Source organism: Salvelinus alpinus, chromosome 37 (assembly GCF_045679555.1).
Source record: "Salvelinus alpinus chromosome 37, SLU_Salpinus.1, whole genome shotgun sequence".
NCBI lineage: Eukaryota > Metazoa > Chordata > Actinopteri > Salmoniformes > Salmonidae > Salvelinus > Salvelinus alpinus.
Genome location: NC_092122.1, coordinates 12,434,544 through 12,491,425, shown reverse-complemented (window position 1 = coordinate 12,491,425; position 56,882 = coordinate 12,434,544). Strand labels below are relative to the sequence as shown.

General features: G+C 41.9%; 3 protein-coding genes across 5 annotated transcripts; 2 read left to right on the top strand and 1 right to left on the bottom strand.

Moving 5' to 3' along the window:
- Positions 1-4,813: 4,813 nt before the first annotated feature.
- LOC139565850 (pendrin-like) lies at positions 4,814-20,563 on the top strand. 2 transcript variants are annotated; one of them, XM_071386473.1, is made up of 21 exons: positions 4,814-5,224; positions 8,009-8,161; positions 8,310-8,449; positions 8,766-8,876; positions 9,076-9,272; positions 9,477-9,641; positions 9,929-10,081; positions 10,450-10,532; positions 10,907-11,054; positions 11,573-11,686; positions 11,828-11,905; positions 13,953-14,048; positions 14,299-14,405; positions 14,952-15,021; positions 15,112-15,204; positions 15,309-15,404; positions 15,627-15,878; positions 19,186-19,240; positions 19,796-19,941; positions 20,046-20,129; positions 20,239-20,563. In XM_071386473.1, exons 2-21 carry the CDS (start codon positions 8,022-8,024, stop codon positions 20,260-20,262), a joined length of 2,352 nt encoding a protein of 783 aa, XP_071242574.1. In that variant the 5' UTR covers positions 4,814-5,224; positions 8,009-8,021; the 3' UTR covers positions 20,263-20,563. The 2 variants fall into 2 exon arrangements, with proteins under 2 accessions (XP_071242574.1, XP_071242573.1); XM_071386472.1 differs by lacking the exon at positions 4,814-5,224 and adding an exon at positions 6,134-6,285.
- Positions 20,564-27,339: 6,776 nt separating this feature from the next.
- On the top strand, positions 27,340-37,293 carry LOC139565851 (chloride anion exchanger-like). The gene is made up of 20 exons (XM_071386474.1): positions 27,340-27,621; positions 28,476-28,615; positions 29,089-29,199; positions 29,382-29,542; positions 29,698-29,862; positions 30,222-30,374; positions 31,375-31,457; positions 31,552-31,699; positions 31,876-31,989; positions 32,402-32,479; positions 32,757-32,852; positions 33,003-33,109; positions 33,917-33,986; positions 34,105-34,197; positions 34,668-34,763; positions 35,162-35,389; positions 35,497-35,551; positions 35,688-35,833; positions 35,982-36,059; positions 36,280-37,293. Exons 1-20 carry the CDS (start codon positions 27,506-27,508, stop codon positions 36,304-36,306), a joined length of 2,265 nt encoding a protein of 754 aa, XP_071242575.1. The 5' UTR covers positions 27,340-27,505; the 3' UTR covers positions 36,307-37,293.
- A 13,624-nt stretch (positions 37,294-50,917) lies between these two features.
- On the bottom strand, positions 50,918-54,541 carry LOC139565816 (E3 ubiquitin-protein ligase Hakai-like). Of its 2 annotated transcripts, none has more exons than XM_071386415.1 (6): positions 54,449-54,541; positions 53,652-53,819; positions 53,406-53,512; positions 53,225-53,308; positions 53,035-53,108; positions 50,918-52,241 (listed from the first exon to the last, which is right to left on the bottom strand). In XM_071386415.1, exons 1-6 carry the CDS (start codon positions 54,459-54,461, stop codon positions 51,224-51,226), a joined length of 1,464 nt encoding a protein of 487 aa, XP_071242516.1. In that variant the 5' UTR covers positions 54,462-54,541; the 3' UTR covers positions 50,918-51,223. The 2 variants fall into 2 exon arrangements, with proteins under 2 accessions (XP_071242516.1, XP_071242517.1); XM_071386416.1 differs by lacking the exon at positions 54,449-54,541 and adding an exon at positions 54,428-54,446.
- Positions 54,542-56,882: the final 2,341 nt, after the last annotated feature.

The window sequence follows — 56,882 nt, the reverse complement described above, 5'->3', positions numbered from 1 at the left end:
CTGCTGTTTTTTTTTTTTTTTTTTAATTTTTATCCCCTTTTCTCCCCAATTTTTCGTGGTATCCAATCGCTAGTAATTACTATCTTGTCTCATCGCTACAACTCCCGTACGGGCTCGGGAGAGACGAAGGTCGAAAGTCATGCGTCCTCCGAAGCACAACCCAACCAAGCCGCACTGCTTCTTAACACAGCGCGCCTCCAACCCGGAAGCCAGCCGCACCAATGTGTCGGAGGAAACACCGTGCACCCGCCCCCCTCAGTTAGCGCGCACTGCGCCCGGCCCGCCACAGGAGTCGCTGGAGCGCGATGAGACAAGGATATCCCTACCGGCCAAACCCTCCCTAACCCGGACGACGCTAAGCCAATTGTGCGTCGCCCCACGGACCTCCCGGTCGCGGCCGGCTGCGACAGAGCCTGGGCGCGAACCCAGACTCTGGTGGCGCAGCATAGCACTGCGATGCAGTGCTCTAGACCACTGCGCCACCCGGGAGGCATACTGCTGTGTTTCTGATATGCTTTGGAATGCTGTGTATTCCTCTTGGGTGAGGATGCTCGCTAAGTCATCTCCATTGGCTCGGCAAGCCGCCTGTGCCCCCTCCCATGTCAAAGAACCTTGATCCATGCAATATTTAAGCTCTGAGGAATTGTTTGATTGTGTGCCTAAGGACAGAAGATAAACAATTGTCCTAAAAATGTCCTTAAAGACATGGACATTGATGTTAAATAATGTACCTAGACGGTTGTCAAAGGATACTGTACCTCATAAAGGTGACATGATCTGAAATGTACTATGTACTGTACCAAGGTGTTAAGAATGACTAACCCCCTTCAAGTAACGTTTTTACATTACTTTAGAGTAGTAGTTTAAAAAATTGTTTGATTGTGTGTTTAAGGACAGAAAATACAAAATGTGCTAAAAATGTCCTGAAAGACAGACATTGTTAAATAAATGTTTCTAAAAGGTTGTCAAAGAATACTGTAACTCATAAAGGTGACATGATTTGAAATGTACTATGTACATTTATTTAAAATAATGCTTTTTGACACCAAAATATTGGTCATGAAGTACACAATTTGTTATAAAGTAAGAAAGTACTTGTAGTATCCCATTAGTAAAAGTACAATTTAACTTCTGGTTGGCATTATCAAATTACAAGTCGATATTCTTCGGTTGGCATATGACCAAGACCAGAGTCAACATCACCATGTTGAGTAGCACAACCGGATATGTGCTAGTCCTCATTTGATTATTAAATCAAGGCTTTGCGCTCAGGGAAATGATGGGTAAATCTCAGTTGACACTCTCCGGAACTTTGCCGACTAGTAAGTATGTTTTAAACCTCTCGCTTTGGGCTGGATGTGTCAATGTGTAGTTCTACGAGCAGAACTACTGTCTTAACTCAATTATCCACAAAATCCCTAGCTTGAAATTGACTTTTTGTTGGAAGCTGTGCAGCGCAACTTCCCCTACATTACCCCCACGCGGGTCAGCCCCTAGCAACTCGAGTTCCAGCCAATGAGCTTTTGCCCCTTGCCATTTGAGCGACAGCTAGCAAGATGTACATACAGTAGAGCGAGAGAGAGCAATAACGCACATTCAGTGCCTTCGGAAAATAATCAGACACCTTGACTTTTTCCCGAAAGAAATGTACGTTACAGCCTTATTCTTAAATGTATTAATTTAATAACAATCCTCAGCAATCTACACACAATACCCCATAATGACAAAGTGAAAACCGGTTTTTAGACATTTTACCACATTTATTAAAACCAAAATACAGAAATACCTTATTTACATAAATATTGAGACCCTTTGCTATGATACTCAACATGGAGCTCAGGTGCATCCTGTTTCCATTGATAAAGAACCTGATGGTCTAAAAGGAAGGACTAAAAACAAACAAAATATAACTATTGTAAAATAGATTGTGTCTGTAAAGTGTGTTTAATATGTATAAACTGAAGGTAGAAGCCTAAGTGTTATTGTTTATTAGTTTACTCCAATTGGGGGAGGGGTGGTAGGGTTTGCGGGGAATAATAAAGGTATATTCTAAAAAGTATGTTACGTGTATGTAAATGGGTATGTGTATGTATGATATATATATTTACCCCCAAAAATATATGAGGGATTGGAAATGAGGCAGACAATTACATTGATGGAAGCAACAATCTATCCGCAATATTAAAGCTGATGCACCCCCTAAAAAGATAAATAAACAAATAAAAATAAAAAAGAACCTGATGGTCACTCTGACAGAGCTCTAGGGTACCTCTGTGCAAATGGGAGAACCTTCCAGGACAAGCATTCCACCAATTAGGCCTTCATGGTAGAGTATTCAGACGGAAGCCACTCCTCAGTAAAAGGCACATGAGAGCCTGCTTGGAGTTTGCCAAAAGGCACCTAAAGACTCTCAGACCATGAGAAAAAAGATTATCTGGTCTGATGAAACTAAGATTGAACTCTTTGGCCCAAATGCCAAGTGTCACATCTGGAGTAAACCTGGCACCATCTCTACGGTGAAGCATGGTAGTGGCAGCATCATGCTGTGGGGATGTTTTTCAGTGGCAGGGACTGGGAGACTAGTCAGGATCGAGGAAAAGATGAATGGAGCAAAGTACAGAGAGATCCTCGATGAAAACCTGCTCCAGAGCGCTCAGGACCTCAGACTGGGGTGAAGGTTCACCTTCCAACAGGACAACGACCCTAAGCACACAGCCAAGACAACACAGGAGTGGCTTCGGGATAAGTCTCTGAATGTCCTTGAGTGGCCCAGCCAGAGCCCGGACTTGAACCTGATCAAACATCACTGAAGAGACCTGAAAATAGATGTGCAGCAACGCTCCCCATCCAATCCGACAGAGCTTGAGAGGATCTGCAGAGAAGAATGGGAGAAACTCGAGGCTGTAATCGCTACCAAAAGTGCATCAACAAAGTACTGAGTACAGGGTCTGAATTCTAATGTAAATGTGATATTTCTGTTTTTTTGCTTTGTCATTATTGGGTATTGTGTGTAGATTGATTTAATACATTTTAGAATAAGGCTGTAACCTAACAAAATGTGGAAAATGTCAAGGGGTTTGAATACATTCCGAAGGCACTGTACATGCATATATTTGATGTAGTATGCAATTTTCGAGGACCACTTTAGTCTCGTGAGCACTAGTTTCAGAACTACTGTGTACAAAGTATACAAAAGCATACTTAACCCTAAACCTGTCTTTCTGGGAAAGGTCTACTATTTATGGGCCCTCTTTGGTGACTGTTGAATAACTTAACAAGCATGCATAACCATTCTCATTTGCCTCCTAAGGCCATGGACGCACATACTGAACAATATGATAACCACATATTACATTACAATCATAACTCACGTGTTCTGATTCATGTGTTTAGAGCATCCGGGTGAGGTGAAGCATGGCGGCCCCAGCCAGACTAATCATGGCTGCAGGTAGCCTAGTGGTTGGAGCGTTGGCAAGGTAAAAATCTGTTGGTCTACCCATGAACAAGGCAGTTAACCCACTGTTCCTAGGCTATCATTGTAAATAAGAAATTGTTCTTCACTGACTTGCCTAGTTAAATAAAGGTTAAATAATTATTATTTTCAGTCTGAACATTTTTTACCAGTATTTTGAATATCCACTAGAGGGAGTTCAAGATCAGAGGTCAGTTGATCAAGACTGACAAATTTGACAGCAGTAGTATCTGTACATGCTACAAAAGAGCATACTGCATAGCACACTGCAGTATAATTACAACTAACCCCTGTGTATGCCGTTTGGCTAGAAACATGCTGTTTGAATATATGAGTATCATAGACCTTCCAGTGCTTGGGGGCCTGCAAGGAGGAGTTATACCCAGATCAGAGACCTAAATGCTGGGTGGGTTGGGAATGATTTAGCGAGTCTCTCACACAACAGCTCCCTTGTAGAGAATGAAGAGTGATAAGCTGCTGTTAATGAAAAAGACCTGGGCTTTCCTGACCGCTACACCTCTCTGTCATAACGTTATGATGTTCAATATTGAATCCTCTTAACCTGCCTGGTAAACCCAAACAGCCAAATATAATCAAATTCATCTTTAAACCTCCCCTCTACACACAGGCACACGGACACACGAGCACACACACACACACACACACACACACACACACACACACACACACACACACACACACACACACACACACACACACACACACACACACACACACACACACACACACACACACACACACACACACACACACACACACACACACACACACACACACACACACACACACACACACACATTGTCAGGTCTCAGATGTATAGCTAGCTGACTGTAGTAACATGGCAGGGCTTGGCACAAAACAAAACCATTTGATCTTATCAAATCATAGCGTTTGGCATAGCACAGAATGTTCAGCAAGGTCCGTCACAACTACAATACTGGAAAAGGAATGACATTGTTTTCATGATAGGCCTTGAGCCAGTAAAGAAGCACTGTTCAGTCTGTCCAAGGACAGGGTCAGTAACGCTCAGTGTATTCAGTCCCACTTTCAGTAATCAGTCACACCTCCACTGGTCAACAGGAAGTATAGACGCACACACACACACACACACACACACACACACACACACACACACACACACACACACACACACACACACACACACACACACACACACACACACACACACACACACACACACACACACACACACACACACACACACACACACACACACACACAGGGATGAGGCTCTAATGGTGGTTTTTCCATCTAGACTTACCCCCACAGCAGGGTACCACCAGTGTTTCCATCAGGAGTTTGACACTAGAGACTTGTGGCGAGCAGAATCAACAACATACGTATCATTCAAGACTGTTGCTTTGTGAGAAGGTGTTCAAGTTCAGTTAGCCATTGTTATGTAAATGACAGCTGAAAAGTACCCAGGGCATTGCTTTGGCTCCAAGTCAGAGCAGGTCCACCGAAGCCATGGCCCAGTGAGACATGGGTGCCAGCCCGCATAGAGGGAAACAGAAAAGTCTGAGCCATTTGGGTAAAACATTGGAGTAAATCCTCAGTGGAAATGTGCCATGAGAGAGAGAGAGAGATTGAATAATTGGTCCTAGACTATTTGTGAGAGGATATTTCATTTGCAGTGTTTGTGGTCAAACCTATTCACTTCTGAAAAGGAGCAACATTCTGGAATATAGAACAACTACCCAAGGAGATCAGGTAAGTGATTATGACACAATACTTTTGTAGAAGTAGAATGATTTTTTAAATGTTTTCATTTGTGACATGTCGATTTGTAAAAAAAAAAAATGCAACTGTGTGGTCATCCAACAGCAAAACTAAATGGAAAAACATCATGGTCAAATTGTGCACAAAGTTCTTCAGACATAATCAGAAAATAACACACACACACTTACACACACACAGCAGGGCTTGGCACAAAACAAACCCATTTGATCTTATCAAAACATAGCGTTTGGCAAGTAACTTCTATGACAGACTGAAAAGTGCTTCTTTACTGGCTCAAGGCTTATCATGAAAACAATCAAGACAAGAGCATCAAGTTCACTGTGATGATACTTGTATGTGTAACATAGTCTACACACTGTTTCATGTTCTAGTGTGGTAGTGGTGAGGGACCTTACTGAACACTCTGTGCTAAGGACAGGGTCAAATAACGTTCAGTGCATTCAGTCCCACTTTCAGTAATCAGTTACACCTCCACAGGTCAACATGAACTATAGATGCACACCCACCCACACACCCACACACACCCCCACACACACACACCCACACCCCCACACACACACACACACACACACACACACACACACACACACACACACACACACACACACACACACACACACACACACACACACACACACACACACACACACACACACACACACACACACACACACACACACACACACACAGCCACCCTTGGCAGAATTTTCGGTTGGGCTCTGTAGATTCTATAGCTCCCTTGTGCTTCCTCCACCGGCAACACTCAGACACACATACCCCTTACCCCTCTGCTCCCCAACTCCCCCCGGCCCCCACCCTCATGTAAGCCTTAAACACAAACACACACAGGGATGGGGCTCTAAGAAAGAGAGAGAGAGAGAGAAGGAGAGTATGACATTGAAGAATTAGTCCTAGACCGTTTGTAAGAGGATGTGTAATGTTTGTGGTCAATTCGTGGGATGTACTTTTGCTATTCACTTCTGAAAAGGAGCAACATTCTGGAATATAGAACAACTACCCAAGGAGATCCAGTAAGTGATTATGACACAATACTTTTGTAGAAGTATAATTTCTTTTTTTTATGTTGTAATTTGTGACTCATGGATTTGTAAATATTTATGCAACTGTGTGGTCATCCAACAGCAAAACAAAATGGACAAACATCATGGTCAAATTGTGAACACAGTTCTTCAGACATAATCAGAAAATAATGAAAGTAATATCCTAAAATAGAACACTGAATTAAAATGATTAGAGGTTATCAAAGAAGGATATCTAAGTTGGTCTGTAGTGCACCTTTTGAAAGCCCTGTGGTGGTGGCCTTTATATAACAATTACAATAATATATGCCATTTAGCTGATCCTTTTATTCAAAGTGATTACAATGGTTTTGATTGGGTGACAAGCCCCCAACTCTGGCTCTGATCCACTGACTTGTAAATATACAGTTAATGAAAGAGAGAGTTTGTTCTGTGTTGAACACAAACTCATCTTTCACTCAAGCCTCTGGTGTCATATTAGGTGTAGAATATCAGACCCACCGCCACCCGGCCATCCAGTGTTTTCCTGTGTCATAAAAGTGTATCTTATTCACTCGCAGACTAACATGTGCTTTAAAAAATACATTTCCTAACTGTGGTTAGCTTTCCCCAGATTTGACCCTAGTTAGGCTAGGCTAGGCTAGGCTAGGCTGTGTTTTGGATGTATTCTTAGCCTGGCACCGCTATGTCGTTGGTAACCCTGTTCCTTAGTGACAGCTTTGGGGTGAGATCAAGCTAAGGATGCTCTTGGCTATGGTGCGATGCTGAAACCCAACAAGCAGTACTATCAATCAATCAATCAATTTTATTTTATATAGCCCTTCGTACATCAGCTAATATCTCGAAATGCTGTACAGACACCCAGCCTAAAACCCCAAACAGCTAGTAATGCAGGTGTAGAAGCACTGGGTCAAAGACACAGAGAGAGATCTTATGACCCAAACATTGCCCAACTGTCCCATTGTAACACTCTGGAGCAATCAATGACACCATGTATGAGGGAGTATTCCTCTCAAAGAACCTGAATAACATCACAAGGTGTGAATTATTTTTTATTTTTTTAAATCTACTATAGAAATCATGGATACTATAGCCTAACATGACTGTGCCTAAATTATAGTCTGTTTGTGTTTTTGACCTTTGACCTTAGAGTGATAAGGTGATAAGCTCAGACATCATGTAATGAATTATATTCTATTGACTGTTTTGGAAAGATACAAATCAAATTGCCTCTTAGATAAAAACATGGAGGAAGCTCCCCAGCTAAATCTGACACCTGTTTTTTCTGCAGTCACTATATTGGGTCCCTACTTTTTTTTAATTGTCACAAAATCATTGTGTCATTATAATTCACACTTGATAAGATAAAGCAAAGGTTTCACTGGCTGGCTATGTGTGCCATTCCCCAAAAGATATGGTGACAAGCAGAGAGAAATAAAAGTGAGAACAGCATATACATTCAAACAGGCTTTCTCAATACCCTGGAAGTGCCAGGTTTGATTGAATAGGACTCTAAGATCACTCACATAACAGAGGACAAAAATCGGATAAAACTGCAGTTCCTCACAATAAAATGACAGCTCTTAATAAAGATATCCCATTGTATATCTCTCTGTCACGCAAATCTCCAGAGACTCTTTCTAACTCAAGATGTTTACACTTCATAAGGGAAGGCACTGGTGCTCACTGGTCGCCATCATGTCTGTCTCCTCAGCAGTCGGAGCGGTATGGATGCCCTCCCTCCAGAGAACCTGTACCCATACACCGTGTCCAGACCCATCTACTCCAACCCCACGTTTGAGGAGGACAACAAGAGGCAGGCCCGGGAGGAGAGGACCCTGAGGGACAGACTCAGCCGCACCTGTGGGTCAGTTTGGACAAGGTTTTAATAGTCTTACTGAAAGGAAAACAGGCAACATTTTGTATGTTTGGTCTGTGAGAAGTGAATATGTCTGTCTGTATCTATGCTGACTGTAATAATGTTTGACATTAAATATGTGTTTTTTCCAATGCAGCTGCTCAGGTAGACAGGCCCTGAAGGTTGTGAAAGGAGTCTTTCCTGTCATTGACTGGCTCTCCAGATACCCAATAAGAGAGTGGCTTCCCAGTGATGTCATCTCTGGTGTTAGCACTGGTCTGGTGTGCAGCTTACAAGGTGTGCGTCCCAGTTTTCTCTAAACCAACTGTAGTCGATGTGTAGATTCCACAAAAAGCTACTTTTTGATTATCCAGTGTGACCAAATGGCGTTCTTTCCTCACTATTGTAATCACCCATGGCAAGCTGCTTTGAACCATTTCATGCTTAGACAGTTTTGTTTAGCGCTCTTTGAAATAACAGGTTGTTGAAACTGAAAGTCATCAATCTTGACAGAGTGAACATGTCAGGCTGCAGTTGCCCCTCGTCAATTCTCATACAGACGTGAGAAGACAAACACTGCTCATTTTCTGTGGTTTATTTCCTTGTGTCTCAGGCTTGGCCTATGCCCTGCTTGTGTCCGTGGCTCCAGTCTATGGACTCTACTCTGCCTTCTTCCCCATCCTCACCTACTTCCTGCTGGGCACCTCCAGACACATCTCTGTAGGTAGGGCCCACCCCTCCACCTGACTGACACCTGGACTGACCATTGACCAATGACTAATGAACTCATCCATCTCCTGTGATTGGACGTTTAATGAATGAGGCAGAGACGTAGTCAAATATGTAACAATGCATTTACAAAGTTGGCATCAATTGCGCATGCACTTATCAGGTGTCTCCCTTGCCTGTTCTCCACCCCTCAGGTCCGTTCCCTGTCACCTGTCTAATGGTAGGCTCTGTCGTGTTGACCCTCGCCCCCGATGACCACTTCCTGCTTCCTGGGAATGGCACCGGTATGAATGGAACCGAGGCTGATGGGATTGTGGTGGACGTGGAGGCTATGGAGGCCCAGAGGATCATGGTGGCGTCCTCCATGACTGTGCTGGTCGGGCTGTTCCAGGTAATTATTGAGTTAAAGATTCAGTGCAAAGAGGAAGACATTGATATCCCACAATGATCTGACATCATCTTGTTCATATTAATATAAGGTCTTGATGAACAACTCTGAGCCCTGATAGCCTTTAACTTGGATCCAGAGTTTTTGCTGGTCAAGTCATATGGTCTACTGTATCTCCATGGTGACCAGGTGTTCCTCCCCATACAGGTGGTAATGGGGCTGCTCCAGGTGGGCTTCCTGGTCCGTTACCTGTCAGACCCCCTGGTGGGCGGCTTCACCACAGCTGCTGCCTTCCACGTCCTCATCTCCCAGCTGAAGATAGTCCTCTCCGTCCCCACTAACAACCACAGCGGCTGCTTCTCCATCCTCTACGTGAGGGTCTGATACTCTAATACACACTGTAGAAGGACATCTGTCTAGATTCCTTTTGATTGGCTGTTAGTGTCGGAGAATGAATTAAGAAAAAAACAGCCTAGAATTTTCTTTACATCAAATAACACATGGTTATTGACAAAATTACAAAGAAAGAGCTTTCGATTTAGTGGTCATTCTATCCAACTAGGTTCATTTGAAGGCCTACTTTGCATTAAACAAAATGCATATCTCAGGGATAGTGTCAGACATAAAGATCACCAAATATGACCAATTGTTCTGTTTAGACGCTCATCGACGTGTTTACCAACATCAGACAGACCAACAGAGCTGACCTGGTGGCCGGGCTGCTCACCATTGTCATCGTCATGGCTGTAAAAGAGGTCAACTCCAAATTCCGGCACAAGATTCCCGTCCCCATCCCCATCGAAGTGATTGTGGTAGGAAGTGGAATGGCTCACAGTCAATATTTTACTGTTGTGAAATGATAACGATCAGTGTTTGAGATTCTATAAAATGCAGAATATCCAAACATGTAATAGGGTCTACGGAAAATTCTGAGGACATTATGGACTACTATCTATTAATGAGGTGTTTTTAGAACTTCACCACAAAGTTACACCATTTGTTGTGATAAAATAACTATAACCTAAAGATGAAATTACTGTGTATGTACGTATCTACTGTGTCCCATATGTGTGTGTTACATGTGTGATACATGTTTAAGTGTACAGTAAACCATCATGTCTCACCTCTCCTGTGTCCAACTGTCTCTATCTCCACCCCAATCCACCCCCCTCTCTCCCAGACCGTGGTTGCCGCTGGGATCTCCTACGCCATCGAGCTGGAGTCTCGCTACGGTGCCAGCATTGTGCACAGCATCCCCAGGGGGTGAGAGCCCTTCCTGTGGCACTTCCTGTTTCCTGTCCCCAAAGCAGAGGATGTTCTGGAGTTTTTTATTGACAGACTTAGAATCTTATGGTCATCCTCGTTAAGTCATTCAGCAGGCGCTATCCAAACCAGACCAACTTGGCTTGTATTGTTACCGTCAGAGTATTAACAAATGGTTCCAACAATAACATTAACAAATGGCATGGAGAAACATTCCCAACAATACCAAACATAACTGAAAGACTATTTAAACAACAATATGAGTTAAATTCAGTTAAAATTGGCTACTGTACACTTCCTAAATCAAACACAATATCAAAACTGTAAAATATATTATGTTTTCCAATATAACTTGTTAGGTGTTTGTCCCACAGGTTTGCTCCAGCTCAGCCTCCCAACACAGAGCTGCTGTGGAACATTCTGGGCTCCAGTTTCTCTACAGCGGTAGTGGGCTATGCAGTAGCTGTCTCTGTGGCCAAGGTCTACGCTGCAAAACACGACTACACCATCGATGGCAATCAGGTGTGTATGCTTGTGTGTGTGTGGTACATTCCAAACTTCCTGCCAATCAAGTTCTTTCCCCAAGCAGAATTTCTCTCACACTGCAAGAGTCGACCTGGGATGTAAGAGTGTCTATAACCAAGAGTTTAATATGACCTTCCTAATGTCTCTCTGAAGCAATGTGAGCATTGTGTCCAATATCAATTTTTTGGAGTCACTCCACACAAACACACACATAGTCGGACACCACTAAAACACTGTGTTGGTTTTTATAGTTAACTATCACTTAAATGCTTCGTTCAATGGGTTTACAGTAACTCAACACTCCCTACCAAAACCGGATTTGTATGTTGCAAATTAGCACCAATGCAAATGTTTTCTAAATCAGGCCCTAGTCTCTAAGATGTCACTGCAGCACCGGTACAGTATGTTCAAGAACAACATTTGTAGATTGACACTGGTTTCTCAGCTGTAACGTGTGCGATGCTCCATGTATCATTTGCAGTAGATTGACCAGGCTCTCTCCCTGTGTGTCCTAGGAGCTGATAGCGTTCGGGTTCAGTAATGTGTTCTGTGGCTGCTTCTCCGGCTTTGTGGCAAGCACTGCACTGTCCCGCACTGCTGTACAGGAGAGCACCGGCGGCAAGAGTCAGGTACACTATACAGTACTTATAGGCAAGAAACACACACACACACACACACACACACACACACACACACACACACACACACACACACACACACACACACACAATAACAGGGTGCCGTTACAAACGTGTGTACTATTCTTACAGGTGGCTGGTATAATCTCAGCTGTGATGGTAATGATTGTGATCCTGGCTCTCGGGAACCTCTTGGAACCCCTGCAGAAGGTGAGGAAGAGATCCAAGCTGTATAATGGGTCAACTCATCAACCACATCCAATGATAATGCAGAGTGTGAAATGGGATTGCTCTAGACCAGTGGTTCCCAAACTGTTTTAAAGTCCCGTACCCCTTCAAACATTCAACCTCCAGCTGCGTACCTTCTCTAGCACCAGGGTCAGCGCACTCTCAAATGTTGTTTTTTTGCCATCATTGTAAGCCTGCCACGCACACACTATACGATACATTTATTAAACATAAGAATGAGTATGAGTTTTTGTCACAACCCGGCTCGTGGAAAGTGACAAAGAGCTCTTATAGGAGCAGGGCACAAATAATAATATAATAATAATCAATACTTTTGCTCTTTATTTAACCATCTTTCATATAAAACCTTATTAATTCATCAAAAATGTTGAATAACTCACCACAGATTCATAAGAAGGGTGTGCTTGAAAGGATGCACATAACACTGCAATGTTGGGTTGTATTGGAGAGTCTCAGTCTTAAATCATTTTCCACACACAGTCTGTGCCTGTATTTAGTTGTCATGCTAGTGAGGGCCGAGAATCCACTCTCACATAGGTACATGGTTGCAAGGGGCATCAGTGTCTTAACAGCGCGATTTGCCAAGGCAAGAAACTCTGAGCGCAGCCCTATCCAGAAATCTGGCAGTGGCGTCTGATTAAATTCATTTTTCACAGAACCGCTTGTTGCATTTTCGATGAGGCACTCTTGTTCAGATATCGGTAAGCGGACTGGAGGCAGGGCATGAAAGCGATAACGAATCCAGTTGTTTGTGTCGTCCGTTTAGGGAAAGTGCCTGTGTAATTGCACAACCAGCTCACTCAGGTGCTTAACTATATCACATTTGACATTGTCCGTAAGCTTGAGTTCATTTGCACACAAAAGAAATGATGGAAAGATCTGTTTGTTGTCCTTGTTAATGCAGACAGAAAAGAACTACAACTTCTTAATCATAGCCTCAATTTTGTCCCGGACACATTGAACATAGTTGCGGAGAGTCCCTGTAGTCCTAGATTCAGATCATTCAGGCGAGAAAAAACATCACCCAGATAGGACAGTCGTGTGAGAAACTCGTCATTAAGCGGTCAGCAAGCAAGCGGTCAGACAAGTGAAAATTAGGGTCAGAAAATAAAACTTTAAGCTCGTCTAGACTCATCCAGATATAACGCATATAATTCACTGGCGTGTATGCAAAGCAGGAATTGTTTCAAAACATCTCCTGCCGTGTCACTGATGTGTTGTGAAACAGTGTTGTTTGATGAAGGCATTGTCTGTATCGTTTTTTGGGCCTTTTCCCCCAGCATTGTCCCAGGCATATCCGCGGCAGCAGGAAGAATTAAGTCCTCCACAATAGTATGGGGCTTGCCAGTCCTAGCCACTCGGTAGCTCACCATATAAGACACTTCTAGACCCTTCTTATTAATGGTATCTGTTGCTTTTATACATGTCTTAATACTCAAAAGTCGTCTTTATTCTCGCTCCAAAAACTTCCGTGGCTTATTTTTCAAATTGTCATGTTTCGTTTCTAAATGTCTGCACAACAGTGAAGGTTTCCCGCGACAGAGTAACGGTTTATTATTATTATTATTATTTATTTTTTAAAACCGTTATTTAACTAGGCAAATTAGTTAAGAACAAATTCTTATTTACACTTGACGGCCTAGGAACAGTGGGTTAACTGCCTTGTTCGGGGGCAGAACAACAGATTTTTACCTTGTCTGCTCGGGGATTCGATCTAGCAACCTTTTGGTTAATGTAATTGGATGTTAATTATTTGACTAGGCTACCTGTATTTGACGTTGTGTTGTTATTTCGCTGAACACTAAATGGTTTAATTTTATTTTTGGCAGTGAAACGAGGCTACTCAGACGAGAAAAAAAACTCACCCAAATGTATAGCCCTGTTGGAAAATATAAATGTACTGTTTGAAAAAGGTTATTTGACGTAACCCCGACGGCATTGCGCATACCAGTTTGGGAATACCTACTGTAGACTAACACACTGATCCAACTCTGTATTGGTCCCACAGTCAGTGCTGGCAGCCATCGTCATCGCCAACCTGAAAGGAATGTTCATGCAGGTGACAGAGGTGCCCACACTGTGGAGACAGAACAGAGCAGACTGTGTGAGTAACACTGACACTCAGCAACAGTGTAGAGCACCATCCACTTTCAATCCCCTGAAGTAGATGACATGAAAGCATGATCAACTTGGTATACATGGAATAACTATACATGTAATCACTGGCAGTAAAGATGCCGTAGTGTGTTGATGTCACCCAATCCACTGTATTTCACTTCAACGTAACAATTGTACTAGGACTTTCTCTGCTGGATCTCATCGTAAGTTAAAACTGAAACTTGTTATTTTCCAAGTTCATCTGGCTGGCGACCTGCCTGGCTTCTGTGGTGTTGGGACTAGACGTGGGACTGCTGGCTGGCCTGGTGTTTGAGATGGGAACTGTGGTGGTCCGGACACAGTTGTGAGTGACACATAACACCTACACATAACACACTGCAATGGAACCAATCACATACATTACTAGATGCATTCTGTGAAGGCCTAGATTAGATGTCATATTTTGATGTAGATATTGTTGTGTACACTACAGTATTTACCCTGTATTATAAAACCATTAACCCTAAATCAGAAAATCAAAAGATTTTCCTGGCTCGCGTGTTTGACCACGTGCTCTTCACCGCTGTGTAGATAAGAGTCTATAAACATCAGTCGGCGAGACTATGAGTAACACTGAGCAGGCCTCTTCTGTAATCAAAGGCTATTGGGATGGCTTTGAAGTCTTCTGCTCGTGTCATTAGAAATATCACCTTTCCCAAACCCACTGATGTATAACATAAAACAAATAAGCATTACAAATAACTGATAAGAGATTCTAGGATATGCTTGATATGTCCTAGTTTAAACTGTCATTATTTATATTTTCTGTCTACAAAATAGAAATTATTAGGATGGCACTAAGAAAAATATATTTTATTTATAAAACATATTTGTTCCTCCTCATCCATAGTCCTGCATGCTCTACACTTGGAAACATACCCGGCACAAACATATACAGGAACATGAAAGACTACAAGAATGTAAGACATCTGATATGTTTGAACTCTAATTAATATATACCATAAATGGATGCCAGAAATAAATGCAATAATGAGGCCTTCCTCTGTCAGATTGCAGAAGTTCCCGGAATTAAGATTTTTAAGTGCAATGCTCCCATCTACTTTGCCAACATTGACTACTTCAAAGAGCGATTGAGAGCCACGGTGAGTGAGCTCATTATATTTCCCCTTGACATTGTATAGATTGTGGATAGGCAGGCAAGCAGGCAAGATTAAAGTTTGTTGTGCATTTGACCTTTGACATGCAGGTGGGGTTTGACTCTGTCAGAGTGTTCAAGAAGAGGAATAAGGCCCTCAAGAAGATTCACAAACTCATAAAGAAAGGGAAACTGAGGGCGACAGAGGTACGATACAATCTGATTATTGATAACATTCGTCTGTTCAGCTCAGAATCTTTTGAAACAGGGAAATTCCATCTTTCAGTCTCCTTTCAATCCTTTGCACTCATTTAGTTTTGCTCTGTAAAGTGAGCACAGTACCTGGTAACCAGTTAGGATTTTAAGATAGGTTGTGGAAATACATTTGACTTATTGATTGATTGATTGGTTGAACCTCTGTTCACCCAGACCGGGGAGGTGGTATCCGAGGTCTCCCTGGGTGTCGACAACAAGGGCTTCGAGAGCGAGCAGGACAGTGGGCGGGAGTCCGGGCAGCTGGAGGACGGGGATTGGCCTGTGCCAGAGGTGGAGGTCCGTGTGGATTGGGCCTTGGACCTGCCAGTCAGGGTGTCGGTACCTAAGGTCCAGATCCACAGCCTGGTACTGGACTTCTCAGCCGTGTCCTTCCTAGACGTGGTGGCCGTCAAGTCCCTCAGACTGGTAGGTCGGATTCTACTACTAGTACCATCCATATGATATTCTACAGAATAGATTTTACAGACCACAGTTCATTCAAAGACAAAAGATCCCTTACTACAGTGTTATAGTGAGTCATCTTTCTGACATAATTTGAGTTAGTGATCTACTGTATGACGAGGCATCATGTCACAGCTTATACACAGTGCCCCAGCTCATGACAATGCACAAATGACACAACTAAAGGAATAATACCCTCTGTATGGTTCAGTGGCGGTCAGTGACGTTTAAGATGAGGGAGGACAAAATGTTTTTTAGGAGCATGGCCATATTACTATTACAGCATACTGGATGATTGCCATTCATATTCCATTCACCCAGCTCAATGTAATATCGATAAGTTTAGGCTACATGATACTAACATTTCCCCTACCCCCATCATAAGGTTGCTACAACCTAGCCTACGAATGACAGTTTACAATGCAGGTGCACTGGTCGAGAGAGAAATGAGAGTAATCAAGGTGACAGACAATGACACATTCAATACTGCATCGCACACTCTTGCATGCATCTCGCTGATTTAGAGTGTATTCATTAGTCCAATAGTTGCTAATTAGTTCCTTTTGGACCAATTCAGGTATGTTTATCCCTGTTTTGTTATATTTGCTTCCGTTTAAGAAATGTTTTTCAACAGAATCTTTGGAATGAATAGTAGTCGAATAAAAATGCATGACAATTTTGCCCATTGTATAATTATTTTTCGCATCTATGCGCTCTCCTCCTCTCACCTTTTCCCATCACTTGTGAACTTCAGTGCACAACACATCAGCTATCTGTGACCAGGCAAAAAAAACTTTCCAAGCCAAACCTTCATATCATAACCGCTAACAGTTACACACAGTCTACATCATTGTCACCATATTAGCTAACGTCATAGTCAACATAGCTACTAGAACTAAAGTGTAAGTAAACCCGCTACAATCATGAAGTACAGTGTACAGTCAGCAAGCAGTTTAGCAGTTACACCGGTGGGCCCCGGTGGCAATACATTTATAAAACCAAAAGCTTACCTTGACTTGGAGAGTTCCAGTGTTTGATAGATATAGCCAGCTAGCTAACATAGCATCCCTCTCTGTTTGAGCTAAGTGTTTGAGTAGGCTAAACTAGCTAGCTGCATTAACTACCTTAGTGAAAGTGAAAAGAAATACAATAGAATATTGCTATCACTTTCTCTCTTGCTTCTCCTGAATTTTTAAACAAATGAATTTGTTCAAAACTGTTCAACTATTGTCTTTCTCTCTCTTTGAGTCAACTACTCTTTGAATCAACCACATTTTATGCACTGCAGTGCTAGCTAGCTGTAGCTTATGCTTTCAGTACTAGATTCACTCTCTGATCCTTTGATTTCATGCTGCAAGAGCTCTGATAGGTTGGAGGACGTCCTCCAGAAGTTGTCATAATCATAGCCGTGGGAAGTAGTTTGGAGGTGGGGGTGCTGGACATTTTTATTTATATATATTTTTTAATTCCGATTTTTCAGGGGGTGCTGCAGCACCCTCAGCACCCCTACTTCCTGTGGCTATGGTCATAATTACTGTGAGCCTTCAATGTTTTGTATTGAAGTCCAGCTGTCTTCTGGCTGTTGATGCTACTGTACAGTCGTGACCAAAAGTTTTGAGAATGACACAAATATTAATTTTCACAAAGTCTGCTGCCTCAGTTTGTATGATGGCAATTTGCATATACTCCAGAATGTTATGAAGAGCGATCAGATGAATTGCAATTAATTGCAAAGTCCCTCTTTGCCATACAAATGAACTGAATCCCCCAAAAACATTTCCACTGCATTTCAGCCCTGCCACAAAAGGACCAGCTGACATCATGTCAGTGATTCTCTCGTTAACACAGGTGTGAGTGTTGACGAGGACAAGGCTGGAGATCACTCTGTCATGCTGATTGAGTTCGAATAACAGACTGGAAGCTTCAAAAAGAGGGTGGTGCTTGGAATCCTTGTTCTTCCTCTGTCAACCATGGTTACCTGCAAGGAAACACGTGCCGTCATCATTGCTTTGCACATAAAGGGCTTCACAGGCAAGGATATTGCTGCCAGTAAGATTGCACCTAAATCAACCATTTATCAGATTGTCAAGAACTTCAAGGAGAGCGGTTGAATTATTGTGAAGAAGGCTTCAAGGCACCCAAGAAAGTCCAGCAAGCGCCAGGACCGTCTCCTAAAGTTGATTCAGCTGCGGGATCAGGGCACCACCAGTACAGAGCTTGCTCAGGAATGGCAGCAGATAGATGTGAGTGCATCTGCACGTACAGTGAGGCGAAGACTTTTGGACGATGGCCTGGTGTCAAGAAGGGCAGAAAAGAAGCCACTTCTCTCCAGGAAAAACATCAGGGACAGACTGATATTCTGCAAAAGGTACAGGGATTGGACTGCTGAGGACTGGGGTAAAGTCATTTTCTCTGATGAATCCCCTATCCGATTGTTTGCGGCATCCGGAAAAAAGCTTGTCCGGAGAAGACAAGGTGAGCGCTAGCATCAGTCTTGTGTCATGCCAACAGTAAAGCATCCTGAGACCATTCATGTGTGGGGTTGCTTCTCGGCCAAGGGAGTGGGCTCACTCACAATTTTGCCTAACAACACAGCCATGAATAAAGAATGGTACCAACACATCCTCCGAGAGCAACTTCTCCCAACTATCCAGGAACAGTTTGGTGACGAACAATGCCTTTTCCAGCATGATGGAGCACCTTGCCATAAGTCAAAAGTGATAACTAAGTGGCTCGGGGAACAAAACATCAATATTTTGGGTCCATGGCCAGGAAACTCCCCAGACCTTAATCCCATTGAGAACTTCTGGTCAATCCTCAAGAGGCGGGTGGACAAACAAAAACCTACAAATTCTGACAAACTCCAAGCATTGATTATGCAAGAATGGGCTGCCAACAGTCAGGATGTGGCCCAGAAGTTAATTGACAGCATGCCAGGGAGGATGCAAGGGTCAACACTGCAAATATTGACTCTTTGCATCAACTTCATGTAATTGTCAATAAAAGCCTTAGACACTTATGAAATGCTTGTAATTATACTTCAGTATTCCATAGTAACATCTGACAAAAATATCTAAAGACACTGAAGCAGCAAACTTTGTGAAAATTAATATTTGTGTCGTTCTCAAAACTTTTAGTATAGTTTTATGTAAAAAGGAGAACTTTTTTTAATGTTTCTCTATTTTTATTCTTTTGAAATTCACTGAGGAGGGTGGTTCTCCCCGGTTCAACAACCTCAGAATACTACTTAAAATATCTCTGTCCTCTACAGGTCATTAAAGAGTTCCTACGCATCGGAGTCAATGTCTACATCGCAGGCTGTGACGGTACGGTTTGGGATAAAAAAATACAGTATATGTCACTATTTAAAGTCTTGAGCATAGTAAACAGTGTTATTGGGACAGTGCTATCACTTTCTTACAAAGAATTCTGCTGTGAAATGTTTGTTCAATGCTGCCAAGCGGATTAGAATGAACTAAAAGCAGATTGTACTATCAAAATGTCCATGTCATATTTTACCTTTATTTAACTAGGCAAGTCAGTTGAGAACAAATTCTTATTTACAATGACAGCCTACTGGGGAACAGTGGGTTAACTGCCTTGTTCAGGGGCAGAATGGCAGATTTTTACCTTGTCAGCTCGGGGTTTCGATCCTGCAACCTTTTGGTTACTGGCCCAATGCTCTAACCACTAGGCTACCTGCCGCCCTAAAATAATAATAATAACCATAATAATGGTTGTGTTTGGTTGGCCTTGGAGGTTCACATTCTGATAACTGGTGGTGTCTGTGCCAGTCTGTTTCAGCACTGGACAGCTCTGCCTTCTGCATTGGGTTCTTTGCTGTTGTTATTGGTCTCTCTAACTGGCATCTAACACTCCAGATGAAATTGTACGGAAAATGGAAGCCTTGGCCTTCTTCGATGAGGAGGTGACACGAGATCTCCTCTTTCTCTCTGTCCACGACGCCATCCTCTTCATCAAACTGGAGACAGCCAATGGGAGCATGCAGGATGCCATGGTTGAGGGGGTGAGGGACCCGGAAATCAGTGGTTTATTCTCTGATTTGAATTGATGCTCAAACAACTGACTAAAGACTATTAACCTAGCCATCTTGTCTTTGTCTGTGCCCAGCTTTCTCTAATGCAGGATTGCAAGGAGCCACCGCCTTTCACTGAGGAAGAGGACCTGATTGAGACCTATGACAACCAGCATAGAGTGAGAACTATTTTCATCACTCCATTCTCTTTTATTGTCAATCACATCAGAATGTTTGACAGCCATAATGTTGTCCATTATTCATCCGAGACTCTCTGCTCATCCATAGGCAATCCATGGACTCTCCAACTAACACAGATACGCAGAAGAGCTGACCCTGTATCTGTGTTCTCTGTGAACGGAGGATCAACCAGTATAAATTACTTTCCATAAGGGACCACGGTCAAATCAGGGGACACTGACAATGGATTTTCCCCAGACTACGGCTCAAACTCAGGGGAAGCTGCTCTTAGCCAACTGAGTGTAACTTTGGACTTTGGAGTGGACTAAGAGGGTGATTTGAGGCAGCCGATCATTGATATCTCTCTTTAACAACCGTAAAGTGTCTTAATTATATCAATGAATAATAAACTGATTTGTATTATTGTAAACTCTCTGCTATGTCAAGGCCCTTCTCCTTTACAAGTGTAATAATATAAATAGGGAAAAACAACAACAGGAGTTATGCATGTCCTTTTCCTTGTGCGCATTTCAACAACAGGACCATTGTTTGTGTATGTGTCGAGGGCTTTCAGAAGAACAAATTTATAAACACAGAAGTCCTGCTCATCCGTGCAGTCGCAGTTGATCTGTGTTATAAACACTCAGTTTCCTCCCTCCCGAGATGGGCACTCCCGTGCGGCGGAAGGGACATCAGAGGACCTCGGCTAAACCTGGAAGAGGGAAGAAGAGACACTTCTGTTTTATTTGTCCAGAAACAAGAGTGGTACTACATCCCAGATCCCTTCACAGACTTCTTCTCCTCAACCCATCCCCTGCACAGGAAGTGATGTCATACAGGAAGAGTTGAAGTGTGTTTAAACAAAGATTGTCTATTATATTGACAAGATATTCAAGTGACTGCTCTAACAATAGAAATACTTGTCCTCAAAGATGGAAGGCAGGCAGAAGGCGGCGAGATCAGGTGAGACCATTCTAGCCAATGAGAGAGTAGATAAGTGTGTGAACAACAGGCCATAGAGATAGATAGAAAAGTCATCTTTGTATCTGTGCAATCATAGCGTCTGTACCAGCATGGGCAGCGCCATTGAAGCTATCTCCATTTTAAAGTAGTCAATTTTTTTCAGAGAAGAAAATAACATCCATGGGCGTGGAGTAAGCGTTTGGCTGGAGCAAGGAGTTTGGGTAGCCAGGCAACCCAACTCGTAGGAATCCCCACCCAGTTGATTACTGTAAAATGGTGAAAGCCCTCAATGGCAATGTCCATACTAATATCCATGATGAGTCTATCTATCTCTGACAACAGGCACAACTCCGATATAAAGTTGTTTTTGCGTAGCTTGCATTCTAACCATTATGAAACTTCTATTCAATCAAATAAGCGTCACGTAGCAAATTATCAATTCTATTTTTTGTTGACCAAATTCGATACACAAATTCCTCACTTCATTGGTTTATTTTCAGGGACAGATTTTTGGCGGAGTAAAACCTTTTGCTTCGCTTCTTCCTCTTTGGTTTAAAGGGTTTGGTTGTTTGTTTTTTATTAAGGCCATTAAGATGAATGATGCAACGTTGCGTTCTCAGCCATCAACTCTGCAATAAAAGGCAGACTAGACTGTTGTAAAAAATGTGTACTAGCAATACCAAGAGCAGAACTGTAAAGTTGTTTTTCTTTTAATCATGTCTAAATATGGACTGCAAGCATTTAAAGCTTTGTGGCATATTACATTTAATGTCATATTTCCTTTCCCAGTCAATCAAAATATCCTTATCTGCCTCTGGCCATGTGCGAGGTATGAATTGTTTGTGCAGATTACGGCCCTAGTTTTCCCCTGATGTTCCTGTGTGGGTTAGTGTGAAGTAAGCTTGATAGTGCTGTGTTACTAACTGTGGGACGATGTTTACTTTGCTTTCAAATCTGGCGCCTACTGAAGCACTGTGTAAAGGCATATATCACCGTAGGTACACATTCTCTTTACACACACACACAAACGGCATTCAATCTTCACCACATTGGACTACAGTGGCTTAGTGAGTCTGAACATGTTTCTCAAATAAGGTATATTCAACACTTGTTTTTAAGAGTTATATTTCATTTTATCACTTGGGGGAGTACAGTCTTACTAGATGGGAGAGGCAAGAACTTGTACAGTGGGTTGAGTAGTGTAAAGCCAGCTTTAAAAATACGTATTGCTTTCCGTTCAGTCACTAACGTAGTCACTACTGTAAGACTCACACACACCTTTTTATCAGATTCGGTCTATTTCAGTGAGCAACTACCTCACTATTTGACTGTTGTATCTATTTAGATCAAGGTGTTCTATCTATAAGCAGGTTACTGTTTCAGTATGTACAGGTTGCTCCATTCTTAATGATTGTGAAACGATAGTGTCACGATTGTTGTAGTGAGGAGACCAAAGCGCAGCGTGATGTGAATACATACTTTTAATGAACGACGAATAAACACAAAACGTGACTGCTATAAACAAAGAGTGCATACATGCAACTTCACAAAGACAATAACCCACAAACTAAACTGGAAATGGCAACCTAAATAGGATCCCCAATCAGAGACAACGATCAACAGCTGCCTCTGATTGGGAACCAATCTAAGCCACCATAGACCTACATATGCCTAGACTAACTACACACACCTAGACATACATAAACCCTATACAATACCAAAACTCCATAGATATATAAAACCCCTAGACAAGACAAAAAACACACATGCCACCCTCGTCACACCCTGACCTAACCAAAATAATAAAGAAAACAAAGATAACTAAGGTCAGGGCGTGACAGATAGCCGCATTTATACCTGGTTCTAGCTTTGTCCTGATCTTGTCTAAGTTCTGTTTGTGCCCACATTTTTTAGACAGGTGTAGAAAATCAAAAGACACATTGTGATCTGATTGTGATCATATCATCCTGTCCACCTCTGGTAGTCAGACACACATTGGGTCTGGGTATCTTACAAGTGTAGACAGATCTGGACAGAAACAATGTAATCATAATTTTTCCCGCCCTATGAAATCATTGACAGGTGGCACCGTTGACTGATTACATCAATATGTGTCCAACAATAAATAAATGATTAGCATTTTGAAAGAATAGCTGTAAAATCATTTACATAAAGGAAGGAACCAGAACATTTGGTCACAATGCAGACACAGGGGACAGGTAACAGACATATTTTAATGACATGTGTAGACACATTTCTGGAAATATGGGCACAATCAGAATGTTGACAAGATCAGAACAAAGGACTCATGTCAGTGCCAGGTATCAATGGGGCTTAGAGCATCTATCACCGGATCTGCTTTCATGGCATCACGATGAAAATTATGATTATATTATCAGTAATTCATATTTAACAGCAACTGTTAACTTTATAAACCATGTCTTGGGTGTGAGATTGTTAAATAATTCTGTCTTGAAGATGGGCTTATTGTGTTCTAATCTCCACCGGTGGTTGTGACTGTAGATATTTATTACTTGGCTTTAAAGTCTACGTTGTAGAAACACCCTTAATCTTCAGCACATTCTAGTAGGTGCTATAGTTGCTAGGATTCTCCCATATGGAACCTGTTCCTGGGGACAACCTGACATACATCGTTGTTTTGCTAAGTTTCTCTCCCAAGCCCAAGTGTTTATCATCACAATGTTAAAGGTTCTCAGTTTTCTCTGCTGAATACTATCGCACTGTGTCACGTCCTGACCTTAGAGATCCTTTTTATGGATCTGGTTTTGGTTGGTCAGGGCGTGAGTTTGGGTGGGCATTCTATGTCTGGTGTTCTATGTTGTCCTTGTGTTGTATTTCTGTGTGTTTGGCCTGATATGGTTCTCAATCAGAGGCAGCTGTCTATCATTGTCTCTGATTGAGAATCATATTTAGGTAGCCTGTTCCCACCTGTGTTTGTGGGTGGTTGTTTCCGGTTTAGTGTTTGTGTCACCCTTCAGGACTGTGCGTTTGTTGTTTTGTTTTGTTTAGTGTTGCATATTTTATTAAATTATATGAACACTTACCACGCTGCACCTTGGTCCTCTTCTTCTCCTCCAGACGATAAGCGCTACACACTGTTTATTGGTTGTTCTATAGTTATTATTATGTTGTGTAGGCCATGCCAAGCTCATATCAGGAGTGATTAATTGATTTAATGATTTACAGACTATTTGAATACTCACTAAATGATACATGGAAAGGTATGTTCATTCATATATGAGACATGTTTATTTATTGTACTTTATTTATTGTACTTTATTTAATGTACTTTATTGTACTGTCGTACAAGCCAATTGTATTCATATATGACGAATCAACAATATTTGTACTTTTAAATTACTTACATAGTTGCAAGAACCTACACACAAAAACCTAAAATGCAAACAGACCATCACAAATAGTTATTAAACAGTTATATTAGTAATTCTTCACATACCTAAATCACATACCTCAATCACATCACTGTCAAAATAGGTCACAACCAAGTCACTCAGCTCACCTTACTCTGTGAGAGACCGTTCTTTTCTTTAATCTGCCTTTATGAGTGGAAAGGGCAGTAATAGGGAGTCAGTGGAAACTGTTTGTCCTTGGAGTCATTAACGGAGCGATCCAGCCTTCATCGGCCATTAGAAATCTGACAACACACATGTCAAAGCCTTGAAGAACAAAGGCCCGATCTATAACAAACTGTAACGTCCTGACCAGAGTTCTTATGTGTTTTGCTTGTTTAGTGTTGGTCAGGACGTGAGCTGGGTGGGAATTCTATGTGTGTCTAGTTTGTCTGTTTCTGTGTCCAGCCTAATATGGTTCTCAATCAGAGGCAGCTGTCAATCGTTGTCCCTGATTGAGAATCATATATAGGAGGCTTGTTTTGTGTTGGGATTTTGTGGGTGATTGTTTCCTGTCTCTGTGTTTGTGTTCTGCACCAGATAGGACTGTTTTCGGTTTTCACATTTATTGTTTTTGTTGTTTGTAGTGTTCACACATTCTTTATTAAATATGTTGAACACTAGCCGCGCTGCGTTTTGGTCCTCTCCTTCATCCCAGGAAGAAAACCGTTACACAAACAGAACATAATAGCATGACGAGGCAGCAACAATTAATCATGTTAATATGAGGATGTGCTTCTTTTGATTTAGGAGACTATCTTGATTAAATATAAACAAAAACATGAGCAGGTCAAAACAGACGCAGATTAGCGTTTTTTGTTCTGGAGGCACTAGTGGTCACTAGCTGGCAAAGTCGCAAAGTCATACAATCAGATTTGAAACCTAACCATAACCTTAACCCTAACCTCAACCACACTGCTAACAGTAATGCCTAACCATAACCTTAAATTAAGACCAAAAATATAATTTTTGTTTTCATGGATTTTTACAATATAGACAATTTTGACTTTGCAGCTTGCCCATCTAGAGGAAATCGCTCGGTTCTGACTTCAGGGCAATATTCATGACAATAAACATCAACCTGTGAAACATACACCCCAAATATGTTTCTTCGGGTACTGTAAGTCATAAATATACAAGAAAAACAGAGAATTAAGTAACCTTGCCCTCCACACACATGCACATACTGTACACACACACACACACACACACACACACACACACACACACACACACACACACACCTATGAGGTCATTCCCACAGACATGCTATTTTCACTTGACTGGAATGCAGCATTGAAAGCCAACAAAAACATGTACTATTTTGCTGTGATAAAACTGTGATGATAACATAAAGCAGAGATACCTGTAGCTTATCAACTGGTCACGCAACAAGATCTGGGTCAATATAATATGTTTTCATATTTCATTCCGCCTGTGGTTAGGAAATCTGTTCCCAAGTATTCCCATGCATAAATAGAGAGGCATATGTGATCGTATCCCAATGTAATCAAGGTTTGAAATGATTCTGTTTTTGTCAAATACTAAATCTGTTTGGGCTTCTTTGGGTAAATTTGCAGTGTACAAATTATTTATGACTATGTTCCAGGCCCCCGACCATTCACTCAAGAATAAATAGTCCTGTGTCTGAATGTAATTAAGGACCCCTGATGTATGGTGTATATAGATAGGCTGCAAATAGGTATGCTGTAGGCCTTTGTTTGACACAAGGGGTCAGCATGTACTGTAGATATGATGAAATTGGGCCATAACAGTCCGGACAAAACAATTACTATTATATTTTTACATTGTTATTCTTGAATTTCTTCAGATGTGTGCTTTAGATAGGCTTCATGTAAGACCTACTGTTAAGTACAACAAGACATCCCCTGCACTGACACCCCAACCCCAGATGAACAGTAATATCCCTTCTGTGTCGCTACAATGAATCTCACAACATTAGCCAGTTTGAAAGTTGAGAGCGGGATATTATTGTATAGTAGTACTGCTACCCCTCATCATATTCATCCATGTTTAACCTCAACCTTGAACCTGAACCTCTACCACGAAACGTCCACTGATCTCCAGTGTACAGCCACGACCACTGTCCAGTCCTCCCCACCCTGCCCATAAGTGGGGATCTCAGACACACTCAGTCATCATTGAAAGTTGAGGCACTGTGCCAGGGCATTTATCAATAAGAACAATGGTCAAGGATAAGGCAGGGCTGGCGTGTGACGACTGCATCATAATTGCTGTTAATAATTACAGTTAAGAACGATAAGCAACCCGGTAGAGAGGATTTATGTATGGCAACATTTCCAAGGGTCCCAGATAATCTCAGGGTGTTCCTCTGTGCGGAGAGAAAGAGACAGAAAGACAGGCAAAGTTTGGATACACTGAAGCTGCGTACACAGATAAACTAGTAAGGTAAGAGTTAGTGTTATGTATTATTCTAGTACCTTGCTTATCATTTATTACTATTAAATATAGATCGATTAAGATACTTACAGTAGGCTACTTTCTATCTTTCCATCTGATATCTGGATGTGGCAGTTGGTGACCTAACACTTTCTTTGTTCGTATTACCTTTAGTTAAAACTCTTTGTAATATAGGACAACCTTTCCTAGTTCTCCCGTGTATTATAATGGTATCACAACCCTTATTTAACCCAGACCACTCTAACCTGGTCAAAGCTGACAGGCAGTACAGGCCCTGCCCAGCCATGCCAGTCGCAGCTGGTCCACTGGACAGCACAGAGCTGTGACACTAATGGCACAGGCTGATGTAGTTAGTTAGTGTGTGACTGTAGTTGCACCTTTGTTGTGCAGCAGCTCCACAGTAATTGTCTGTGTCAAGGTACTTTCAAAGGCAGGAGGGAAAGATATGACAGGAACCTGTACTAAAATGTGATTGATGGGTCTCAGAGACCCGGTGAGGAACAGGTGCCGCACCACTCAACGAGAAGAAGAGGGTAAAGATGAAGCAGTATGTGGTCACCAGGCCACTCTACTCAGAGGACGCCTTCGCAGACGAACATGAGAAGATCCACAGGCACCATAAGACCGTGCGGCACCATGTCAAGCAGTATTTCACGTAAGAATCCATCAAGTTTCTTCTGTTGTTTTGCTTTTGTTGTTTTGTGTAACACTGAAGGTAGCCTTATGATAAGCTGCAGTGCATGGATGCAACACTTCTGTATAGATTCAATCAGATCAAGCGTTAACCGGCGATAGCAGACACTCCGCATAGCTGGTGTTTTGGCGGTGTCAGACTTGTGACTGTATTAAGAGCTATCAAATTGGTGAAGGGCTGCTCCTGTGGTCATTGTCACGAAGCCACACCCGTCCCACTCGCATTTAGTTTAGAACTATAAAGTATAGGCTAATAGAAATAATATAATTAAACTAAATCAAAAGGATTTCTATCAGCCTAATGGAGGTGTAGATTATTACAACACACATTCCAGTAACAAGGCTGCTTGGGATTATAATTAATGCGACTCAGCGCATCCAATGGCAATGTCCGCGATAGGTAAACTCCCGGAAGTCGTTTGCTGATTTGACAGCTCTAATGCAGTTACATCTCAGACATTGCTGAAATAAAAACAATGAAACTGCTAAGCAGTTGTCGGTTATTTCGGGTTAAGACAGAACGGATTGAATCTAGCCCTTCATCTAGTTATTACCACTCAAATTCACTTTAGTAGTTTAGTCTTTCTTTGGTGTGGATGAGTGGGCCCACATGACATTTTACCTGAGATGCCCTAATTGTCTTTAGTTTGCTTAAAGATATGGTAATGTGTCCTTCAAAAGCATCTAGTTTAAAGCCCTCTCATCCTATATACTGTATGTCTAAACGTTGTGCATAAAGATGCTTAGATGTTATAAACTATTAGAAAATAATGTCTGTGGAGACTAACTAAAAAATGGTGTGTGTGTTAACTGTAGTTGTGACCTCAAGCGCGCTAAGAACGCAGCGCTCTCTCTGCTACCTTTCATTGGTTGGATGAGAATCTACCAGCTGAAGGAATGGTTTCTGAGTGATATTGTATCTGGGGTCAGCACTGGACTGGTAGCTGTTCTACAAGGTGAAGCTAATACCCACACTCTAACCCACCTCAATCAACCAGTGTGCATCTTCAGATCTATCGAAGCAGTTCCTATAGCACTTTTTTGAGAAATAATTTGATAAAGAACTGTAGACCTCATTAACGTCACAAAAACATACACTTTGATCACTGAAAGAAAATAAAGTAACAATATTGATGAACTATGGTTTTACGGAATGGTAATCAGGTCCGATAGTGGTATCACCTAAAATACAATATCTGGTCTTAGACACCTATTAATAGTTGTTTAATGAAAGAAGAGATGGTAACGTATCTTTATTAGCAGGCATTATTGTCACAGTACTAGCATTGACACACAGAAAAGTCAATAGATACTTAAAACATCTGGATCGTGATGACTCTTGAATGCTGTCATAGTCTCCAGTGACTTATGGTGGAGTTATTTAACATGCACTGTAAACTGTTGTTCATTGTTTTTGTTTGATTGACAGGTCTGGCATACTCCCTGCTGGCCTCCCTCCCTCCATGGTATGGACTCTTCACTGCCTTCTTCCCAGTGATCATCTACTTCTTCCTTGGCACTTCCAGACATATCTCAGTAGGTAAGTACTGGGCATGTGTGTGTGTGTATGTACAGTATGTACAGTGTTTTGCTCTGACCATCACAAGCCATCACATCTTTTTACTGTACTTACCACCCTCTCTCTGCCCACCTCTCCACGTTCCATCCCCTGCATCCTCATCTTTGCTCCTTCTCTCTTTCTCCTCACCCCACTCACTCCAGGGGCGTTCCCTGTTCTGAGCCTCATGGTGGGTGCAGTGGTGACGAGGCTTGTGCCTGACGAAGGCCCCCCAGTCAACATCACTGGGTTTGAGGGGCTGACCAGCGACGAGCAGAGAGTAATGGTGGCCGCCTCTGTCACCTTCCTCATGGGGATAATGCAGGTAAAACACCATCATTACCTCAGCATTATCACTCATGTACTGTACATTACTCATATCTCTCTGTAATCTGAATCTAAAATGAACAATGACTCCCTCTCTCTATCTATGGACGGGTTCTCCCATATTCTAACATGAGTCCTCTGCTTCTCTGCCAGCTGGCCATGGGTCTGCTGCAGGTAGGCTTCATCGTCATGTACCTGTCAGACACGCTGGTGTCTGGGTTCACCACCGCGGCTGCCGTCCACATCCTGGTGTCCCAGCTGAAGTTCGTGTTGGGCCTGGTGGTGCCGGGACTCAGTGGACCGCTGGCCATCGTTTATGTAAGTCCAGGAAGAGAGACAGGATGAGGTCAAATGTCTTTCAATGCAACAGTATGGTTTTTTTCTACTGATATCCAAATATGCAATGACTTAGCTATGACAGAGATATATTCATTAACTCCCTCATATCTTATCCCTCATATCTGATCTGTTTCTATAGCTCTGAGGAATAACACTGTGTTGATAAGCTTAACAAGTGTCTCATTGTATCTTATCTTACACAGATCTTCCTCAAGTGCCCCCAAAATTTCAGAAAAAGCTAGATTTCATGGCTTGGTGTAGAGACCTCTGACTGAACTCTCACACCCTGTAACTGGTTCTTCATTACTGTCATCAATATTAACTGACGTCTCCCTCAGACCCTGGAGAAGATCTTTGTCCAGATCGAGAAGACCAACGTGTGTGACCTGGTGACGTCCATACTGATCATGGTGGTGGTGTTCATAGTGAAGGAGATCAACGATAGATACAAAGCCAAGCTGCCTGTTCCCATCCCCATAGAGGTTATAATGGTGAGTGGCACTGTGTGCACTATGTCATCACAACTTGGGCTTCAGCTCTATATGTACACAGATAATACACAGATAAGAATTGGGAAACATTGTGGCGAGAACCAGCCTCATACGGGGCACCACTGAATTTAAACTCTTAGAAAAAAGAACCCAATGGGTTTTATCTGAAAAGAAAAGGGTTCTACCTGGAACCTAAAAGGGTTCTACAAAGGGTTATCCTACGGGGACAGCCGAAGAACCATTTTAGGTTCTAGATAACACCTTTTCTTCTAAGAGATAAAAAAAAGGCATCGTCATACAGGGCACTGTTTATGTAGATGTGTCTCACTATTTAATATACATTTGAATATGAGTATGTACTTGCACAAAGTACAGGTCATATTATCACAGATAAGCATCGGGAAGCATTGCTATTCTTATCCTGAACAGTCACTCCCTTGTTCCTATATTGGTACACTCTTAGAAAGAAATTTGCTATCTAGAACCTAAAAGGGTTCTTCGGCTGTCCCTATAGGATAACCCTTTGAAGAACCCTTTTTGGTTACAGGTAGAACCCTTTTGATTTCCATGTATAACCTTTTACATAGATGGTTCTACATGGAACCCAAAAGAGTTCTACCTGGAACCAAAAAGAGTTCTACCCGGAACCAAAAAGGGTTCTCCTATGGGGACAGCCAAAGAACCCTTTTGGAACCCTTTTTTCTAAGAGTGTATTGATCCAAAGTACAATGCCATTGTAGCAAGGAGCCAGCTTTTGTGAAACGTACAGTATTGATATTTTATTCTCACACTGACTCACAGTACGGCAGATGAGGACAATCAGGTGAATTGTAGGAAAATACATAAACTTTTTTTGATGTACAAAAAGCCTGCAGTGTGTCACAGCTTTGTGGAAAAGTTGTCAAGGTAACCAGATTCTCTTGAAATATACTGTTTTATCACCAGATTGCATTAGTCCTGCTAATAACTGATCAATTGATTTTGTTAATGACTTTCGCAGACTGTGATCGCTTGTGGCGTTTCCTATGCATTCAACTTCCGGGTGAATTATAAAGTTGATGTTGTCGGCCGTATTCCAGTGGGGTAAGCACATGTAAAAAGATGTTTGCTGCATGTTAAAATGGCTGAGAATAGATGGGAAAGAGTCTAACAATATCTCTCCCTCTCAATCTGTTAGGTATGAGTCACCTATGGCCCCGAACATGCAGATCTTCGGGCAGACTGCTGTTGAGGCGTTCCCTATGGCCATAGTGGGCTTTGCTGTAGCCTTCTCTGTCGCCAAGGTCTACTCAGTCAAACACGATTACATCATAGACGGAAATCAGGTGAGTCCCAAAACCAGAACATTAGGAGGAGGGGTTGGAAGCCGAGGTGGTACAGAAAAATGTGTTTATTGTTGCTTGTGAATGAGGGTTGTCAGCCTAATACAAACTATCAACATAAGACTTGAACTAATATCAACAGTTCCAAAACATGTATTTGTCCTTGTTTTGCTCTCTAGGAGCTGATAGCTTTTGGGGCCAGTAACATCATTGGAGCAGCCTTTAAGTCGTTTGCAGCAAGCACAGCTCTCTCCAGGAGTGCGGTACAGGAGAGTACAGGTGGTAAAACCCAGGTAAACTACTAAACCAAGAGGCTGTCTGAGAATACAGACACACAACCATACTTAGAGTTCCTTCCTGTACAAGTTCTTTATCCAAGAGATGTAGCTGTAAACGTTATGAAATATTGACCTATTTGGGTCTCTCTATCTTTGGTGTAATAATGACTGATAACTTATCATAATCCAAACCAGATAGAATTGTACAAATGGGAGAGAGAATGTGATGTAGTTTGTCGTGACTCATGACCTACAGTACATATTGAGGAATGAAAGTATTGACTCAGAGTTACAATGTGCCAAGATAATAAATAATGATAATTTATGAAATATATCAAAGGGAAACACTGTTTAAACAGTGCTTATCTGTAGTTGTTTTGTGAATAGCCAAATGTGAGTCAAATAAAGTATTACTTGTTCATTTCAGATTGCTGGGCTACTGTCAGCGCTCATTGTGATGGTCGTCACCTTGGCTATCGGGTTCTTATTGGAGCCACTTCCAAAGGTAAAACTCACTCAGTATTTACAATATAATTGACTTTTGGAGTTGAATGATAGGGAAACATTTTGATTTCTGCCTAAATAGACATACAAAGAACCAGTCCAGAACCTCTCAAAGTCCCCCATATAGGGGACTTAACATCTAAGATTAGGACATTACGTAATGAATCACACTGTATGAAGTTGATAGGAGCACTGGAATTCAGATGGAAGTCTTGTGCAACTCTTGTGACTGATCATCAAAGATGTCATTGCCTGACCTTTTCCCTCTGTGTTGACAGTCGGTGCTGGGGGCGGTGGTCATAGTCAACCTGAAGGGGATGTTGATGCAGATCAGAGAAGTCCCTTACCTGTGGAGGAGAGACCGGCCCGACTGTGTGAGTCTTCTGAGACACTCCCACTGAACTGCACCTAAAATGGAAACAAGCAGGGATGTCTTTACCAACTGTAATAATGAACTCATATTTCCTCCAATCCCTTCCATCCTGCATCCCCTTGTCCTGTCTCCCCTCCATGTCTTTATCCAGGTGGTGTGGGTGGTGACCTGCCTGGCTTCCATCCTGTTGGGGCTGGATCTGGGGCTGGCTGTAGGTCTAGGGATCGAGCTGCTCACCGTTGTCTTCAGGGCTCAGTTGTGAGTATGGGCACAAATCTCCAAATACCTAAAAAAATGTTTAACTTGTGTCTGTGTTTATTCTTTGTCCGTTTTCAATGTTATTAGGAGGTGGATACACCAGGTTTGGAGTTAATTCGACATTTCAGAATTTGATTCAATTCAATCCAAGAATTGAGATTCAAATTTAAATTGGTCACACCCCACAGGAAGCATAATTGGAATTTAATTTTAATGAAAGGAAGTATAATTGAATTCAAAGCAATTAAAATAAATTCAACTGAGACATGAAACAGATGAGTCTCATTCCTTTGATAAATATTTTTCCCAAAACATCTGCCACCTCTTACTAAAGAATACAAATACCATCAATAAAAATGGGATTATAACTCAGATGTTAGTATTCATATTTAATGCATTGTGGGAAATGAATTTTTCCAGATATTTAATAACATGTAAGTGAATTATGAATTATTACAGACAACCTACAAAATGATCTTAGAATATTTCCAGACCACTGTTAATTATTTAACACTCTTTTTAGGAGGATGCGTTTTAAAAATGAAATGTTCCAAGAAATTGTTAAACATAGTAACCATGCATGATGTCAAAATAAACATGTGCGTAATGATGTATGGAATTCAATTCTACTTCCTTTAATTCAAATTCAATAAAAATTCTGCTTCCTGTGGGATGTAGCCAATTTACATTCAGTTCAAATTCAATAATTGATTTGGAATTAAAGACCAATTCACAACTCAATTCAGAATTAACCCCAACCCTGGAACACAATGTCATAGTGACATTTCTGCCTACATTTTTTTCCAGCCCACGTTGCAGTGTCCTGGCCAATATCACAGGAACAGATATCTACAAAGACCGCAAGGATTACATGAGTGTGAGTAAGCTGTAATGTGGACTAAAGACACTCACCAATATATTTTTATCTTACAAGACTGTGAAGATGGTGTGTCTACATATGGTCCTTGTTCTATTGTTTATATATCTCTTTCCAGATCTATGAGCCAGAGGGTGTTAAGATCTTCAGGATACCGTCACCCATCTTCTTTGCCAATATAGATTTTTTCAGAGGCAAGCTGGTGGAAGCTGTAAGTAAGCAATTATACACAATTAGACGTGTAAAATGAAGAATTCTACCAAACACATTTACACATAGGCCTTACAATTCCATGACATGGGCCAATAAGGTAATGATTCATGGGTCTACTTATTAAGACATCTTATTGGATTTCTTCCAATGGAAAATGGTCATAAAGAATTATGAAATAAACTCATGAAGGTCAATACATGAAGGTCAATACCGCCTCAGTGTAATATAGTATACCAGGTTGTATAGCAATAGTTCCCATACAAATCGGTGTTACTACAGTTTAACTTGCACCTTACTAAACACTAAACACATGTAGATAAGATAAAGTTTAGCCTTGATCTGTATGATGGCCAAGGCAGTGGTAAACAATATGCCTCATTCACAATAAAGCCCATGTGTAACAGTTACTCCCATTTTCATGTGTGCAATTGCCAATTAGGGTTCAACTTGACTTTGATATGTTTTCAGGTGGGCTTTAACCCTTTGAGGGTGTTGAGAAAGAGAAACAAAGCCCTGAGGACGATCAGGAAACTTCTAAAGAAAGGAGAGCTACAGATGACATCTGTGAGTAGTGGTGCACTTACCTGTTGCCCTTAGACACCCATAAAAAGATAACTTCCACTCACAAAGTTACCCCGTTAAAATTTTACAAGAGCCCCATGTGTCATAAAAATGGCCATAAGCATGTCATAAATCCATCTAGCCCAAAACATTAGTTTCACACCTGGCAACAACATACTTTTAGCAATCCAAAATCAACAGACATCAAGCACATGCTGCAGGACATATAGGCAGTTGTCCCCATACATGCCTTATCAGAATGGTCTTGGGGTTGCATGTATATGAAAAACAAATGAATCATCATCCCATAATGGTGGGTGGACCTCCAAAGTTCACCTTCTACATGTAGTCAGGTTTTCACAATAAGAGGTTGTGGTAATGTTGTGGTTCTCCCGGTGCAGAAAGGCCTACTGCTTACCAGCTCTGGTCCCATTGAGGAGTCTGAGGATGAGAGCAACATGGAGGATCTGGACCAGCCCACTGACTTCAAGGACCTTCCTGTCCAGGTGAACTGGAACTCTGAGCTTCCTGCCAACATCCAAGTCCCCAGAGTAGACGTCCACAGCCTGATCCTGGACTTCTCAGCCGTCTCCTTCCTCGACATCTCTGCCCTCAAGGGACTCAAAGCGGTAAAACAAAACTCTTCCGTTACAATCCTGGGGAATGGGGGGATGATTGTATATTTTACCAGATTATTTCTACTTGCTGGGTACTGATATTTTGCTGTGTTCTACAGGCACTCAAAGAGCTCATTCGGGTTGAAGTTGAGGTCTACATTGTGGCATGTGACGGTAAGCCTGGTTTAAGACAAGCCATCTGTCCCATCCATTCCTTCTCCCATTTTCTCTTCAACACTGAATTCAATCACTCTGAAACAAATAGAGGTAAGGTGATTGATCTAACGATATCTGTCCCTTGTGTCCAAAGAGTACATCCTGGAGAAACTGCACAGCTGTAAGTTCTTTGACGACGAGGTGAAGTCGTCCATGTTTTTCCTGACCCTCCACGATGCCATGGTGCATATCCTGGAGAAACATCCAGTAAACTCTGAAAACACAAAAGTCTGTGAAAAGGTATAACATTTACCTATAGAAAAATACTATGTATCTGTTGATGTTTCCACCCTTACAGACTAGATAAGAGGTGCCAAACCTTATCTTGGCCCACATCGGTTCATACACAGGAACTTATCTCATTCTTGTGAATCATGTTGTCTTACAGGTTATAACAACAGCCACTATCCATGGCAACCAATGCAATGGTGTGTCAAGTTTGCGTAGCAGGGACAAATTTGTGCATGTAAGTAACAGACCCATCAAATCTATTTGTCGTTGTCTTTTCTACATTTGTAATGAATAATCATAAGCGAGCAAAATGATAATTAATAAAAATAACTCTTGTAATGTTGCAACTCATGTGGAGGTACAGATAATTCATAAAACTCTAGGTACAAAGTACAGTAAGATGAGCTGACAAAATAAAATCTCAACTAAAAGTAGTATCTCTTTGCTCTCCCCAGGTCTCAGAGCCAGAAACCAAGTTCTAGTTCCAGAACTACACTCTTAGATGTCAGTATTTTAAGGGTTCTTCGACTGTCCCTTTCCACAGATGGTTCTACATGGAACCCAAAAGAGTTCTACCTGGAACCAAAAAGGGTTATCCTATTTGGACAGCTGAAGAACCCTTTTGGAACCATTCTTTTAGGAGTGTAGTGGTGTGTACAGTACTTTCATTTCCTGGGATGGCATGCATTTCCTGTGATCGCTGTGCTTTCTGGTGATAATAGACGTAAGGACACATGATACTGTCCTAAAATGGACACCATACAGTAACCATATGTATACAGGATACAACTTATTGAGCTAATAATTGTACATAAAATATATTTTATTTCTTTTGTACTGTTAAACAGATACTCAATGGCAATTTTGAAGATTTTGAAAGAAATATCAGAAAATGTCATTCATATCATGTATTTATTTTCTAAAATTGAATCAGAAGTATTTTTTTTTAAATAGCTTGACAATGTTGCGTTTTATACGTGTACATAGGGATTTTATAGGAATGTTTACTTTGTTGTATTTTATATGTAAAATAAATGTACTTCTTAGCACAAAGTATTTCCGCCAGCAAGAAATGAAGCAATATGAGCAGTACGGTATTTGGAAATGTGAACGTCCTGTAACTGAGATATTGATAAGAATTATAGGATGACTAACGTGGTTTTGATATATTGGTCACAGATAAAGCCCTGATAAGAGATGAATGATTAAGTAGAGATCTTTGACAAACTGTTCTGGGTGATACAACAGTAACCATGATTGATAAAGTTGGTGGAGGTTAGTATGGGGTATTTCCAGTATACCCATGTGTGGCAACACCTCCATTGATCAAAAAGAGCACTTTTATTGTGTTTTATAATAGTGATTAGAGTTGAGGACTGATGAGTGTCTCAACGTTTACATACCCTAAAGCCACTGATCCATTTGCCTGGTTTGGATCACACATATTGCTCTAGAAATGCCATTGTGAATCCTACACAGTAGGTATATACGTCATAAAGGTAAAAGAAAACTAGAAACATTTTCAGATGGGGTGAATAACTCTCAAACAGTGATGCAGATAAGCAGGTTATGTTTGATTTGATTTTGATTTATTAGGATCCCCATTAAAAATACATTACAGACAAAATACATGACCATTTTCATACATTTAAAAACATGAACATGTAGTGTGTGTGTGTGCATCAGTTACACATACATGTCAGTACAGTACATACACGCAACAAGTAGGTCACATGGGGTTTAACATTTCACATTTTGAGATGATGCCTCATTCTTTTGCTAAAGAAATTAATCAATGAATTCAAAGTTCCCATTGTGTGTCTTGTGGCGTAGAAGCCATTGTTAGTAAGACGAAGAACTATAGAGGTAAAGCATAAACTTGGCACAGACCATGAAGGAATCATCATCCTGATCTCTGTTAAATCAAGTCAAATCAAATGTTATTTGTCACATACACATGTTTAGCAGATGTTAATGCGAGTGTAGTGGAATGCGACAATGTAGTAATATCTAACAAGAAATCTAACAATTTCCCAACAACTACCTAATACACACAAATCTAAAGGGGTGAATGAGAATATGTACATGTAAGTATATGGATGAGCGATGGCCGAGCGGCATAGGCAAGGTGCAATAGATGGTATAAAATACAGTATATACATGTGATATGAGTAATGTAAGATATGTAAACATTATTAAAGTGGCATTATTTAGAATGCATTTTATAAAGTGACTAGTGATCCATTCATTAAAGTGGCCAGAGATTGGGTCTCAATGTAGGCAGCAGCCTCTCTGAGTTATTGATTGCTGTTTAGCAGTCTGATGGCCATGAGATAGAAGCTGTTTTTCAATCTCTCAGTCCCAGCTTTGATGCACCTGTACTGGCCTCGCCTTCTGGATGGCAGCGGTGTGAACAGGCAGTGGCTCGGGTGGTTGATGACCTTGATGATCATTTTGGCCTTCCTGTGACATCGGGTGCTGTAGGTGTCATGGAGGGCAGGTAGTTTGCCCCCGGTGACGCGTTGTGCAGAACGCACCACCCTCTGGAGAGCATCGCGGTTGAGGGCGGTGCAGTTGCCGTACCAGGCTGTGATACAGCCTGACAGGATGCTGTCGATTGTGCATCTGTAAAAGTTTGTCAGGGTTTTTGGTGACAAGCCAAATTTCTTCAGCCTCCTGAGGTTGAAGAGGCGCTGTTGCGCTTTCTTCACCACGCTGTCTGTGTGGGTGCACCATTTCAGTTTGTTTGTGATGTGTACACCAAGGAACTTAAAACTTTCCACCTTCTCCACTGCTGTCCCTTCAATGTGGAAAGGGGGGGGGCTCCCTCTGCTGTTTCCTGAAGTCCACAATCATCTTCCTTGTTTTGTTGACGTTGAGTGATTGGTTGTTTTCTTGACACCACACTCCGAGTGCCCTCACCTCCTCCCTGTAGGCTGTCTCGTCATTGTTGGTAGTGTTTCCTACCTTCACCACCTGGGGGTGGCCCGTCAGAAAGTACAGGACCCAAATGCACAGGGCGAGGTTGAGACCTAGGGCCTCCAGCTTGATGATGAGCTTGGGGGGTACTATGGTGTTGAATGCTGAGCTGTAGTCAATGAACAGCATTCTTACATAGGTATTCCTTTTGTCCAGATGGGATAGGGCAGTATGCAGTGTGATGGCGATTGCGTCGTCTGTGGACCTGTTGGAGCGGTATGCAAACTGAAGTGGGTCTAGGGTGGCCAGTAAGGTGGAGGTGATATGATCCTTGACTAGTCTCTCAAAGCACTTCATGATGACATAATGATTAGATACACTGAGTGTTCCATGACATAGAATGACCAGGTGAATCTAGGTGAAAACTATGATCCCTTATTGATGTCACCTGTTAAATCCACTTCAATCAGTGTCGATGAATGGGGAGGAGAAAGCTTGAATAAGGATTTTTAAGCCTTGAGACAGTTGAGACATGGATTGTGTACTGTATGTGTGCCATTCAGAGGGTGAATGGGCTAGACAAAATATTTAAGTGCCTTTGAACGGGGTATGGTAGTAGGTGCCAGGCGTACCGGTTTGTGTGTCAAGAACTGCAAAATAAATCCTGAGTGTATCAAGAATGGTCCACCACCCAAAGTACATCCAGTCAACTTGACACAACTGTGGGAAACATTGGAGCATCCCTGTGGAATGCTTTCGACACCTTGTAGAAAGGGAAAGGAGGATGCCTAGTCAAACCTGCCCTGAAGAATTGAGGCTGTTCTGAGGGCAAACAGTGTTCCTAATGTTTTGTACACTCAGTGTATGACTAATTCTCCAAGACAAATTCCCCCTCAGGGATAATAAAGTATATCATATCCTATAAGAGGAAGTGATGGAGACAGTGACAGTAGATCTCAGACTGTCTTCGGACATAAATTCAGTCCATATTATGTGCGTTATCAGGTCATTCATTTGGAGATGAAGACTGCTGGACATTTTTATTGAGCACATTAGTCATATGGATATTCCTCTCAGTAAAACAACCTTGGAGTTTAAGGACAGTTTGTTCGGGGAAAATTCATGTAACTGGCAGTAGGAGTTGTGATTCCGAAGAAATGGAATTGAAGAAGTGAAACTAGATCAATTGTAGTCTACTATTTTTTTTATTCCTAAAGTAAATGGAATATAAGGATCTGATAAACCTAAAAGAGAAAAGTGGCTACTATAGGTAGTTTACATCCAATCCTACAGGAAATGGATGATTTGAAGTGTGTGTTCCTAGAGTCATTGGAATATCATTCCAGTGTTTATCAATAACGTACAGCAACATTTGCAACAAAGTGGAAGCTGTTTGTATATTCTGTCACATAGTACTGTAGTACAGCGTCCATAGCCATGGGAAGTAGGGGTGCTGGGGGTGCTGGGGGTGCGGCAGCACCGTACCCAACAAATTACTAATGATATTAGCAATGGGCTAATGATATTTATTTTACTAAAAGCCTACTTATAACCTATTGTCACGGATCCCTCCGGAACTGTGTCATTACGCACACCTGGTCTCTATTCCCATTGATTAGTAATTGTATAAGTGTGCCCTTTGTTCACCATTGTCCTGTCGATTATTGTTACAATGTCCGTTGGTCGTGTGAGTAACTGTGCTGTGTTGTTTTGGCTTTCATGCCACTTGTAATGTGCAGATGATTACGGGTCTCGTCCCGTGTGGTATCATTGTGCGCCCTGTGTATTTTTTTGAGGTACTCCTCGCTCTTTTGTTTGGGTTTCAACCCTGTGTTTTGTATACGTGTTTGTTTGGTCGTCGTCCCCGTGCCTTTAGATGGCACGCTGTAATTTGGGTCAATAAAAACCCCTGTTATGCATTCCTGCGCCTGTCTCCCGATCCCATTATATCAACGTGACAGAATAATCAACCCTTAAGGGAGACTGCGGGAATGGCCCTATCTTAAACTAAATATGGAGCCCACAATTAAAAAGACTGACCAAACTTAATTTAGCCAACAAAAATGTCTCAATAGAATGAAACAAAACACATTTACCATATTTAAACAACTGGTTTAGATTAATAAATAGGCTACATTAATAACAATAAAATACAATAATGATTAAAAACCATAATAAATTATACATTTTGGACTGACCAATGTAGATATTTTCAAATACATGCAACTTAAAAGTAACATATCACAACATTTCCATTTGAAATCTTTTGTACATCAGAGCAACCTTGAGGGAATCTTATTTGAGTCAGAAAAGGATGTTCATATGATAGGTAAGATATACAAAACCTTGAAGAGAGCATATCCAACTGACAATCTCAGTCAGTTGTCAGCTAGAAGGCCGGTATCGCCGCAGCTGCCGAACCTGCTGCTGGTAAACGCCCTTCACTCCTCAACCCCGGAATTGTCTCGTCATCATTACACACACCTGGTTCCAATCCCCAGTTTACCACGGTTAATACTCCCTCTGTCATTTGTCTTTGTCGGTCATTGTAAATGTTGCTTGTTTTCCTGAGAGGAATCTCTACTACTATTTCCTGGGCACTTTATTATTTTGCACTTTGGGTTTTGTCCTGTTTTTATATATAAATATATATATATATAAACAGTTGAAGTCGGAAGTTTACATACACCATAGCCAAATACATTTAAACTCAGTTTTTCACAATTCCTGAAATGTTATCCTCGTAAAAATTCCCTGTCTTAGGTCAGTTAGGATCACCACTTTATTTTAAGAATGTGAAATGTCAGAATAATAGTGGAGAGAATTATTTATTTCAGCTTTCATTTCTTTCATCACATTCCCAGTGGGTCAGAAGTTTACATACACTCAATTAGTATTTGGTAGCATTGCCTTTAAATTGTTTAACTTGGGTCAAACGTTTCGGGTAGCTTTCCACAAGCTTCCCACAATAAGTTGGGTAAATTTTGGCCCATTCCTCCGGACAGAGCTGGTGTAACTGAGTTAAGATTGTAGGCCTCCTTGCTCGCTCCTTCCTCAGTTCTGCCCACAAATGTTCTATAGGATTGAGGTCAGGGCTTTGTGATGGCCACTCTAATACCTTGACTTTGTTGTCCTTAAGCCATTTTGTATATAGATACTTTTGTATCTGTTTCCTCCAGCATCTTCACAAGGTCCTTTGCTGTTGTTCTGCGATTGATTTGCACTTTTCGCACCAAAGTAAATTATTCTCTAGGAGACAGAACGCGTCTCCTTCCTGAGCGGTATGACGGCTGTGTGGTCCCATTGTGTTTATACTTGCGTACTATTGTTTGTACAGATGAACGTGGTACCTTCAGGCGTTTGGAAATTGCTCCCAAGGATGAACCAGACTTGTGGAGGTCTACAATTGTTTTTCTGATATCTTGGCTGATTTCTTTTGATTTTCCCATGATGTCAAGCAAAGAGGCAGTGAGTTGGAAGGTACGCCTTGAAATACAATGCAATCTAAGTGTCATATGATCTGTCACATGATCTCAGTATATATACAGCTTTTCTGAAAGGCCCCAGAGTCTGCAACACCACTAAGCAAGTGGCACTATGAAGACCAAGGAGCTCTCCAGACAGTTCAGGGACAAAGTTGTGGAGAAGTACAGATCAGGGTTGGCTTCTAAAAATATATCTGAAACTTTGAACATCCCACGGACCACCATTAAATCCATTATTAAAAAATGGAAAGAATATGGCACCACAACAAACCTGCCAAGAGAGGGCCGTCCACCAAAACTCACGGACCAGGCAAGGAGGGCATTAATCAGAGAGGCAACAAAGAGACCAAAGATGACCCTGAAGGAGCTGCAAAGCTCCACAGCGGAGACTGGAGTATCTGTCCATATGACCACTTTAAGCCGTACACTCCACAGAGCTGGGCTTTACGGAAGAGAGACAAGAAAAAAGTAATTGCTTAAAGCAAAAATAAGCAAAAACGTACCAAATACAGGGAAATTCTTGAGGGAAACCTGTTTCAGTCTTCCAAAGATTTGAGACTGGGATGGAGGTTCACCTTCCAGCAGGACAATGACCCTAAGCATACTGCTAAAGCAACACTTGAGTGGTTTAATTATGGGGAAACATTTCAATGTCTTGGAATGGCCTAGTCAAAGCCCAGACCTCAATCCAATTGAGAATCTGTGGTATGACTTAAAGATTGCTGTACACCAGCGGAACCCATCCAACTTGAAGGAGCTGGAGCAGTTTTGCTAGATGTGCAAAGCTTATAGAGACATACCCCAAGAGACTTGCAGCTGTAATTGCTGAAATAGGTGGCTCTACAAAGTATTGACTTTTAGGGGGTGAATAGTTATGCATGCTCAAGTTTTCATTTTTTTTGTCTTCTTTTTTTGTTTGTTACACAATAAAAAATGTTTTGCATCTTCAAATTGTTAGGCATGTTGTGTAAATCAAATGAAACAAACCCACCAAAAATGTATTTTAATTCCAGGTTGTAAGGAAAAAAAATAGGAAAAATGCCAAAGGGGTGAATACTTTCGCAAGCCACTGTACCTTCGTAGTTACTGTCACGACCTGCCGGGGGAGTGGGCTGCGTTTCTGCCTTAGGCAGAATATGCACAAAACTCCCTCCGTCACTCCTCCACTAACCTCACACCATTTCAGTGTGTTCTAGGGTATCAGCCGGCCCTGGCACCCAGGCACCAGAGTCAGATCGAGGCTCCTACAGTGGACGATTGGTTCCCGAGCGCCAAGAAGGTATGGAACACAGCGCACACCCATCTCCAGCGCGTCGTCCTCCGGCAGAAGGCGCAGGCCGATCGTCACCTAAGTGTGGCCTCAGTCTTTCACCCCGGTGACAGGGTCTGGCTTTCCACGAAGCTGAGCCCGCGCTTTGAGGGGCCATTCAAAGTCCTGAGGAGAGTCAATGAAATGACGTACAGATTACAGCGCCCCGTCAATTATCGTATCTCACTCTCATTTCATGTATCTCTCTTCAGGCCGGTAGCAGCTGGTCCTACTACTCCTCTCTACACTTGTGACACCATGCTTTCAGGGAACGCTGTAAAGTCAAAAAATTATGGGTGACGCTAGAAAGTTGGCTGTCAGAAGTATTACAATGTAAATGTACCTTTAGTCAGTCTGTCTGCATATTTCAAGACATATAGGGGTTGTGAGATACACAATCGTCTGGACGATTCTCCTCTCATCACCCATCTTGAAAAAACGTACACAAAAAAACCTGGAAATCAATCAATCCGCCATCATTTACAAAATGGAAAAAATCGAATGTAACAATGTGTGCTGAGAGTCAAAACTATGAAATAACACATATGGAATCATGTAGTAACCACATTTTTTTTTAACAAATCTAAATATAGTTCAATGACAGCTTTGCACAATCTGCAGAGCTGGGAAGGTTGTATCCCCATATATATAAACTCAGCAAAAAAAGAAACATCATCTCACTGTAAACTGCATTTATTTTCAGCAAACTTAACATGTGTATATATTTCTATGAACATAACAAGATTCAACATCTGAGACATAAACTGAACAAGTTCCACAGACATGTGACTAACAGAAATGGAATAATGTGTCCCTGAACAAAGGGGGGGTCAAAATCAAAAGTAACAGTCAGTATCTGGTGTGGCCACCAGCTCCATTAAGTGCTGCAGTGCATCTCCTCATGGACTGCACCAGATTTGCCAGTTCTTGCTGTGAGATGTTACCCCACGCTTTCACTAAGGCACCTGCAAGTTCCCGGACATTTCTGGGGGGAATGGCCCTAGCCCTCACCCTCCAATCCAACAGGTCCCAGACGTGCTCAATGGGATTGAGATCCGGGCTCTTCGCTGGCTATGGCAGAACACTGACATTCCTGTCTTGCAGGAAATCACGCACAGAACGAGCAGTATGGCTGGTGGCATTGTCATGCTGGAGGGTCATGTCAGGATCAGCCTGTAGGAAGGGTACCACATGAGAGAGGAGGATGTCTTCCCTGTAACGCACAGCGTTGAGATTGCCTGCAATGACAACAAGCTCAGTCCGATGATGCTGTGACACACCGCCCCAGACCATGACGGACCCTCCACCTCCAAATCGATCCCACTCCAGAGTACAGGTCTAGGTGTAACGCTCATTCCTTCGACGATAAATGCGAATCCGACCATCACCCCTGGTGAGACAAAACCGTGACTCGTCAGTGAAGAGAACTTTTTGCCAGTCCTGTCTGGTCAAGTGGGTTTGTGCCCATAGGCGACGTTGTTGCCGGTGATGTCTGGTGAGGATCTGCCTTACAACAAGCCTACAAGCGCTCAGTCCAGCCTCTCTCAGCCTATTGCGGACAGTCTGAGCACTGATGGAGCGATTGTGCATTCCTGGTGTAACTCGGGCAGTTGTTGCAATCCTGTACCTGTCCCGCAGGTGGGATGTTCGGATGTACCAATCCTGTGCAGGTGTTGTTACATGTGGTCTGCCACTGCGAGGATGATCAGCTGTCCGTCATGTCACCCTGTAGCGCTGTCTTAGGCAATTTATTGCTCTGGTCACATCTGCAGTCCTCATGCCTCCTTGCAGCATGCCTAAGGCACGTTCATGCAGATGAGCAGGGACCCTGGGCATCTTTCTTTTGGTGTTTTTCAGTCAGTAGAAAGGCCTCTTTAGTGTCCTAAGTTTTCATAACTGTGACCTTAATTACCTACCATCTGTAAGCTGTTAGTGTCTTAACGACCGTTCCACAGGTGCATGTTCATTAATTGTTTATGGTTCATTGAACAAGCATGGGAAACAGTGTTTACACCCTTTACAATGAAGATCTGTGAAGTTATTTGGATTTTTACGAATTATCTTTGAAAGACAAGGTCCTGAAAAAGGGACGTTTCTTTTTTTTTGCATAATTTTGCATAATAATTTAAAAATCGAAATGTTTAATCCCGCATCGTTTTGTGTATCAGTTCATGTGCCATGGAATCGATAGGTCGAAAATCTCTTCCCAACAATTTTGCAATCTATATGCCACAGCTGTCAATTTTTTGGTCCTTAAATGAAACTGTTATCTATTTTTATTTATCACAATTTTATTTATCCAATTATGGTCTTTAATGCAGTGTCGACAGACAAGTTCCTTATCTTTTCCCATTTTCACTTGCCTCTTCCATTTGTGCGGTAAGGCTACAAATAGTTGGTTGTAATTTTGGGTAGAGCAGACATTTCCATTTTTGTTAGCTGCACGTGTGAAATAACTCCATCAGTCCTATTTATTATATAATTTTAAAATATTATACTTAAAAAAAAATTTTTTATCAAAAGTTATGTTTTTTTTTTTAAATCAGCTGCATGTACTTTGATGATGAGATGAAGACGTTCATGTTCTTCCGTACTTCATTACGCCATGCTACTGGAGAAACGGACAGATCATTCACAGGACATGCATAAGTTAAGGCAGGAACCTCAAGCATAACGTATTACTTCACAATATGTAGCGTTAATGACACAATAGGGAATTGTGTGTACACAAAGGTCTTTCGGTCACACTATGTTCAGACTCCACTCTTTGTCATTCAGGTGACAGACTGAAGGGTCTGGAAAGGTCAGAGCTCATAGGTTGTTGACCCCGAAGCAATTGAATGTAATTACAGGCATATAGATAGATCTTAATGGTTAATAATGACAAGTAATAATCAAAGACTAATGTGCTAACGTAGTGAGTAATGATTGGACTGGCTTGTAGATCTCATAAAGGACAGGCTAAATATGCACGCCATGCTTGACATGATGATTAATATGATGATGTGCTGATATTGCACTGCTAATACCTGTATACTTGCCTTTTGTATGCTTTCTTCCAAACTGAATACAAATAAAAATGCAACATGCAACAATTTCAAATAGTTTGCTGAGTTAAATTAATTAATTAGGCCCTAATCTATGGATTTCACATGACTAGGCAGGGGAGCAACCATGGGTGGGCCTGGGAGGCCATAGGTCCACCCACTTGGGAGCCAGGCAGACCCACTGGGGAGCCAGGCCCATCCAATCAGAATGAGTTTTTCCCTACGAAAGGGCTTTATTATGGACAGAATTACTCCTCTGTGGTTTGCGGTTGTGAAGCCGGTTGGATGTACTGCCAAATTCTATAAAAGGATGTTGACGGCGGCTTATGGTAGAGAAATTAACATTACATTCTCTGGCAACAGCTCTGGTGGACGTTCCTGCAATCAGCATGCCAACATCTCAGCACCCCCTGCAGCAACTTGCCCCCCCCCCCCCCCCCCCCTCCGCTCCTCCTTCACCCAAATGCAGACAGCTGATGTTCTGAAAGAGATGCAAAATCTGGATCCCTACAAATCAGCTGGGCTAGACAATCTGGACCCTCTCTTTCTAAAATTATCTGCCGAAATTGTTGCAACCCCTATTACTAGCCTATTCAACCTCTCTTTCGTATCGTCTGAGATACGACCAGCTCGCTGCCGCGGTCATCCCCCTCTTCAAAGGGGGAGACACTCTAGACCCAAACTGTTATAGACCTATATCCATCCTGCCCTGCCTTTCTAAAATCTTCGAAAGCCAAGTTAATAAACAGATCATTGACCATTTCGAATCCCACCGTACCTTCTCCACTATGCAATCTGGTTTCCGAGCTGGTCATGGGTGCACCTCAGCCACGCTCATGGTCCTAAACGATTTCATAACCGCCATTGATAAAAGACAGTACTGTGCAGCCGTCTTCATCGACCTGGCCAAGGCTTTCGACTCTGTCAATCACCGCATTCTTATCGGCAGACTCAATAGCCTTGGCTTCTCAAATGACTGCCTCGCCTGGTTCACCAACTACTTCTAAGATAGAGTTCAGTGTGTCAAATCGGAGGGCCTGTTGTCCGGACCTCTGGCGGTCTCTATGGGGGTGCCACAGGGTTCAATTCTTGGGCCGACTCTTTTCTCTGTATATATCAATGATGTCGCTCTTGTTGCTGCTGGTGATTCTCTGATCCACATCTACGAAGACGACACCATTCTGTATACATCAGGCCCTTCTTTGGACACTGTGCTAACTAACCTCCAAACAAGCTTCAACGCCATACAACACTCCTTCCGTGGCCTCCAACTGCTTTTAAATGCTAGTAAAACTAAGTGCATGCTCTTCAACCGATTGCTGCCCGCACCCTCCCGCCCGACTAGCATCACTACTCTGGATGGTTCTGACCTAGAATATGTGGACAACTACAAATACCTAGGTGTCTGGTTATACTATAAACTCTCCTTCCAGACTCACATTAAGCATCTCCAATCCAAAATTAAATATAGAATCGTCTCCCTATTTCACAACAAAGCCTCCTTCACTCATGCCACCAAACATAACCTTGTAAAACCGACTATCCTACCGATCCTTGACTTCGGCGATGTCAATTACAAAATAGCCCCCAACACTCTACTCAGCAAACTGGATGTAGTCTATCACAGTGCCATCCGTTTTATCACCAAAGCCCCATATACTACCCACCACTGCGACCTGTATGCTCTCGTTGGCTGGCCCTCAATACATATCCGTCGCCAAACCCACTGTCTCCAGATTATCAAATAAGTCTTTGCTAGGTAAAGCCCCACCTTATCTCAGCTCACTGGTCACCATAGCAACACCCACCCGTAGCACGCGCTCCAGCAGGTATATTGCACTGGTCATCACCAAAGCCAACACTTCCTTTGGCAGCCTTTCCTTCCAGTTCTCTGCTGCCAATGACTGGAACGAATTGCAAAAATCTCTGAAGCTGGAGTCTTATATCTCCCTCTCTAACTTTAAGCATCAGCTGTCAGAGCAGCTTACCGATCACTGTACCCGTACACAGCCAATCTGTAAATAGCACACCCGACTACCTCATCCCCATATTATTACTTACCCTCTTGCTCTTTTGCACCCCAGTATCTCTACTTGCACATCACTCCAGTATTAATGCTAAATTGTAATTATTTTTGCCTCTATGGCCTATTTATTGCTTACCTCCCTACTCTTCTACATTTGCACACACTGTACATGGATCTTTCTATTTGTATTTTATTTTGTGTTATTGACTGTGCGTTTGTTTATGTGTAACTCTGTGTTGTTGTTTTTGTCGCACTGCTTTGCTTTATCTTGACCAGGTCGCAGTTGTAAATGAGAACTTGTTCTCAACTTGCCTACCTGGTTAAATAAAGGTGAAATAAAAAAATAAATTGCACAGTCCCTCAACTTGAGACATCTGTGGCATTGTGTTGTGTGACAAAACTGCACATTTTGGAGTGGCCTTTTACTGTCCCCAGCACAATGGTCGAGCTGTAATGGTCGAGCTGTAATGGTCGAGCTGTTTCATCAGCTTCTTGATATGCCACACCTGTCAAGTGGATGGATTATCTTCATAAAGGAGAAATGCTCACTAACAAGGATGCAAAAAAATTTGTCCACAACATTTTTGAGAAATAAGCTTTTATTTCAACTCATTAAACACGCGACCAACACATTACATGTTGCGTTTATATTTTTGTTCGGTGTAAATACCAGACACACATGTAGTTTTACTACTCTTGATAAATCCAATCCTGTATTATCAACATGTTTACTCAGTTATAACTCTGTTGGCTTTCTCAGTGGAAAGGTACAAAACAATACAATGCACTTCAGGTAGCCTGGTGGTAAGGAGCGTTGGGCCAGTAACTAAAAGGTTGTAGGATGAATCGCCAAGCTGACAAGGTAAAATCCCTAATTGCTCCAGGGTCGCTGTCAATAATGGCTGATCCCCTGGCTGTGGCCCCACTCTCAGTGGGAGAGGAATATGCAGAAAATCAATTTCACACCTGTGCAGGTTACCCACTTGTACATACAGTGAAACAGGACTATATAAGCACCCCTTAATTATTAACTTTGATTGAACAAAAGAGTCTGTCTCTGAATGAAGTCATCAGCAAGTGTCCAACATTAATTGGAAGTTCTATCCTCTTGCTGGGGACGAGCTTGATAACAGCGTCTATTCTTCTGCGAACCGAGAGTCATGGAATTTCGGGAGGGAAGATCTGACAGAGAGCTCATTATTTTAGCAACAATAAGGTTCCGAAATGTGAAATCAATCAAAGTGATGTAAACAAGTATGCTATAATGGTCGATTTGAAACCCAAAACCTGTTACTTTTTTTCATTTAGCAGACACTCTAATCCAGAGCGATTTACAGTAGTGAGTGCATACATTTTCATATTTGTCCCCCATGGGAATCAAACCCACAACTCTGGTGTTGCAAGCAACATGTTCTACCAACAGAGCCATTGTTATAGGCTGATTCCAGATGTTTGTTTATTAATAATGTGAAGACCAATTAGTGGGAAGTATTGGAGTCAACATGGGCGAGCATTCTTGTGGAACACTTGCCACCTTGTAGAGTCCATGCCCTGACAAATTGAGGCTGTTCTGAAGGCAAAGGGGGGTGGAACTCAATATTAGGAAGGTGTTCCTAATGTTTTGTACACTCAGTGTATACTTCTGTGTAGCAAAGCCATTTTTTATGGACATAAAATAAAGTTGCTTATTTTCAAATAGCCTCAAAAATCCTCGGTATCAACAAAGCAAATACTCCACAGCAAAACACTACTAGTAGCTAGATATCATTTTAGTAGCAGAATACTCCCCTGACGCATTTGCTAGGGAGGGTGACATCAAATAGCCCACTGCAACACCCATGCAGGATAACACAGTCGAGTCATAAATGTTAGTAAAATTATTTTTCATAAAGTAATCTTGGGGTTTTGTCCTTGACACAATTACAGTGCCACCCCTCTCAAAATGTATTTATTTTCTCCCAGCAGCTATCTTCTCTTTTATCGCACATAACTAGGGCCATGTTTTGGTCAATCATGTCACATGACCTAGATTTCTACTTTTATTTTAAGGTCTTTTCAGAAATGAGAATTAGAAAAAAACAATTAAGCAATTGTCTGAAGTATGGTGCTGTACCATCTGACATAAAAAGGGGGACAGTTTGATGAAAAAGCTTTAAATAAAAGGTTAAAATCCATGTCATGTGATTAACCAAAACACAGGGCTCCCTCCACAAACAATGTCAAATTTTAGATCATACACTGCCCCCTACTGATATGGATGAAACCGTTTCCACAACTAATAATATTGAAAAATAATGAGATGTAACGCTTTGTTAGAAAATATTTATTGAGACGTCATCAAAACAAAATTTTTCAAGATACAACAATGTCCATTGGAGACAAATACAGGAGCGATTCAAATGTATCGTTGCTCATTTGACAGTCCAAAAGGTTCATATCAATAAAAGTGAACAGCTACATACATACATTCACCATAGACTAGTCTCTTTAAAGTGTTTCCATAGACATTACAGTCATACAGAACCCAGAGACTCATGTTCACATTATTCAACCCAGTGGAGAGGAATAGGGACAAGTCAAACAATGCCCCTGACTTTGGGGGGAGGTGAGAGTTTACTGATAATAAGGGCGGTAGCGGGACTGATCGGGGTGATGGGGTCCAGGCATCTGGCCCTGAGGTGGGGGGCCCTGCATCCTTGGAGGAGGAGGCCCTCTAGGGGCAGGCCACATCCCAGGGCTCAGACCCCCTTGCTGGTTAAAAGGGGGACTGAGTGTGCCCTGGTCCTCAGGGAACTGCTGCATGGAGTTAGGGTTGTAGTGGTGGGGAGGGGGGGCGTTGACTGGAGGACCACCGTGTTGAGGTGGGGGGCCTGGAGGAGGGTGGTTCATGTAGGGAGGCATCTGACCCATGATGTGTCCTGGCGGGGGGGTAATGGGAGGGGGTGCGTTAGACATAGGCGGGGGAGGGCCAGCCTGGTTGTAGACCATGTGGGGTGTCCCAGAGCCCTGGGGCGGGTGCTGCATGGGGTGGTTGATGGGTGGAGGGGGAGGAGGTGGAGGGCCGTAGTGCTGTTGCGGTGGTGCCATCATGTGGTGTGGGTGGGACACTACAGGCTGACCAGGGTAGTCCCCAGGGTGGTGGTGTGGGGGTGGAGCAGGGCCCGGGCCAGGAGGGAGAGGGTCACGGGAGGAAGAGGTGGAGGAAGAACCGGAGTCATCCTGGATTGGCACGGTGATGAGGTTGCTGCGTGCGCGTGTAGTTACGGTGGCAATGCGGAAGGTCTCCTGGGAAAGAGGAGGTGCATCATGGGAAGCCGGTGGTGGCTGACCGTAGGGGTCATGACCCCCGTGTTGGAGAGGGGGCGGGAGGTGCCCTTGGGCCTTGGGCAGGTGAGGCGGGGGCACACGGAAGCGGTCAGGGACCTCTGTGGATGGGGGAAGGTGCAAGGCATCCTGGCGGCTTGCCAAAGCCTTGGCTGCCCTCATGTGGCGGTGGTTGATGTGGGCTTGCAGGTCACGCTGGGAAAGGTAGGTGCGCTTGCAACCCTTCACAATGCTGCACATGTAGAGGGAGCCCCGCAGACACTGTTCGATGCGCTGGACCGAGTCTGTGCAGCTGAAGAGCTGCATACTAAACAACATAAAAGGTTTAGTTAGTAAGTGCAGTCAGCAACCACACAGCAACCACATATGCAGATGGTCAAAATAATTTAGAACAGCCAAATTGGTATAGATGACATCACACATGCCTTCAAGCTTTATCTTCTACCGAAACCAATCAGGTGGTTGTTCGACAAAACGAAGCGCCGGACGTCATTGATCATGTGCTTCTGATAAAGTGATATAAGCCTCGGCACACTGTTTCGAAGCAAACTGCTTAGCGACTTTGATGCATGCCCCGGGGCTCCGGTATCAAACGTAACGTCACTAGACACGGCTGTCGGAGTAAAAAAATAAATAAATGAAATACTCCAGTCTGAACTTAAACAACTACAACCAGTTAGAACGTGTGTAGAAATGATAATGAACATACTTTAAAAAATATATAATTGAATCTCTTTATTATTTTTGTTCAATCAAAGTATTTTTTTTATATAGCTATTAGCAGAGCTATTTAGCAGATCTGGGTGATTTTGTGGTCTCAAACAAGTGAGCTTATTAACATTATTCATCAAGAATATAGGACTTTTTTTTTTAAATTATTGACAATGAAAAATGTGGGAATGTTTTTCTCTTGTCATATAATTGCTACCTTTACTATCAATATAGCATTCAAAATATTTTCTCAGATTGCATTAGGGATATTTTTTGTTTCACAATTGGGTTGCGACTGAGACAACCTGGTTGAATTTGGGTCCAGAGGCAAAACCAGTTGAGAACCACTGCACTAGTGGGTAGGTTAAAAATAAAAGTCAAGAGCTTACCCTGGGCACATCTTGTCTCCCTTCTTCTCGTGGAGCAACGCACACTCATAACAGAACACATGCTTGCATGGAATCTGGTGAGTTAATACAGATAACATTATAAGCTGCTGCACTCATAGCCTCTTACTATAAAAAAAAATAATTAAGAGACACATAACACACTATGTAAAACGTGATCGAAGAGACATACCATGCGTCCATAGATCCTTATGGGCAGACCACACTTGTCACAAAAGTGTGCTGGAATGTCATCCTTTTCACCTATCAAATTCAACTGTGGGGAAAAGACCAAGAGGTCTATGACAAAGTAATGATGTAGGTGGAATGCATTCCTGCACCCCCCTCCACCACAATAGAAATTGAAACACTACCTTAAAGTCCCAAAACATTTGCTGGGGGAACCTCCGTTGACTTGCAAACACATCCCCAGCCTTGGTACCACAATCGAACCTCTCCTCTTGCTTGAAGCTAAAACTCTCTAGAAACACAGATATGTTGCCTTACAGTAGTCCCATATGAAAGCTTGCTTCTATGACCTAGCAACAGGTTTCCCCATCCCAATCCTAGCCCTTGGAAATTAAAACAACGAGATGAGAAAGCACTTGTGGCTGGCTAACCTTCATCCCCAGCCTGGGGTTTGGAGGGCTGCCTGCCCATGGGTCTTTGTGTCCGGGTAGCAGGTTTGCTCCTGATGGTTGGTTTGGAGATGAGTTTGATGGGGATGCGTCTGCGGACATCAGGGCCCCCAAGACTCCCCGAGCCGTCCGTGCCTTGCAGGTCATTGTCTGTGGGGGGAACGATGGTTCATTCAAAATGTCAGTGACCAGAGTCAGTCATCTGCTAGCAAGCGAACATTTACATGGTACTTCCTACTAGCATTGACACTAAGTTGACAATCCACAGGTGATCAAAACCACGATAGTTTAGCAAAGCGCTAGTGTTTCATTTTAGCCAACGCTAACATTGTCTGGAGTTTCAGAAGTTGATGGGAGAATGCAAACCTTAGCAGGCACATAGTCTAAGCTACAAACATAGCATTATTTATTCTGAATATGTTGTCAAGGTTAGAGTACTGTCCTGACAATTTAAGTTATTAGCTTAGCACTGGCAGATCAACTCCAACCGCCACTATTCTAAAAGTATAGCTTAGCTAGCTACTACTGTAGCAACACAGATCTGTGGACGCTAACGCTAGCAATATATTAGCTCTTTAGCTAGCAGTGGGCTGGCAACGAGAGGTTGCTACAAGGCCGCAAATTTTGTACTTTAAACACTCCACTGATAATACTTGTAAAGTATAATTGAATATGAATACGTTTGAAAATTTAATCTATTTCGCTGTGTATCAAGTTAAATCTACTGATAGACAAATAAAACTAAAATACAGCTGAACCTGGAGTCATTTGTCGCTTACCACTTTGGTCCATAATTCACCGCAATGCAGTATGGGAAAGTATAATAAAAGGGGAGGAGTTGAGTTCAACCACTGAGGGGATGTCACCAGCACCACAGCCAAAGTCACAAACCCCGCCCATTTCTACAATTGACCTTTTTAAAATCTTAAACCTAACCTCAACCCTAACCACACTAACATTATGCTTAACCTTAAATTAAGACCAAAAAGCAAATTTTTGTATTTTTTCGAATTATTTTTATTTTTATTAACAACAAATCAATACAGGAAGTACATGTGGAAACACAAGTATATATAAATAATATACAAAGGACAATTGGACTAAGGGGTACAATAATCACATTACACAAGGACCTTAAGGGACATACATACACTTATAATTCTAAAAGCTTTTTTGTTAGTATAGTATATAATTGTCTTAAAATACAGTTCAATTTATTTTTGTAAGGTAAGAAATGTGGTGTTTTGTTTGTAAATTTACATTTGTGACCATGAAACCAGCTTATTTCTATCATAGGTAAAGCATCCAAGCAGTACATCTCTCCACAATAGTGTACAATCTTCATAAATGTGTTCAATTATAAATCTACTAATCTACTGATGTCTTGCCACAGATTCCTTACATGAATACATTGCCAAATAAAGATGCAACACCGTTTCTGGGTGGTCATTACAAAAGGTACAATTTGAGTTGATGTTTTCCTTAAAATTCTTCATATAGTGGTTGGCAGGATAATATTTATGAATAATTTTAAAGGAATCTTCCTTAATTTTGTTAACAAGTAGGAATGTGTGTGGCAACATCCAAACTTTTTTCCAACAGATATTATCAATAAATCCATTCCAATAAGGCATGACATAATGTAGAGATACAACATCCTGCTGAAACAAGGTTCGTATTGCTCTGTTGTTGAATGGACCAAAAGAGAAAAAAATCTTTCATACTGATGAGTCAACAGGGTCAATGGAAGGTAGGCTCTGAGGGTCAGGTTCCTGAATAATAAAGAAACACCTGGGGGAATGGCATCTAAAACAATTGCAAAATCTTTAGGTGTTACAGGGACCTTGTAAAGTGATAAGAATTCCTTATAACTATGAAAAAAGACGCTCTGCATTTACCAGTTGGCTCACCAATAGGATATTATTTCGGAACCAATATTCTAAAAACAAAGACGCATTTTTATACAATATGTCCCGATTATTCCATATATAATATCTGTGTGGAGAAAAATTATGCCTATAAATTAAGGACCATGACAAGAAAACCTGCTGATGAAAAGCAGACAGTTTCACTGCAACTTTATCGCTATTATAATTGCAAACCATTACATTTCCGAGTGTAGAATATTACCACCAAAGGTATTTTTCATTGTAGTGACACCAGTGGAGCGTTCAGATCCATGGGAAAGCCAAATATCGTTGCCCCACTGTGACCTCCAGAAGTTGGCATCAGCCGAAATTGAGTGAGACTCTTGAAAAAAGCACAAATCTATTCGAAATTGTCTAGAAACGAAAAATAAGGCCTTGCGCTTCACATTGTTTCATAACCCCCTAGCATTAAGAGAAACTATAGACAAAGTCAAAACAACAAAGGTTATATAACAGTATAAACTGTAGGGTGAGTCAAAAACGTATGAGCAGTGAACGTAAGCGACAAGGAACCGAGATCTGCATCATATAAATCAATTTAAAGTGAAAATAGCTTATTCCTTAACTCTGAGCTAGATGTTATCCGGCTTTTGAAATTCAACTAATCAGAAAATGATGTTCAAGACCAAACCAAGGGTTCTCTGTAGTAAGAGAGACTAAAAACCACCCGTAGTGTAATCAGGAACTATTATGATAAATAAAAAACAAAATAATCATTTAAATAAAAAATCATTTTAATCGCCACTTGCCCTGCACGTGTAAACTTGTCCGACGTCATGAAACGTCATCAGAAGTTTCGGCTTAATTTGAGGGCTGAGGGGAGAGGGTGTCTTTTAAGTGTTTGGAATGAGGCCAAACTCATGTGCAGAAATAACGGTCGTCACGCGTCAAATTGTGGATGTTGCCAAGTCAAAGGCACGCCTTCAATATTAAGTCGTTTTTGACAAAAATTAAAACGTGTCTGTTTTTGACTTTGTCGAGGTTATAGTCATAGCATCTTCAGCTCCTAAAGACATTGGCTCAAATCTGGGTTATGCCTTTAGATTTTGAGAAAATTAACAACTAAGGAAGAATTTTTCACTTCTGTCATTGACTTCTCAAACCACAAACCCCGGTCTGGTCTGCTTTGTCTGCTTATAGCAAGCGTTCACGAAAGTCTCGCGATGTTGTACCTCTGGGTTTAAAAAATCTGTGGTTGAATGCAGCGTATTCTTCATCATGTGGTTTTTCCGGCAGACTAGACGCTTCCTTGTGTCTTGCTGCTTTTCACAGTTCGGAAAGTGAA

What these genes read in the sequence shown, in the direction of transcription:
- LOC139565850 (XM_071386473.1), top strand. Translation starts at nt 8,022, where the DNA reads ATGGATGCCCTCCCTCCAGAGAACCTGTACCCATACACCGTGTCCAGA. An exon ending in GTGGTGGTCCGGACACAGTT is followed by an intron (nt 14,406 to 14,951) that starts GTGAGTGACACA and finishes CCTCATCCATAG; the next exon opens with TCCTGCATGCTCTACACTTG. An exon ending in ACATGAAAGACTACAAGAAT is followed by an intron (nt 15,022 to 15,111) that starts GTAAGACATCTG and finishes TTCCTCTGTCAG; the next exon opens with ATTGCAGAAGTTCCCGGAAT.
- LOC139565851 (XM_071386474.1), top strand. Translation starts at nt 27,506, where the DNA reads ATGAAGCAGTATGTGGTCACCAGGCCACTCTACTCAGAGGACGCCTTC. An exon ending in TTCCAGACATATCTCAGTAG is followed by an intron (nt 29,200 to 29,381) that starts GTAAGTACTGGG and finishes CACTCACTCCAG; the next exon opens with GGGCGTTCCCTGTTCTGAGC. An exon ending in CCCTCAAGGGACTCAAAGCG is followed by an intron (nt 35,390 to 35,496) that starts GTAAAACAAAAC and finishes TGTGTTCTACAG; the next exon opens with GCACTCAAAGAGCTCATTCG.
- LOC139565816 (XM_071386415.1), bottom strand. An exon ending in TAAGGATCTATGGACGCATG is followed by an intron (nt 53,109 to 53,224) that starts GTATGTCTCTTC and finishes TTAACTCACCAG; the next exon opens with ATTCCATGCAAGCATGTGTT. An exon ending in GGAGACAAGATGTGCCCAGG is followed by an intron (nt 52,242 to 53,034) that starts GTAAGCTCTTGA and finishes TATGTTGTTTAG; the next exon opens with TATGCAGCTCTTCAGCTGCA.